This window comes from Megalobrama amblycephala, linkage group LG21 (assembly GCF_018812025.1).
Source record: "Megalobrama amblycephala isolate DHTTF-2021 linkage group LG21, ASM1881202v1, whole genome shotgun sequence".
NCBI classification, from domain to species: Eukaryota; Metazoa; Chordata; class Actinopteri; order Cypriniformes; family Xenocyprididae; genus Megalobrama; species Megalobrama amblycephala.
In genome coordinates this window covers 5,073,322-5,134,269 of record NC_063064.1, presented here as the reverse complement: position 1 = coordinate 5,134,269, position 60,948 = coordinate 5,073,322, and the positions used below count along the sequence as shown (strand labels likewise).

Genomic DNA, 60,948 nt, shown 5'->3' with positions numbered 1-60,948 from the left:
CTCGGTAGTACCGACATAATTCGGACGGTGCCCTTAAAAGTACAGAGTTCAGTACCCAACCCTAGTTGTAGATGCATTGAAGCGCTTCCATGTTGTACGTCAGAATGCCCGCTCATTATTGGCCGACACTGTTCACATGAGCACCTCAACGCATGCATGTGATGCTGGCGCAGGAGCCGGCCAATAATGAATCGGCATTCTGACGTAGAACCTGGAAGCGCTGCACTGCGTCTACAACGTAAACAGCGTAGGGAATACTTTTTCTAGTTTAGATTTGATTTTTTTCTTTTAGGAGACATTAACTTTATTTGTCATGTACACTTTGATATTTGAAACTTTGCAGAACTTTTACATTGCTGTATTACATACTGCATAAAAGGTAATATTCAAAAAAGCATAATAGGGGCACTTTAATGTACAGTAAATTTCACACGTGTTTACATTTCAATCTTTTATTTTCTAATTTACACATATTTCAGTGTTGTCATGATACTGGAATTTCTAACTTCGATACAATACAAATCAACACAAAATATTGGAAATAATGCCAAAGTGAAAATAGAAAAGTGAAATATCCCAAACTCTTGTTAAACTCACAGCACATGCAGAGATGGATTTTGCTACAAAAAAATCGGCAAACTTGTCCTTTAAAATACACACACTGCAGTGTGTATCAACTTGCTGTCTGAGAGAAGAAAGAGTGAGAAAGCTCACCTGGCAGTATTAGTGTATCAAAAATGAGTATTTCAAATATTTCGTTACAGATATATATTGAAAAATCAATATTTTGAAACACAAGTTTCAAGTACAAATTATCTGTTAACGTTACATTTAAAGGCTGATGGCCTGATAATTTTGATGATGACATTTTTGAGCTCTTAAATCATCTGTTTGGTAACGGTTGTTAATCATCGTTTTGTCTGGTTTGGAGGCTCATTGTTAGATTGTCTTGAAGAGGCCAGAGACGATATAGTCTGAGTGAACTCCATCAAGCAGTCCGGTGCCGTTACTGTGAATGAACCAACAGGGCACTTGTTCTCCGTTCTTTACATCTTGTCTGAAATCTCTCTGCCAACCCCTGTTGACACAGAATAATGCAGTGTAATAACATCGACCCTTCCATGTTCAATGCATGTGGAAACTGTACAGTGTCTTAAATTCACCTGGTAACTACAAGCTCTCGTCCCTTCACAAACATGATGGCATCTGATTTGTTTGGATCCTTTCCTGGAAACGGTTCACTCACTTCAAACTCCAATCCATGGTAGAACTGACCTAAAGAGTCGTGAACACAGATCAGAGTGCAGCTGTCACAGACTGTGTTGCTTGATAATGCACTATAGAAAGGTATGTTTCGGACTTAGTAGAAGATAAGCTAAGTTGACAGCATTTGTGGAATAATGTTGGTTACCAATGCGAGTGTCGTATTCAATGCGAATGCCGTATGCTCTATGACCAGTCATTTATACCGTCATTACCGGGTGTTGATAGCGCACAAGCGCAGGTGAGACCTGAACAGCACACGTTGCTATCTGCGTTTAAACTAAACTCATTAAGCCTTGCCAATTTAAACATCGAGTGCAAGGCACGAGAGAGAACTTGCGCAAGTAGATTTGAGCTCTCATCCAAAGTACGTGGAAGCATGTGTACAGCGCGCAAATATTGAGGTCTCTTTCAAGTCTTGTTCTTGAATGGACAAATTCACACAAAATTATGTCTACATGCCATTCTTGGCGAGTATCCCAGCAAGTATAGTCAGTTATGTCTTATGTGAACTTAAACGCTCGAGAAAGAACACATGTGTTCAGTATCAGTGTACTGTATCCATGCATTATATCTTAAAGTGACAGAAACCTAATATTCCTGCTGTCTGAATGTGTTTTTTAATGTTAATCAAACAACAAAAGACAAGGAAATCACTCATTGCTCATGACTGAATAGTAACTTAATAATTAATAATGATTGATCTTTATTTGATTTATACAGTGAAGATTACATGCAATGTTGTTTTACATTTGATTAGCTACTTTATTCAATTTCTATACCTGAAAACTGGATACATGAAAACCTGAAAAGCTTTACTTATTTGTATCTTTGCTTTACTGTATTTATTTGTGCCGTTTGATTGTTCTTATTTTCTTTATTTTTATTTGACAGTAGTAATTTTTTACTTGAACATAGCACATACCGAACCGTACCGAAACCGTGAGCCTAAAACCGTGATACAAACTGAACCGTGAGTAATCTGAACCATTGCACCCCTAATATGTTTTGAGTGGTGTATAAAGACCTTACATAACGTACCATTATGTATTTATTACCTTAGAATAAGGTATACACCATACACCACGGGTCCCCTCCATGTCAAGTTGTCATTTTGTGCTGGCATGTTTCTACAGTAACCCTAAACGAACAAACTGCTCTACAGAGCGCGTTTCGTCACTATGTTCATTCCATTTTTGTATTGCGATATATTGTGACACAATATATTTAAATCTTCCAAAATCTTCCACTTCCATTGTTAGTGCCTTATCTTTTATTTCTTTCTTTCTTTCTTTCTATATTAGTAAGTATATAGTAAGTTCTTTAGATGTTTTACCAAGCAGGCCGTGGACATTGCTTGAAAAGAGGTGACTGTCCAAGGTGTAGAACCCGAGGTAGTCTTGATGATACGGGTGCTTCTGCCAGACTTTGTGCAGAATAATAAGAAACTTGACTGAGTTCCTCAAAGTCACTGTTAAACTGCGATCTTTGATCACCTGCAGATCCATGCTGGAGAAAGAAAGACAAAGTTGTGTCAGGAGGATTAGTCTTTCTCCAACTCCTTTTGAAGAGTAGACATTTTAGTTAGCTCACAATGACTTGACATGAATGAAGTGAAAAGATGATGTGTGCTTCTCAAACGGAAGGATGTATCCTAGTGAGGCTGTGTCCTTCCTAGTCCAGTCCTTTGGAGACTTGTAGACTAGAATCCTCCTCCGCATTAAACACTAGAATGAGATGGTCAAGTAAGTCCGCATGGCTACACCACACATGTTCCTGCCCCCCACAGGCATGGCACGAAAATACTATTAAAATATGTGTGCAAAGGATTGTGCGTGATTTAAGTATGTGAATGATACATTTGATGCATCCTTCAAAAATGAGCTGAATGAAGGATGCAAAACTAAGGCTGCCTTCTAAGGGTCCTTCACATTCTTTGACTGAGCTTGATGACAGCCGAGATACGCAGCCTTACTAGGATGCAGCCTTTCGATTGAGAAGCATTGAAGATCCTGCATCTTACTTGGGCCCTTTAACCGTGGCAGTATCAGTCCAGAAGAATTTTGCTTGTCTTCCCTCATCAGATACTGAGATCTCTTTTGTGCTCACCATCAATCTGATACCAAACTTCTTGTGAACGATTCCAAAGCGCCCAAAATAGGTGTTTACTTTTTCCCCAGGGATGACCTTCTTATCGCCAATGGTTTGGCCATTGACCACAATACCTGTAGAGCACCAAGGAACCAAATAAAAAACACTAAAATGTTCAACTTCAAAATAGCTCAGAAGATAACAACAGACGTATTGTCTTCTTGTAAACTATCATTGGTGAGTAGCTACTTTGGGGAGCTCAAGCCTCTGATTTATTGTCCAAAAGCCTGTAAACTTTTTGAAATTTCATATAACGTCAAAAAATAAAGATTTTAATACAAATTTGTGTGCTTTGTTTGCCCTAGCCTAATGTTGATGGAAGTGCAGTAAGTGCTCATCTGCCACCATCTACTGGCTATAATGGTAATTTCATTATTTATTTATTTTTTAAATAAAAGTGTTTGCCATCAAGTGTTTGCCACCAAATTTTAGTTTTACAAAAGAAGACAATCTTTGAATGATGAACAAATAATGTTTTTGATAATTACATTAAAAATAACATTTAAATTGGACAATATGTAGAGCTTTGAAGTGCTAGAAAAAGAGTGAAGCGTGTGCAAATCCTTGAAAAGTGCTTGAAATTCATTCTCTGACATCTGTGGTTTATAACAGAGTATTCATTACCAAATTTGAACGCTTCTCACTAGATTTCGCGGCAAAGTTGTGAGTTTAACAAGTAAAAGCTTTTAAAAAGTCACAGGGGGTATTACTGATGAAGAGGGTATTACTGATGTATTTTGTGTCATAAATTCACATTATTCTATTTCATTCTAATGAAACAGCCGTGAGTGCTGAATTACTTCTCATACAGGTTACTCATACAGTTTATTTGGCAAATTAAAATTGTGGGGTAACACAGTGATGTTAACTGGTCAAAACAATCATGCTAAAAATATTTGAGTGTGTTTCACTCGGTGGCTGGTATGAGACACTTGTTGCACACTGCAATAAGCTAGATTGATTTTAGAATATCATATTAATAAAACCTGGATGACTTGTGTTGCTAAACGGCATGCAAATCTTTTTAAAACATATGGTGGAGAAAATGTTGTATTACTGTTACTATAAATGAAGCTCATTCTGATTATACTGTTAGCCACTTGATGCATGGAACAAACATGTGACTCGCGGTAAATAACGAAAACAAGAAATTCAAACAATAAGACTAACCGTGTTGAACTATATATAACAATGATTAGTTTTCTGCCGATAAAGGTATCCAAACAGTTGCTCACCTTTCTAATAAAACACAATATATTAAAGCGTCTTTGGTTTTTCCATGGTTTCTATGGAAGTAAAACTGGAAATCGAGGGTAACACGGATATGATGTCATTGACAGGCGACGCAATGAGAAGGGATGTTACACTGGTTAAAATAGCTGATTTCTCTGGATATAAACATTGTTGGAAACATCTGGGATAATGTAAGTACACTAGTCAACAAAATATATAACACTCTGCTAGCGGTTTTAAACGGAGTGAGGGCAAGACACACACTCACAAAAAACCTACATGAATCAGTCCCAACATGCTTTGCATGGGTTACTTGATTAGAGTAAAAGGAAAGTCGTGTTAGTGTATAATGTACTGTTATGCTGGATAATTAGAAGAGTTTCTGTTATGTTGGAGTTTTTGTTGTCACCATTTTGCTGAAGAATGGAGCTTGCAAAGCTGACTGCTTGGGAGAGTCACAATTCTAATAAAAATGTTCAATAGTATACACCTGTTAGATTTTATATGAATCGATAATGCCAGGAGGGGGAACGATTTAGAAAACCTGTGTTCTTGTGAACTATGTCTTGTGGAATGTTAATGCACATTTCTGCTAACATAGCAAGTTGTTCTCACCTGTAAGTGGGTCTCTAACCAGGTTGAAAATGGTTCCAGGTTTGTCATCAATGTTGAAGCACAGAGCATCATTCTGGTCTGGCAGCTCAATAATGAAGTGTGGATCTCCATCAACTGTTACATTTGAGAAATTGTAAGAATAACACAGCTAATGTGACTTATGAATCCTTACCTACATTTCACATGGCCAGTGCATGTTTATTACATTTACCATAATATGTAGGTGCATAGCTCTTATGGGAGTAGCTGGCCGGTATTGCTGAGTAACCTGCAAATAAGATAAAATAAATGCATCAAAATAGTTCACTTGGTTTCACATAATGTCAAATATAAAAGAAAGTGCGTTAGCACACTACAGTCTCCATGCTCACAGTGTCTCTGTCAGGTAAATAGGCAAGATTCAGATGCGGGTGCAAACAGAAAGTTTATTGAACAGAAAATAACTGAAGCGTCAGAAAAACAGTTTGTGGGTCAGGAAAAGTCGCGACTGCAGCAATCGGCACAAACGGAAAGGCTGCTCACAAATCCATACAACCGCCGCCGAATGCGAGTGATGATTGAGTCCACAGTGAGCGCAGTAGAATGGCGAGACAACTTGCAGCCATGAGCACTGGTGCCTGAACGAGACAAGAAGAGACAAGGCAAGACAAGCGTACTGATACGGACACAGGCAGTCAGAATAGCGGTAGAAACCATAACAGTCTGACAAAGGACAGAGACACACGAGGGGCTATAAAGGAAATAATAATGAGGAGAACAAGAACCAGGTGAGAGAGATGAGCTAACGAGCAGGAACAGGTAAGGGCAGAGACACAAGCACGTGGCGAACTGTCAAAACAAAGCCACACACCAAAACACAAAACACAAGCCCAAACACAGGTGATCAGACCCGAGACCTGACAGTACCCCCCCTCCCTGGAGAGCCACCAGGCGCCCCCGGAGGAGGTTCACCTCGTCCCCGACGGAAGTCCTCGATCAACGAGCGGTCCAAAATGTCCCGGGATGGCACCCAGCACCTCTCCTCTGGACCATAGCCCTCCCAGTCCACGAGATACTGAAACCCTCTACCGCGGCGCCGCTCATCGAGTATCCTTCTAACCATATAGGTGGGAGAGCCATCCACAAGACGAGGGGGTGGGGGGATTGGACGATCGCCAGCAGGATTGATGGGAGAGGAAAACACAGGTTTAACCCTGGAAACATGAAACACAGGGTGAACCCGACCAAGAGCAGGGGGAAGCTTGAGCCTGACCGCCACTGGATTAACCACCTTGGTGACACGGTATGGACCAATGAATCTGGGTGCCAGCTTACGAGAGGGCGCCCGGAGAGCCATACCCTTGGTAGAGAGCCATACCCTTTGACCACACACATAGGTAGGAGGAGAGGACCGGCGGCGATCGACTGCTGCTTTGGTTCGTCTAGAGGTCTGGGCCAAAACCCCCCTGACCTTTCTCCAGGTGCGACAGCAACACTGGACGAAAGCCAGGGCAGATGGGACCGCAGCATCGGGTTCCTGTGATGGAAACAGAGGAGGCTTATAACCCACAGAACACTCAAAGGGGGACATACCTGAAGCCGCCATCGGAAGGAAGTTACGGGCGTACTCAATCCAAGAGAGCTGTTGGCACCAGGAACTTGGGTTATTGGATGTCAGACAGCGGAGCATTCTTTCCAGATCCTGGTTGGCCCGCTCACATTGCCCATTGGTCTGAGGGTGAAAACCAGAAGACAAGACTCGCAGAGGCCCCGATCTGTCTACAAAATTCCTTCCAAAACCGGGAGGCGAACTGAGGACCCCTATCAGAAACCACATAAACCGGCAAACCATGGAGACAGAAGACGTGATCCACCATCAGCTGAGCGGTCTCCCGGGCGGAGGGCAATTTAGGGAGGGGAATGAAATGGGCCGCTTTGGAGAAACGATCCACCACCGTGAGAATGACCGTGTTCCCCTTCGAGGGAAGAAGCCCAGAAACAAAGTCAAGGGCGATGTGCGATTGAGACACCCCTCAACACGGAGCACGAGATTAATTATGTCATCCAATCCCCGAGGCAGATCCAAAGCAGCCAGTTCGTCGGCAATGGCATGATCCAGTCCATCAAGAAAACGAGCACGCAACGCGCCCTCATTCCAAGCACAAGCAGCCGCCAAAGCTTGGAACTGTATCGCATAATCAGTCACTGAACTCCTCTTCTGAGTCAGACCAGACAACTGAGCCGCCGCCTCATCTCCCTGTGCTGAATGGTCGAATAACTTCGTCATCTCTTGACGAAAATCCTCAAAAGAAGCACAGCAGAGAGCACGAGAATTCCAAACGGCCACTCCCCATTCGCGGGCGCGACTGGAGAGAAGAGTGATGACATACGCCACTTTTGCCTCTTCTGTGGCGTATAGCGTCGAGGTTGTAAAGCGAACACCAGAGCGCACTGAGAGAGGAATGCTTGACAGGACTTCGGATCGCCGTCATAGATTGGTGGATTATTGGCGTGTGGTTCGGGTTCAGGAGGAATAACTGCGCGAGGAGCGGGCGCCTGGTTAGCCGCCTCTTGCTGAAGCTCATCTACCCGTGAAAGGAGCTCCGTGACTCGGGCATTCAGCGCGTCCACTTCCTGAGCAGTAGTGTTGATCTGGCTGGAGTGCTGGCCCAGCAAAACCCCTTGCTGAACGAGAGCAGAACGGAGCGTGTCGGATCCCGCTGAATCCATCGTTGGTCAGACTGTTCTGTCAGGTAAATAGGCAGGATTCAGATGCGGGTGCAAACAGAAAGTTTATTGAACAGAAAATAACTGAAGCGTCAGAAAAACAGTTTGTGGGTCAGGAAAAGCCGCGGCAATCGGCACAAACGGGAAGGCTGCTCACAAATCCAGACAACCGCCGCCGAATGCAAGTGATGATTGAGTCCACAGTGAGCGCAGTAGAATGGCGAGACAACTTGCAGCCACGAGCACTGGAGACTGAACGAGACAAGAAGAGACAAGACAAGACAAGCGTACTGATACGGACACAGGCAGTCAGAATAGCGGTAGAAACCATAACAGTCTGACAAAGGACAGAGACACACGAGGGGCTATAAAGGGAATAATAATGAGAACAAGAACCAGGTGAGAGAGATGAGCTAACGAGCAGGAACAGGTAAGGGCAGAGACACAAGCACGTGGCGAGCTGTCAAAACAAAGCCACGCACCAAAACACAAAACACGAGCCCAAAGACAGGTGATCAGACCCGAGACCTGACAGTCCCAGGCACCAATATTTTAATTATTCATTAAAAATTAATCACTGGATCATTAATAATAGATTTCGCTATGGAGATAGGATCATGATTTTTCGGTTGTACAGCTGCACTGTAATTGTGGTTAGGTATCGAAAGGAGCGGAAACTGTGATAGTGATGTCAGTCTTAACCAGATTTAATAAGTTCTTGTGTAATGGCTTACCATATCTTGCAGCTTTTCCTCGTTCCTCTGTGAATCAGTGTTGAGAAAAAAGTGTCATATTAACAAAATCATCGAGAACACTGGAACAAGTTTGTATTTAAATGTATGGCCTTCTCCTCTGAGATTTATGTACCATTTCCATGACTTTTTGCAAACTTCTGTTTGCTATTTGACAGTTTAGTAATACCTTCAGTCAGCTTGTCTACAATGAACGTGTCGTTTTTGGCCTCATCTTCAGGTTTAGTGACAACCATGGAGGTAAGCGGTGTAACAAAGTTGTACTTTAATGAAAGGCTCAAAGCATCAGCAGTGGCATTTCCTTTCTCCTCTGGTGTACCTTTGTCTCTGTTAGAAAATATTTTTGTATTATTGGATTTGATTCAAATCTTTTCGTTAAAAGATTAATGAATGAAGTAAGACCCAATTAAAATCAGTGAAAATAATTCTGTCAAATTACATTTATACTAGTCATTTTAGGTCACATTGGGTTAGCTATGTAAGAGGACTTGTTTTCTCAAACTGACTTCTTATCCAGAAGCTCCTGGATGGTCAGATATGCCCAGAGACGCTCAGTGAAGTCCCCAAAGATATACTCTTCATCAGGAAATATGGTATCCCACTTCTGAGCATTCGCCTGACCTTTCAACTCAAAATTATTTTCAAACTGTTGCAAAACATACAAAGCAGGATTAGTCCTCCAAACTAGCTCAACCACTGAAAATGATGTATGTTCACTAAGATAATAGATATTAATGTGGCTACAATCTTTGGATTCATTGGTAATGTGTGCAATTTTTTTTCAGTTGTTAAAAATACTTTCTCCTATCCAGCTTAATATGCAGCAGCAACTTTAAGTAAGCCTGACATAGCAACAATGGCTCAACCAGTGATGTGAGTTTGGAGCGGAGCTATCTGTTTGTCCAACCAATGGCTGACAGGGGTAGTGTTCTCAAAACCCATTTGAGATGGTTTTGCTAGAGGCACAGAAATTACACACTCCCCCTTAATTATCTGCATCAGAAAGGCATTTTTTCCACACTTGCAAGGAGATATTATGCTTTTAAGCTCATATACATTCAACAACCAATGTCCACATTTATAACAGATTTATACAGTTTTTAGAAAGTACTGAAGCTATGGACTATGTATATGTGTGATTGGAACTATAGATTATTTACTCACCCCTTGTGCGGACACTTCAATTGCAAAGTCGTTAATGTCATTTAAGTCATTAAGTCGGCCAGCGACCATGATCTCTGAGCCGTTGAATAGCTGTTTAAAATGGCTTCTTGTCAATGAGTTGACAGTGTTGTCCGGATAGTGAAAATTCACCTCTGAAAGTAGAGGACTTGACACTTCTTCATAAAATCCCTGGGTAGCAAATCATTAGCAAACCATTAGTAGTATTTTCTCGAAAGTCAGCATTACTAGTAATCAACATTTAAAGTATAATTACAATTACAATATATTGTTACTAGGGTTGGGTATTGATGCACATTTCATACTAAGGTTTTGATTAGATTTCAGTTAATAGGTATATTTTAGTTATAATGTTCATTTTACTTTTTAAAATCATCTGCTATTCTGTTAATTATTCAAGAAACCTTTAAGTTGGTATATTACAAAAATAATTACAAATTAATTAAAATACAATAATTAGTTAAACAAATAATTAGATGTCAAAATAACGACATGGTCCAAAATATGCAGTTCAAATACTATTTATTTAGCAGATATAATAATAATCAACATAAAAGTTAAATTTCTTGTGCAAAACTGATGTAAATTTTTTATTAACATATTTATTATTATTATTACTACTACTACTACTACTACTACTACTACTACTACTAATAATAATAATAATAATAATAATAATGGTAATATATTAAAATATTCCATAACTGAAAGTATTGCTAATGTGTGAAAGACGTTATTTACGTTTTTAGGACTCTATCATTCTTAAAGCGATTTATGAGATTGTTTGAATGAAGATAGCTATTAAATGAAAAAAAAAATACTTTAATCATTTAAAAAGAATCAATATTTTGCAAAGACCTCAGTTTTGATACCTTTAGCTGAAGCGGAGCATCTGAGTCCTCATAAATCCTGCGAACTATGCCGTTGTTCTGCTTGCTCAAAGTATCCAAAAATCCATAGTCTGCATCGTTACCGAAGGCCAAACTGAACAGGGTGATAGTCCCATTAATTGCATTACGAATGCTCTCTTGGATCTCAGGAAGACCTCTTGGCCCTAAAAAATGAGTATAATTTATGAATAAAATTTACCATCACAAGTGACAAAAATGACAGCAACTACAAATAACTGATTGGTTAATCTATTCTGCTCTTGAGCCGTGCTTTTTTGAGTTGTTCTCAGAATAGATAATAGAAATGACACTAGGGCTGTTTACTGTATGTTTCTTAAGGGGTACTCTTAGTCAGTGTTGTTCCTCAAGGAAAATCATGGAAATAGTGAATGGTTGATGGCATTTGCATACATACACTGGTTTGGTGCCCCATCAGTCAGCAAAATTATCATCAGTACCATATTCTTTGGGGCTGTCCCATTACGCTGTTCTTCATACAGCATCTCCACACCATGAATGACAGCATTATGCAATTCTGTACCTGAGACAAAAACAAAAGGTACTAATCTCACACATCTTTTTAGTGATGTGGAAAGGGTGCAAACTATATTCTGTTTTTAAAATATTAAGTGTATTTTTATTTTATGTCATAACTTTAAATCTGGAACTAACGTTTTTATCTTTTTTACACTGAGACCTAGATTTTCAGTGTGGATGTTTGCGTTTGCAGGTCTAAAAAATGACTAGCACTTTTTAGCTGCAGATTTTCAACCCGCTTAGCATTGTTACAGTGTCAGTATGTAAATGAACAATGTTTACTCGTTCTCCGCATTATCTGGACCGAGAAATTCATTTTTATTTGTCAGTAAAAGTCCGCTGGATGACACAAAACGCATCATCTGGCGGATTTTTGGCTTCTGTGAAAACTACAGATTATACTTCCACATTTTTGTATCCCTGCCCATGGACAGTCGGATCAACAGAGGGTTATTAACAGAACATTGTAAGGGTAGGTTTATCATTGAAAATTGTATCATGTTTTGCTTTGTCTACTCTTTAAACAGCATTATGATAAAAATGGAACACTATGGCAGCAGCGACTGTTTTGCTTTGAGGGGTTTCGCAGAACTGATTAAAAGTTAGTTACTTTTTAGTTTTAGTTTTTCCGGTTGGAGGGGAAAACACTGTGTTTGTTGTTATCCAGTTTGAAATGTTGACTATAAACAGGTTTTTCAGATTGTTCATTGCGGAGTTCTCTCCGTATTTACGATACTTTGCAGGCTTTAGCCACTACCTACAACTCACTGGATCCTTCACTGGAAAGTGGAAACTGAAAGTAACTCACTCCTGCTAAATGTTTACTCTTTAAATTCTTGCACTTGGAAACAATGCAAGTCAACACCATTATGACTAAAAGTTTGCTAAGAAGTATTTCCTACTAAAGCAAGGCGGTATTTGACTCTGGTCAAGCTTATCTATAGCAGACTGGTGGGAGTGGCCTTGGATGGCAACATGCCCAGTGCAATATGGGTGTTGAAGTTTTTCTACCTATTTGGCAAAAAGTGAAGACAACACCCTTTTTTCTTTTTCTCTAGTCAGGTAGCACAAATTTAATTTTTTTTCTACTGCATAGGCAGCCAAGTTTTATTGAAAGCCCATTTTGCCAACAGTGAAATATCCTTTAATGTAAGGTAAACTTCATTGAGTGAGTTTTGCTGTTCTCAGTGCATTGACAACTTTAGGAATTCTTTCACCAATTTAAATAAATATTATGAAATTCTGTATCATCACATCATATATATCGACATTCCCACAAGTTAATATGACATGGAAGAGCAAAATTAAAGCAATAATCCAGGTTCAATATGAGTAAAGCTCTGTATATTATTGAGAATGTACATGAATTACATAATACATAAACCACATTGGTGACAAATTATTAAAGTAATCTGCCTAAAACAGTAGTTCCACCCCTTTACAATTCATTTAGCATATTTATAAAGGAAGAATTAATGTGCTTTAACAAATAAAAGCTTAAATTTCTGCTTTTAAACCTCAAAGGGCTCCTTCCTAGTCATTGTCCATTGTACTGTTGTGCTTTATTTAATGTTTTGGTTTGCACCCAGTTAATCATGTTTATAATTTGTTCAGTGATTATTTTAATTTCATGTATAGTTCATATTACTTACTACCAATAACTTCAATTGTTTTGACGTATTCCTGGGCTGCATTCACATTTTCCTTTGTTGCTTTACTTAAATGTGGCCGCCATACAACGAAAGTGGATGAAAAGACGATGATCGCAAAGTAGTCGTCCTCTGGGAGTTCACCCAGAATGGTCACTAGGGCCTCTTTGGTCTTGTTCCGGCAACAAACACAGACAAATTAACTGTCCCAAGTACTGACAATCTATTGAAAACAGCTTTTTCTCATTTACCTGACATCAGCTCACCTGACTCATTTTATTTCCCACCATAGAGTAGCTGTTGTCTATCACAAAAACAACCATCTTTGGTACTCTTGGAAGACTGGCTGGTGCAAAAAAATGCACAAAGTATCCATTCACAATCTGTAGATGATACATTTATTATATATATGGCCAATTTTATTTATAAGAAAAGTACAACGAGTAAAGGAAATGGAAGGGAGAATGGACTAATGACATGATCAGGATTCAAACTTTAAAGGTGCAGTAAGCAATTTCTGAGAAATGCTCTTGAAAGTCAATCGGACCGAGTGCCACAACACACTTGTAGCCAAGCAGCAGTAGGGGGTGTAAGCACTCATAATTTGGGTAGAGAGAGAGAGCAAGAGGTCAGAGGAATATCACTTGATAAAGAAGGGTTATGATCAGGTAAGAGCTTTAGGACACGTGTTAATGTTAGAAAAGCTTTCCAGACGCTGAGGTTGCATTGTTTCTGTTCCGTTTGTGAGTAACAATGGTTTTGCTGTGTTTCACAGAACCAAGATGCTGTTGTTAGCTGTAGTAACAGGACAGTTTTAAGTGTCATTTTTTGTGTCATCTCTAGCTTGTATATACTAGTGTAGGCTACTGTATGTTCATTTTTTGTTCTTCCTTGTTGTTCATTCGTCATCTTCACTTTATTTTTTGTGAAGCATTGTTTTGCTTCGCTTCAGCTAAAGAAACATCAACTCTTGCATTGCGTGTTTGTGCACTTTGGGGGAGGAATGAAGGGAGGGGTGTGTTTGGGTTGATTTCAAATATCAACAGTGTTTCTCAAGGCTTAAAATTTTATCTGTGCAACTTCAAAATATATTTGGAAGCAAATGATTGTTGTGGTGCAACTTGTTTTCATTTCTCTACAAAACGTTCATACAGTGACCGATCCACCGTTCTATCCAATGTTACATAACCAATTAAACTTCATCTTTACATTCTTAACTTTAATTCAGATTTTCGATTGGTTAATATTAGCTGTCAATCATTGCTTTCACTGCGCTCTGTTGTCACATGACGGGGAGAGAACTACTGCACAAAATGTAAGGAGCTGAAGAGAGAAGATGAAAAGAACACTGAGAGATTTCTTTTGTAGCAGTGTAAAGTTACAGATGATACTTCTGGAGTTGGTGATGGCGATCATGTGGTGAATGTGGATCTACCAGCGGAAAATTATAGTTTTACTTATAGTTTTTAGAGAGTGTGGCTGAAAGTCTTCGAGTGGCTCCGCTATGAAAATGGCTGAATGTAATACCTATTAGGGCTGGGTATTGACACAATTTTCACGATTTGATTCGATTTCTATTCACATGCTTGCGATTCGATTCGATTCCGATTTCGGTTCAATTCAATATCGATTATTTTGGATGTATATCAGATACAGTACATGACAAATTTTTGTTGGCAAAGTTGGTACTACATTAGGCTACTATAATATTGAAGGTTAAAATTTTAGTATAAACACTTAAATTACACTAAATTATGTTTTATTTATAATAAATAAAGTTTAGAATTACATAATCATATTTCAACTCCAATTCGTTTTTTTTTTAAATATAAACATTTAAATAGTGGCTAAAGTGGCTTTAAATAGAACATTTAAAATTATAATGAATATGTAACGGTGCATATATTTATCAGAATGCTTCTCTCTGAATGGTCACTGAATATATTTGTTCTGAGGTAAATGTGACGTTACGTGACATTTCACCTGACATGTTTACAAGCTGTTTTATTGACGTCTTTCCACGATTGAAACACTGATTGAGCTATTACACGAGACATGATATGGATTTCGGTAAGTTGTACTGTATCTTTCAACATACCTTCAGATGTTTATTCATGTTTATTTCACGCTGTAACTGGTATTAAAGTGGAGGAGAGGATGTTCACATGCGCTTGTGCTGCCGCTTCTCTTTAACTGAGGCACTACAGCGATCTGTCACGCCACATTTAACAGTGCCAAAACGGTATTTATTTTTTTGAATTTCATAATAAGATGGACGTGATTTGAAATCTGAGACTTTGCTTCATATAAAAGCAAGCATAAAGATTATTGTGATTTATTGGATGGGAGGTGCGCTACATGTTCTGTTCATTCATCAACTGAAAACAGACTAGACTAATGATTCTTGGGATTGAAGAATCGATATTGCCTCGTAAAAATAAGAATCGATTAAAATCGAGAAATCGATATTTTTACAAAGCCCTAATGCCTACATACAGTATAATTCACTGTAAAGCCTGTGGGACAGAGTTTGCAGGTAACACTGCGTTCGCCACTGAATCTACACATTTTAAGGTATGAGAGCTTGAATAAATATGGGGAGAGTGCTAAGCACAAGAAATGACAGGACTGGCAAAGCTGAATTTGAAATTTTCTGTTAATTTATTTAATATATAAACCGTTGTTGTTGTGCTCCTTAATTTTTGGTGAGTGCTCCTACATTTTTGCTGGTGCTCCTAACGTTTTGAAGTTGGGAGCACCAGTGCTACCAAGTAGAAAAGTTAATTTTTGAGCCCTGTTTCTCAGAAATCGCTTACTACACCTTAACTGTATGAGAGCATGCGTGTTAACTGTTTGATGTTATTGTCATTTGTCATTTTGACTTTTTTTCATGCATGTCTTGAAAAAAGATATCTGACCTGAATGTCACCAATGTCATGAGGACGGTTGACATCATACTTAATGAAGAAATCTCCATCAATGAGTGTGCCGTCGCACTCGGAGCATTTCCTCTGTTGATCCAGTGTTGGAGAGAAAGACACATGGGCCTGAACAAAGATTAAAATTGATATCATTATTATTATTACTACCATTATTATTGTCTAATAGAGATTCTTTTAGTATTATTTTATTAGTGTGGCATCCATCCATTGAAAATCTTTGAATAGTCACCTTCTTATCAGTTACAGTTTTCTCCACTAGAGGGAGCAGCTCGTTGGTCATGAATGTACCATAGGCGTCCACAAATGCAATTCCCTGAGGCTCATAGATATCTGCCACAATCTGTGAATGAGAGACAGGACTGATTACTCATTTATTTTTGCATTTAATTAATTACATACTGAATACAGTCAAATGCAAGGTGTTCATATTAAGAGAGGAAATATTACTACTAAAATTGTGGTAACATTTTACAGTAAAGTTTCATTTGTAACTCTAGTTAACTACATTTGTTAACATGAACTAACAACGGACAATCATTTATTAATCTTAATGTAAATCTCAGCATTTACTAATACATTTTTAAAATCAAAAGTTGTATTTGTTAACATTAGTTAACTGTGAACTAACATGATCATTTTTATTACCTAACATTAACAAAAGCTAATAAATGCTGTAAAATTGTTCATTATAAGATGTTTTTGATTGTTAGATTGGAAGACAATACCATGCATAATAGATCTACGTAATCATATTTGTAGGCAGGTAAATGCCAAGTAACATGGCAATGGACATTCAACATTTTTCAAAGTTTTTCAACATCAAGATTTTAAGTTTACATTTTTACTTTTAAAATACCACCAGTTCACTTACTGACTAAGTAATTTTTTAAAAGTATACTATATGGCTGTTTTAAAATCTGCTGCAGTTAGTTAATAATGAACCTCAAAGTGCTGGACCAGCTGTTTGGGTTTGACTCTGATCATGAGCTCATATTTGCCAAACTTTCGCTGAAGAAGTTCCTCATGGGTGAGAATAAATATGACACTGCTGTCTGCTGCGACGTTCACCGAAACAGAAAACTTCTCCATTTTTCTACCCGAAGCCCTGCAATACCAGAACACCAGTTAGTTAGAATTATGTGAGCAACAAGCAAGTTCAGATTGACTTTCTGTTTTCGTCTTCTCACTTGACTAAACCAGCAGTCTGACCAGATGACACAGCCTTCTCATACTGCTGCTTGGCCTTCTCTTTTTCCTTCACCACACCTGTATATGTCTTGCCATCAATCTCCCTGAAAATCCCAAAATTATAGCAATAATGTAGCAATAATTTTTCAAAATGCAAACATATATAAAACCGAAATGTATTAGATCTTTTGGCTCATTCTGAGTTGCTCGGATTTTTAACTAAATAAAATGGGAAAAGACTGACATGCTGAAGTTGGTGATGAAGGAGGTCTTTGGTAACTCCACCTCAAAAGACACTTCCTTTGAGATGTTGGCCTTATTGAGAGCTTTCGTGGTCATGACAGTGTGGGCGAAACGTGATGTCACCTTACAGTCCACCTTCACGCTCTGTATCTCTATCTGAAAAGAATATAAATACGAAGAATAAAAACGCATTAAAAGAAAGAGTGATATACTTTGTCATTTCAACACTGTCACTTATCTTTCCTGTACATTGCTTGGCAACTGATATTTAAACTTCTTTTTGCAACAAAAGTATTTTATTTCTGAAAAGTTTAAGGAGTCCCTTTTTAAAAAACCTTTCCAAAATTTAGCTGAACTCCACAAATCACAGAACTGCAAACACATGTTGCAACCGCGATTATGTCTATTTATTTAGACTGTGGTCATTTCAGGACAAAGGTTGAGCTTGTTGATGTCAGTGTCAGCTACACTACAAAATATGACAAATAAAGTCAAATATTATGAATAACCACAGTAAAATGGCATGCAGAAACATGGACACAGTGATATTAAAGGGTTAGCTCACCCAAAAAAGAAAATGCTATCATCATTTACTCACTCTCATGTCGTTCCATAGCCATAAGACTTTTATTCATCTTTGTAACACAAATGAAAACATTTTTAATAAAACTGAGAGATTTCTGTCCCCTTCTTTGACAGTCCACACAACTACCACTTTGACGCTTCAGAAAGTCAATAAAAATATTGTCAATTATGAATTGAGTGTTTTAGTCCAGATTTTCTGAGGAGACACGATCGCTTTATAAGCTGAACAGATTTAATTTAGGCTTTTATTCACATATAAACATTCATCAGCTCACACATCAGTTATGGTAAACAGAAGCTCAAGAATGCGTCAAAGTGGTAGTTGCGTAGACTGTCAATGGAGGGACAGAAATCTCTCAGATTTCATTTAAATATCTTTATTTGTGTTCCAAAGATGAACAAAAGTCTGTTTGGAATGACATGAGGGTGAGCAATTTTTTCATTTTTGGGTGAACTAACCCTTTAATGACTGAAATATATTTAAATGTTTAAATAATAAATTAATTAAATACCATGTTATAAAATGTAATTCTTTAAATGTATATAAATTAACTGTATTATTAGCCAACAAAAGTATTTTTTTAAGAGTCAGATCAGGTAATGATAACTCATTAACTTCTCACATTCATTTCAAAATCTTGACAAACTTTTGTGAGATATAATGAAAAGTTCCCACCTCAGCACTGCTCACACTTCGTTTCTGTTAGGAGGCAATTGGAAAATTTATTTTGTATGGCAACAATATACAGTGTCTAGTTGTAAAAGATTTATATAGTCAAGCTAAACACAAAAAACAGCCTACATCATGCATTGTGAATTATTTGGCTCCTTCCTAATTCTTGAAATATACTGTAACATCAATACTGCACATCAATGGTTCTCAAACTTTTTTACTCAAAGGCTTTTCATTATTGGCTTGGATATTTCATCTGGTATTTCTGCTGTAATTATCTCAGTGCTGCTTGTTTTTGAACAGAAACTGACATTGACATTGTTGATATTTTACATTAATTAAACATTTTGTGATTTCTATAAGATTCTAACTTGGTGTGTGTGTGTGATTTTTTTAAATGAAAAATAGTGTAAAATATTATTTCAATTTACATCTTGATTCATTTTTGGAGTTTTTAGCTTTTCAGTAAAATTTTAATTATTTTTTATATCTAGTCATGAAACTCTAGAGGGCGCAGGCTGATAGGTCTTTTACATGCAATCTGCAATCTGCTAGCAGTCACATCATTTACTACATAGAACCAGTTAATTAGCGTCTGCTGATCCTGCAGCCATTGCTTGCTCAACATTTTGGTTTAGTGTTGCTGTAAGCTGGCCAAAGAGTTTCTCTGAAAACCTTGACCTGCCCCAGCTCCATCCAAATCTGCTATAGGATTTATGTATGCCTATTCATGCAGCAGCAGCATATCTTACATGTTCAAAGCAGCGTGTCTGTGTGTCTATTGGCAATAGCAAGTCTGTATTTGCTCTGTAGCAGCAGCGGCAGCAATGTATGTAGCAGACCAAATATCCATATCCATTAACATACTAAAACAATTCTGATACTTGTCATGATTGAATATATATTTGAAATGAAATGAAATGAATTGAAATGAAGATTGCTGAGGCCTTCCAGTTGGCCCCAGCCTCCTGGATGAGAACCACTGTTGTATGTAATGTATTGGCATAGTAGACTTGTCTTGTAGCAACATCGTTGCAATACCTTTAAGAGCCTGGTCATGCTGGTTTCGCTGTCCTAGAGGGGAATAAGTGGATGCATTACTGTACAGATAAACTATGATGGCTGAACTGTTTTCCCATATTTGATACTGTATTGATTTTGAAGACATACTGTAGAATGTTTTTGATCATCGCTAACGTGTTAATGATTATAAGGCACTTCATTAGTGCAACAAAACATACATTAGGTTAACAAAAGCAGACCTACCCATTGCTCAGTGCCCTTTGTGATGACCAGCGTCTCAAAAGACCCTGAAGTAAAACATACGCACACAAACACACAAAATATCCACCCTGCATACATGGTGCACCGTCTGCTCAATCGCATTCAGGACTTTAAACACTCTGAACCCTTGTGTATGCTTTGTACCAGAGCAAATAGCTGAGTGGGAGTGGGGAATTTGTGATCTTTGTTCCTAAATTCTTGAATTGAGTGCAGTATTGATCATTTGGTATTTTTGTATTACAGCCCGAATTCGGGAAAAGTTGGGACATTTTTTAAATTTGAACAAAATGAAAACTAAAAGACTTTCAAATTACATGAGCCAATATTTTATTCTTAATAGAACATAGATAACATAACAAATGTTTAAACTGAGAAATTTTACAATTTTATGCACAAAATGAGCTTGTTTCAAATTTGATGCCTGTTACAGGTCTGGTCCCATTCTTGCCTGATATAGGTTTCCAGCTGCTGAAGAGTTTGTGGTCGTCTTTGATGTATTTTTCATTTAATGATGCTCTAAAACCTTTATATATCTTTCAGCATTCATAGTGCCTTCCAAAACATGCAAGCTGCCCATACCATATGCACTTATGCATCCCAGAGGACACTGCATGCCTGATTTCCAACAAGAATGTCAAATTTGGACTCGTCTGACCATAGAACACTTTTCCACTTTGAAACAGTCCATTTTAAATGAGACTTTGCCCACAGGACACGACGGCGCTTCTGGACCATATTCACATATGGCTTCCTTTTTGCATGATAGAGCTTTATTTGGCATCTGCAGATGGCACGGCGGATTGTGTTTACCGACAGTGGTTTCTGGAAGTATTCCACAATCACTTTCACAGCTTTGCCCATCTTTATTTCTGAGAGACTCTGCCTATCTAAGACATCCTTTTTATAGCTAATCATGTAATAGACCTGATATCAATTAATTTAATTAGTTGCTAGATGTTCTCCCAGCTAAATCTTTTCAAAATTTCTTGCTTTTTCAGCCATTTGCTGCCTCGTGCCAACTATTTTTAGGCCTGTAGCAGGCATCAAATTTGAAATGAGCTCATTTTGTGCATAAAATTGTAAAATTTCTCATTTTAACATTTGTTATGTTCTATTGTGAATAAAATATTTGCTCATGTGATTTGAAAGGCTTTTAGTTTTCATTCTATTCAAATTTAAAAAAGCATCTCAACTTTTCCAGAATTCGGGTTGTAGACTATTATTCTTGCTCAAGCAATTTTTTCCCCTCAATGAATTATTGAGCGATATCATGTTGGTCTTTGTTCAATACCCAATTTTGAGCCAAAAGATGGAAACACATGGCATGTTTAGAAGGACAGTTTATTTCATAGCCAGTGAATGCCAATATAGTATATATTTAAAAATTACTATCACAAACAGCATTGTAGTACAGCTTTGTCAAATATGGCATCATATCCAAATAAAAACCATCACATTATGTACTTAAGACTACATGAAAGCTAAAATGTACATTGTGTGTAGTGCAAAGGTCGGTTTAGTGACAGATGTTGTCTAGATTGTATTGAAGAGACCAGAGACAATGTAATCCGTGTGAACTCCATCAAGGAGTCCGGTGCCATTATTGTGAATGAACCAGCAGGGCACGTTGTCTCCGTTCTTCACATCCTTTCTGAAATCTCTCTGCCAGCCCCTGGAGTCATGTGAGATTCTGCATGAAATTTCTGTGTCTTCAGGTGTGAATTCAACAATTCAATTTTTACGTTCATTTTCACTCACCTGGTAACCGTGAGCTTGTTTCCTTTCACAAACATGATGGCATCTTGTTTATCAGGGTCTTTTCCTGGAAACAAGTCACTAACCTCAAAGTTAACGCCCTGGTAGAACTGACCTGCAGTAAAAAAAAAAAAAGAGAAAAAACCTTTTGTTAACATCAGGATAAGAATAGATAAGCTGGGTGGAGTGGAAGTGTAGTGACATTGGAAGAAGTAGCAGTATTTTAGAAACTGTGTTCTTAAACACTGATTTTGTCTTTGTCCATCATGAGCATTTCCCCTATTTTACATTTAGATTATCTTTGATGTCATCTAGAGCTACACGATTCTGGATAAAATGAGAATCACGATTTTTGGTTTCAAATACAGATCACGGTTCTTCGACGATTTTGAATATAATCTACAACCAAACAAATTAACATGTAATTTACTAGAGGTTCTGACAAAATATTAATTGCTGGAATTTTTTTTTTGATTTGAATTAATCATTTAAAAAAAAATGGTTTTGAATGAAATCAGTGACTCGTTAATAAATACTTGTTTCATTACTGGATGAATCAGTGTTTTTTTTTTTTAAACAAACCTTTTGAATGAATGATTCAATGACAAATACATTTTTTTAACAGTCACTTTTCGCCACCTAGTGGCATAAAATGTAATTGAAACAACCGTTATTTGAAACCACAAATTAGTTTCAAAAGGTGGTTTGCTCTATTTTGATCGCTATCGTAGACACCAGTGTTTATATCCTAATTTAAACTTTTATCGGTACTTCTGTGATAATTTGAATATTTGTAATACAGAAATAACTACTGTGTGGTTCAAAACTGCTCTCTCTGGCTCAGCGCAGCAGCACAAACACAGATTTGAATGATCCAGTATGATTTTGTCAAAGGTTTAATAGACACGAGCGAATCGTTGTTATTAATACAGTAAGATCGTGTCGGTGTTTGAATCGAGATCGTGATCTTTTTGTGGTTAATCGTGCAGCTCTAATGTCATCTAATGCTCAATGTCCATATTTAAAAATTTTGATAATTTAATAAGTGTTCAATATAAACTGTAGCAAATCTCAACATGTATATCCATTTTTACAGTTCAACAGTTGCAGCATTCAATTTATGGCAGAAGGGGAGGGGCATGCTGGATGACAAAATAACCTGACAAATTTCATACACTAAACGATAGTGTAGTGCTTCATGTAAGTGCATAGTGTATAGTACTATGTTATTTGGAACACAACTTAATGAATGTATGAACTTATGAATTGAACTTTGTAAATTTATTTGGACAGACAGCAATGAAAAATTCAAATTGTTTACTAGTAAAACTAATGAAGAACAAACTTGAATGTGCTCGGGATGACCAAAGATTCATAGTGTAATTTTAAAAGTCATCAAAGTTTCATCACTAAACAATTTGCCTATATTAGCAAAGAACCATGTATGTTCTCTTATGTGAAAGTAAGCTATACGTTTTTCTGCTGATATTTAGGAGCATCTTATTTTACCAAGCAGGCCGTGGACATTGTGTGAAAGATGGTGACTGTCCAAGGTGTAGAACCCGAAGGTAGTCTTGATGATACGGGTGCTTCTGCCATATTTTGTGCAGGATAATAAGAAACTTGACTGAGTTCCTCAAAGTCACTGTTAAACTGCAATCTTTGATCACCTGCAGATCCACGCTGGAGAAAGCAAAAGATAGAGGATTGAACTCAAAAATCTCATAGAAGAATAGCTTGTGCACAAATGATTAGTTCCAAAACAATATGTTGTTATTTTTTTATTCTTTTAATTTTAGTTTTAATTTGTTTGGGGAACTATAATGCTACAGCACAGATTAATGTAAATTAATTGTCACTTACTTCAGTCCATTTATAGTCCTGTTGTTAGTCCAGGACAATTTTGCCTGTTTTCCCTCTTCAGTCAGTGAGATCTCCTTTGTGCTCACCATCAATCTGATGCCAAACCTCTCATGAACAATTCCAAAGTGCCCAAAATAAGTGTGCAACTTGCTCCCAGGGATGACCTTCTTATCTCCAATGATCTGGCCATTCACTACAATGCCTGAATAATTTTTTTTTTTTTTAAAAATTTTTTTTTTTTACACAGATATGAGTAGAAAGAGAAAACAGGAGAATAAATCTAGTTACAATTACCCACATCAAAACAGATGTTTCTGTTTTTTGACAGAATTAATCACCTGTAAGTGGGTCGCTAACCAAGTTGAAGATGGTTCCAGGTTTGTCATCAATGTTGAAGCACAGAGCATCATTCTGATCAGGCAGCTCAATGATGAAGTGTGGATCTCCATCAACTGCCAAACCCAAAGAACAAGAGACAAACATAAGCAACAGGTAAGAATGATATTTTTCTTTATTAAAATGTATTCAAATTCACACCACAAAAATGATATCACTTCTCACCTAAATATGAAGCTTTTAAACCTTGACCTTTGCTTTTAGCTTCAAGGGTATAGTTGTGTGATGGAGATGAAGACAGAGAGAGAGAGAGAGAGAGAGAGAGCGTTCATTCAATAGTTTTTGCAGAATCCATTGTATAGTAAGACAAGATAAGACACCTATTAATGTTCAGAATGGCTCATAATGAGTTCTCTAGGCTTGAATGTTAGTATTATGAGTTAATTATTGGTATTACAGCACTTAGTGTTATAACACTGATGACCATGTATACTGGGCCATCAGTGTTGTAATAACACTGTATGAAACACTGTATTAGTGTTGTACAACACTGTATTGCTTCTTCCTTTGAATTGTAAAACCACTGGACAATTTCCAGGAGTTGGAGGTATACAGGAAGAAAGGTAGGTTTACCGCTGGTACAACGAATGGTTCATTGGAAGAACTAGTTTTTGTATTTGTTCAAGTTAGTGAGGTTTGTGGAGGTTTCATTTGGATGTAAAGAAATGATTATGGCATCAATTTTAAATGTACCTACCTGTAAACTATACTACTGGTCAAAAGTTTAGAACACCTAAACCACATCTGGCTTTGTGAGACAATCTCATTTGGCTAATATTTTTACGTGGAAAAGGAAATGATATTAAAGGGTTAGTTCACCCAAAAATGAAATTTCTGTCATTAAAGGCAGGGTAGGTAAGAAATTTTGTTCCAAATTTGTTTAAACTTTCTATATATATACATGCATAATTAAAATGTAAGAACTCTGGTAAAAAGAGTATAAAAATCGAGTGACTCTAGACCGTTTAATCTGTATTAAACACAGCTCATTATTTCCATCCGGGACGAAACATAGGATTGGCTTAGGCGGCTGTCACTCTCTCGCAACCATGGCAACCACCCTTTTGCCACACATGACCTGCCCACTTGCGCGCGCACGTTTGATTTGGGGAATCCAAGAGGCACGGATCCTAGGAATACCAAAACAATGGCAGAGAAACAGCAAGCTAAATTCACAGTATCGGCCTATGCAGTTAGTGAAGGCAAACCAGGCAAAAAAAGGAAGACAGTAACAGTACAAGAAAAGGCAATGAACAAAAAGTCTTTGGATAAACAAAGAAATAAAACGCGAGTTAATATCGGCGTGGCTTTCCAGCGATGGCGAGAACTGAGGGAACTCAAGGGGCTGAAAAGTGACTCCTTGATGGCTTTATTTCTGCTGGACAGGTAAATCTTTCTTTTTGTATTTTGATCATACATATTTTTTTGTTTATTTTTTCATGAAGCATGTGTCATTAGCACACGTAGCTGCGTAATATAGCTAACATAACATTACTTAGCGAGCCGTAGTAGAGACGATAAATAATGATAGCTATAGTGTTGAATTGTGCATAATTTTACCCTCTGTCTAAGTCTTTTACCATGTTCACCTGCAAGTTTACCTGCACGTTTTTTTCGCCTTTGTTTTGTTTTTATATTCTCTACCTATGTTTACTGATGTCTTTATCTTGTATCTGTGTGTGTCGTACACACTTTGTTGTATGTGTGTGTTATTATTTTGTGTCTGCAATGCAGTTGTGAGTTGATATTTAAGTGTATGTTACTCTGTTGATCTGTAGAACAACGTATATGTTATGAATCTTACACGAAATTCATCTTCATCACAGTGTAAATGATGGTAATGGAAAAACGTGTATCATGCAACCTGTTTTTAGCTTTGCCTTATAGATAACTAGCTCGTTAGCGAATCAAAAAATATATATTTTAAACTTTACCAATATCAATATGCTAGCTTGATAGTGAGTACTAAAATACATCTTGTTTGTTTATCTTCATAATTTTAAAGTTATTTTTATTACATGTGATTCTGACATGATGTCACTACATGCACTGTGCTCCTTCCTCTCCGCTCGTCTCAGGTAAATAATGCGTCTTCCAGCTCAGTGGTCGGAGTCACACGTTCATGCGTTTTGGGGGCGTGGCTTTGGAAGGAGCCCAGAAGGGAGGGGGTGGAGTGAATGGAAATAATGAGCTGTCTTTAAAACAGTCGTGAGAGGTCTACAGACACTCGATTTTTATACTTTCTTTTTCAGAGTACTTACATTTTAATTATGTATTGATATATAAATAAAGTTTAAACAAATTTTGAAAAAAAGTTTTTTATACATTTTTTTGCCTACCCTGCCTTTAAGTACTCACCTTCAAACATGTAAGATACTGAGCAAGCAACAGATAAGAAAGATATATTTTTTTATTAAAATTGTTTAAAATATATTCAAATTCACACCACAAAAATCATATCAATTCTCACCTAAATATGAAGGTTTTAAAAGCTTTGAACTTTGAGAGTAAGAAGCACCCACAGCTTCAAGGATATAGTTGTGCGATGGAGATGGAGACAGACAGAGAGAGAGAGAGAGAGAGAGTGAGAGAGAGAGAGTGTTCATTCAATAGTTTTTGCAGAATCCATTGTATAGTAAGACAAGATAAGACACCATTAATGTTCAGAATGGCGGGTAAAATAAACCATCATGTACCAGTCAAATTTCTCTTACCAGGTTCTGTTGTGTCATCTCGCTGCTCTGTGAATCAAAAGAATACAGTGTTAATGTGTAACATAAGCACTTCTGCAGAAAATTGTTGCTTCAAATGGTCACACATTTTTGGCCAATGTTGTACTAATATTATTACTGTTGTAATATTAATACTAATAATAATAATATTATTAATTAATACCTTTACATGGAAAAGGAAACAATATTAAAGGGTTAGTTCACCCAAAAATTACATTTCTGTCATTAAAGGGCACCTATTATGCAAAATTCACTTTTACATAGTGTTTGACCATAAATGTGTGTTGGCAGTGTGTGAGCAAAACCACCCTAGAATGAGAAAAATCCACCCAGTGGTTTTTTTACAATCTCAATAATTCATAAGCACTGTCTCAGAACGCCCTGTTCTAAGATTGCTCTCACTGTGACGTAGAATTGCGCTAAGCCCCACCCACGTGGTTTGATTGACAATCTGGTTTTGGCATAGACCCCGACCTCGGTGATCTGTCAACCATCCTCCATTGTTTCAACGACAGCCGGTAATGTCTCCTAAGAAACATAAGTGTTCTGTTGTGGGATGTAATAATGAACATAGTAGTTTTCACTTACTTTCGACATCAGAGCCACTGAAAACGCAGTGGATGGATTTTATTTACGAAGGAAAGGCGCCACTCAAAATTCCAAAATATGTTTATGTTTGCGCGAATCATTTTTTGACTGACTGTTTTGAGAACGAGGGTCAATTCAAAGCAGGTCTTGCTTCAAAGTTAATCCTCAAGTGTGGATCGTTGCCTACTGTTCGCGATCCAACGTCACCTCCAGAAGAAGTAAGTGTATTTAATGATTTTTGAGCAAATAGTCATTTCAGTCGATGTCAGCCAATTCAATAACAAATGCGTCTAAAGTTGTTGTCGTCGTCGTAGAATGTCTGTGTATATAATTTAAACCTTGTTTGTATAGTGTGTATCCACACGTATATATATATTTTTTAAAGATATTGTATTAAAAACTGTGTATGTTTACTTAGCAAACGTTATTACAGTATTTGTGTTTGTAGTTTCAAAAAATTGCGCGAACGTTATCACAGTGTGTGTGTGTGTGTGTGTGTGTGTGTGTTGCACATCCATAATTGCAAAGGGGACGCGATTAAAACTCTTATAAGTACATAAATGTATCAAATAACCATTCAGAGACGTCCTGCTCCATTCTCAATTGTGCTTCTTCTGCCGGAGTCTCTTCATCATCTGGGTCTGATTCCGGTTGAAACATGTACGGCTGAATGCCATACAAAACAGCGGGTCTCTCACTCTCAGCCATTCTGCTTCTACCGACTGTTTATTGCCATAGGTATGCATGTTACGCCCTCATCCAAAGGCAGGGCGGGGATATGCAGCTCATTTATATTTAAGGTGGTACACACCAAAACAGCTCTTTTTAAAACAGGCCCCAAAAATGACATTTTCAAATGGTTATAATAAATTAACTGTGGGTATTTTGTGCTGAAACTACACAAATACATTCTGGGGACACCCAAGACCAATATTACATCTTGTAAAAAGGGGCATAATAGGTGCCCTTTAAAACACAGAAGCCTGCAATGAGTTCACTACGTCAACTGAGTATGACAACAGTTCAAATTGTTGAATAAAGTCATTATTTTTCCTTTGTTTTTGCACACAAGAAGTATTCTTGTTGCTTCATAACATTAAGGTTGAGTCACTGTAGTCACGTTGACTATTTTAACGATGACTTTACTTTCTGGACCTCAAAAGGTGCAATGGCGTTACTGCCTATGTGTGCTTCATAAACCCTCGGATTTCATCAAAAATACCTTAATTTGTGTTCTGAAGATGAACGAAGGTCTTACGGGTGTGGAACGACATGAGGGTGAGTAATTAATGAAATTTCATTTTTGGGTGAACTAACCCTTTAAGTCATACAGGTTTAGAACGTCATGAGCATAAGTAAGTGATGACTGAATTAGGGCTGCACAATTAATCGAATTTCTAATCGCGATTACGAATGCCGCGATTTCAGAATCGTTCAAAGGCGTGATTACATCAAAAAATATCCACTTACATTATTCTGCATGCTTAAGAGGTGTGTTTAGAGCATTTTCATGTTGGTGAATCACAACTACTACACATGTGTAAAAGGTCTAACCCAGCACAAAAGGAACTACCAGTGATGTAAGTGTACATCGATTGGTCGATTGGATGCGAAACACCCACCATTTTTAAAAAGCTGTGTACCAAGTCTATATATTTACTCCGCAAACGAACTATACAAACATTGAAAACGGTGAAAGATAGACCTCTCAACCTTACACTAAGGAGAAAATCCAGCACGACTTTAAGTGGACCAGGCGAAACATGGTTATGTATTTCTGCTCAGCTTGAGCCATTGAGCATCAACCACACAGCAAAAGCTAATACTTTTCATATACTGTCTACTTTCTTTGTAGTTCTATCTAATAATGTATTAGACAGGACTGTTAAACGGATCATAATGAAGAAACTAATGAAGACGGAGAATGCGAGCACTGTGAGCTCAGGCTCTGTCTGAGCTGTTCTCAGTGCTGTCAAAATAAAAGTCACAACATCAAGCGCAGTTTAGGGTAAACGTACCTATTAAGCTCACCAAAATCTACATTGAGATATTTTTAGTGCACAGGATAGTGGTTTCAGTACAACATTTTAAGTTATGTTACAATAATATATTAATCTCTCACACAATATTACGTTACATAACAGTCTGTGTTATGTTGAGATTCGCCTGTTTTTCGGAGGTCTTTTAAAACAAATGAGATTTACATAAGAAGGAGGAAACAATGGAGTTTGAGACTCACTGTATGTCATTTCCATGTACTGAACTCTTGTTATTCAACTATGCCAAGGTAAAATCAATTTTTGATTCTAGGGAACCTTTAAAGGTGTTTTTACTGAGTATATGGCTTGCTGGCTGGTTGGGTCAGGATGTCCACTAGCTGACGTCACGTGTTGTTGAAGTTGAAGGCCCCGCTGGGCCTCCTTTCACATTACATGTTGGCACAGTTCTGTGTGGTTACCGTACACTGCCATTGCTACACTCATCTCTTAATTAAGAGTAGACTCTAGGTCAGGCCTCTCGTAGAGTATGATGGCGGAGTATGCACTCCTCTTGCTTTAAGAGTAAAAGCTGTTTTTTACTGTGCATGGCCTGCTGGCTGGTGTGGTTATGATTGCCACTGGCCAATGCCATATGTTTGCAAGTTGTAGGCCTTCTGGGCCTCCTGTGTAGCATGTTGGAGTTCGGTTGTGTACGCTCTCACTTTGAGTTATAACCACTAGCTGGTGCCATGTGTGATTGAAGTTGTAGGCCCTATTTTAGGCCCCTATTAATCTCTTAATTTTGCAGTAAATAGTTATAACTACCTTGTCTGGCTATCACCAGACCAAGCTCAATTTAAAATTGAACATTGGTCTGGGGAGTTTGCTATGTATTTTCTACTGCACAAAAGGCGTGATCAACAAGCATTATTCACGCAACTGGATAGTCCTTCAACCAATCGGATCAATGATCCAGGTGACGTACTTTTCAGAGCGACGCAAAAACTCCAGACAGGTTTAGTTTGTATTGGTTTGTAGCATTGATCAGCGGTTTGCAGAAGCAGAAATGGCATCAAACGATTTTTGCAGGTTGTGCAAAAAAAAACATGAAAGTGAGAGGTATTTACACCCACTCGAGCGATTTGTTTTCTAAACAAAAGTCGTCATTCAGCATCGTCGAGAGGTTAAAAGGAATTGGATTGACGGTCGTGCTTGCCGTCGCTTCTCTATCGTCATCGTGTTATACCCGCCAATAGCGAGCAAGGTGAATAAGCCAGTCTGTGATTGGTTCCCGCAAAAGTGTAACAGAAGCAGTAGAAATGAATGTACGGGTTTCCAGACTGAGTTGCTGGGCGAAATCAAATCGCCGGCAGATCAGGATGGGTTTACCCAGTCTAATAACTACCCCCAGAAAAGGCTTAACCACCTTAAAAATGCACATTTAGAAGGGTCCTCTTTTGGTGAAAGTTTTCAGACAGCTTTCAAAATGGCCACCAGACAGTGTGAACACATAGATACCCATATCTCAGTGTGCAATGGTCTGATTTTCTTGAAATTATAGGAGGTATGATGTAACAATCACATCAATTGGTTAAGACATCAAGTAGGATAACACATTATTTTTTCTTTTTATAATCTGAGCTCAAAGTAGTGTGCTAATGGGTACTATGTCACTTCAGAGTTCCTACTGGGGGTGAGAATGCAACCAGGAAAATGGCCCTATGAGAACATTCATTCTCGGGGAACCACACTGGTGGCTAGTTATAACAAAGTTCCTAGAATAACATGGTGCGAAAGCCCCTATTATTATTACATGCATATGTTTACTTTTTTATTTAAAGAAGAAACCAAACCTATGTGTAGTTGACATTTGAGGCTTAATGCTATAGAAAAGCGATAAAAAATTTCAGGAAGACTCTTTTCAGCTTGTTTTTTATTTTTACAAAACATATGGCATGCAGTTTCTTCAAACAGTGGTATAAAGGTGTCCAAAACATTACTCAATGTAATTGTGATAATCTTAATTAATAATCGCAATTACAATTTAAGGGAATAAACGACAATCATGATTTTTGTCATAATCGTTCCGCCCTAGACTCAATATTGATTTTTGGGTGGACTATGGCTTCAAAGTAAAAAAAAAAAAAAATACAAATACCTTCAGTCAGCTTGTCAGCTACAAGCATTTCTTCATCTTCGGTCTGTGGTTTGGTGACCACCATGGATGTAAGTGGTGTGACAAAGTTGTACCTTAGAGAAAGGTCTAGAGCTTCAGCTGTGGCATTCTCTTTGTCCTCTGGTGAGCATGTCTCTCTGTCAACAAATTTTATTGGACATTGTATTATTTTTGTCATTCTCAGGTAATAGTTGAATTATTTGAGGGCAAATGTCTCACGCTGACATTTTATCCAAGAGCTGCTGGATGGTCAGATATGCCCACAGTCGCTCTGTGAAATCGCCAAAGATGTACTCCTGCTCAGGGAACACACTGTCCCACTCTTCAGTGATTGCTAGACTCTTGACCACAAACTGGTCTTCCAACTGAAATTGGATACATGGCACTTATGGAACAGTACAATCAAACAGATTTTTATTCAATAACTAATAGTGCCTCCCTTACCCCATGTGCAGATACTTCAGTCTGAAAGGTGTCAGTCTCAAGTTCTTGTAGGCGTCCGGCTACCACTATCTCAGAGCCCTTGAAGAATTGCCTAAAGTGACTTTGTGTCAAGTCAGTTACAGCGTTGCCAGGATAATTGAGATTCACCTCAAAGAGAAGTGGGCTAGCCACCTCTTCATAAAAACCCTATAGAGAAGGCAATCATTCAGGACCTGGCTATTACCTGGATCAGGTTACATATTAAATATAAGGTTGGTTGACAGTATACGGTTGTCAGTTCTACCTGTAGTTGAAGGTCAGCATCCGAGTCCTCATAGACCCTTCGAGCGAGTCCATCATTCTGCTTGGCCAACTTATCAAGGAGACTGTAGTCCACATCATAGCCAAAGCCCAAACAAAAGAGACTTAGGCTTCCATTAATAGCTTTACGGACATTTTCTTGGATTATGGATGGATCTTGCTGCCCTTAAACACACATGATTCAGTCCAGATTGTTGAATCGATATAATTGAAGGTTTGAGTTTTGAAAGCAGGGGTTTTCAAACTTTTTGTTGCCATGGACCTACAATGTAATAATCTACTTGACAGCCTTCCTAAAATATAAAGGCAACTGTGTATTTTCATAAAACCTTTTTATACTGCTGGAGAGAAAACTAACGTGATATTGTATTGTTTCCTAAATTAAATAAGTGGCCTTTTTATTAGGGCTGGGAATTGCCGTTGACCTCCCGATTTAATATTACAAAAATATTTAGCTGTCCATGCTGTATGTATCAGCATGTTTGTTTTTATCATTATTATTTATGCATTTAGCATTTTATGCATTTTGGCCCTCAGTGTACAACTACTTCATTTAAAATTATTTTTTTAAATAATTAAAAAAAATAATAATAATACATTTAAAACAATAGTGTGTAGTCAAGTATTTTTCAACAAACTAAATGACTTAAATAGCTAAATACAAATAACAAAAAAATACAAGCAATAAAACAAACAGTGTTTTCAATATGTAACTGTGGAAGACTTAAGCTGCCAAAGTTTTCCGTAAAAGAGGAGTGGACAGTGTTTTTCTTTTTCTCAACATTACTAATAATCAAATAATAAGCATAATTGACATCATACACAGCGGCAGCTCTCTTTATGCAACATTTATGCTGTAAGGCTAGAAGTTTTTAGAAAGGGGTTTTGTTTTTTTGATCACAATCCTTTAATTAATTTGCATCCCATCACACAAGCATCATACAAGTTTATTTTGCAGAGGCGAATACCTGCTTGTGTTTTGACAAATGCTTTTGAAAGTTGAACTTCTTTTAACACAGAATATTAAAAATATGCGCTCAAAGGATTATTTATTTATTGAACCCTTTTTTTCTATAAATCCCTAGCACTCCTCGGTACCCAGTTTGAAAACCTGTGTTATAAAACATATGGAATGCCCAATAAAACAAGCATTTAAAACAGTCTTGTATTCTCAATGGAAAACCAATACACACCAGAACTGGGTTGGCCATCAGTCAGTAGGATGATCATAGACATGTCTGGGAAGTAGTCACTTTTTTCTGAGGTAAGCATGTCCACGGCATACAAAATGCCCTTGTTTATATCAGTCACTAATGGAAAAATGTGAGAGAATGTTTTAAAACAGCAGCAGTAATGTTGGCATTTAATGTGTGGTATTCTATGCAGTGAATATTTTACCAGTACTGACTAGATAAAAACAGTAATTTACAGTAAAATAGAGGCATCTTGTGCTGCATTACACGAGAACCATGGCTCTAGGGCAGCGTTTACACTGGCACCAAAAAAAAAAAAAAAAGATTTTTTTTTTTACTCACATCTGACACAGATCGGAGTTTGTTGCACACATGTAAATACAAAAATCCACACAAGATCCAATTTTTTTTTGCATCTGTTCTGAGCCACTTCCAAATAAAATTTGAAATCAGATACATATCCAAAATCTGGACATCTGGGGCTGTATTCACAAAACATTTTATCTTACCATTAAGAGTTCTCCTAAATAGCAGTAAAAGTTCTTAGCTAAGAGTTTTCTCTTTAAACCTATTCACAAAGCTGCTGAGACAAACTTTTACTAAGGAATAGACTGAAGTCTTAAGCTAAGAGTAAGGGCGGGGTTGACCTCGTTGCTATGGAGTAAACACACAGTGATTGGCTAATGGGGGAGGAGTCAGCGATTTATTCATAGAAATATTGTAGAATGAGGTGTCATGTTTCCAAATTAAAATAAAGGTTTTAAAATACAAATGTTGCATTATTCAAATAAATGAATAAAAATGTTGCCATAGTCAAAATAAAATGTTGCCATATTGTTGCCATAAATGTTTTAAAATGTAGGCTAAGTGTCACTAATTAAACTAGTATATACAGTTAATTGTCCACCTCTTGGATGTTTTTATCTCAAGGGAATGCAGAATTCAAGCGACAAATTATGTTTTATAAACAAAGTTTGGGAGAAACACATTCAAACAGTCTTTCTAATCAGCTCGAGAGGAGGAATATATACACAGACAAGAGCCGACTCGCCTATAGTTACTTCGACAGTTTTCTGCATCCCTCCGCCAACCTGCTCCTCATTCTCGGCTGGGGATATGTGGAGAACTCTGGGTTTTGGCTAAATTCCTTGGACAGCACACCAAATACGCTTATTATATATATATTTTTTTTACTCTATTCAATCATTTGTAAGTGTGAACTCATGAAAACCATTGCCACAGGTAATCAGACGATATTTATTTATTTATATTAATTTATTATTTTTTTTTTTTGGCGTCTCATCGTAGATTCAAATCTATAAATCAAAATGTATTGCATTTATGAAGAAAAGGTTCAGCACCCAAGGCTCTATCGCTATTGCCTCAATGGTGTACAGTGTTTTTGAGTGGATTAGGACTGTTGTGATTTGGTCTTAATGACTTAGGAGTGCTCTTGACTACTCCTAGCGTTTCGCAGATTTAGGAGCTAGTTTTAGCGCTAAAATGCTTTGTGAAATACTCTTAAAGCAAAAATGTAGGACTCCTAAAATTAGGACTGAATTATTTATTTGAATTATTCCATTATTTTTAAGAGTTTCTCCTAAATCGGCAAGTTAGGAGCTACTTTTAGCCTTAAGATGTTTTGTGAATACGGCCCCTGACCTGCGTGTAAACAAATATACAATTCCCATTGGAATGCCAAGCCACAAGGCGACAGTCACAATTGCCCACAAAGATAGCATTTTAATGTCTTATTATGAAAGCAGATGTGTGCACTTGCAGAAAAACTCGCAGCTTTTTCCGGAGCTGGAAGCTTTAGTTAAGAATTTGCCCACAAACAGAAATATTCAGAAGCATATAAACTGGTTTTCAAACTCTGCCTTATGATTTTTTTTTGCTATTGCAGTTCGCTAACACTTACATACAGATGTTTACAGGCAATTCACACTCACAATCTCTCTCGTTAATTCCTTCGAATTCATTCAAATAAAGAAATCTCATTGCATTGCTAAAATAACAGATGAAAATTATCATTATTTTCCGGGAGAGTTCTAATGGCTAGGCCATAATTTCAACTAGCAGTGTTTACAGTATGAAGTTTCATTTCATACTTACTGTGTCTTGCTTTAATAGTCTGAACAAAATCTTTTGCTGCCGTCACATTCTCTGGTGTAGCTTTGCTAAGCGATGGTCTCCAAGACTCTATAACATCATCAAATGTGACCAGCCCAAAGTAATCCTCTTCATGCAGTTCACTTAATATGGTCATCAGAGCTTCTCGAGTCTACCAACAGATAATCAGCAATGACTTAAATGTGTGAACAAGGAAAGTGGATGAAAAGTATGAAAAGTATTTGTTGGACCTGCCTGTTTCATCTTCTCTCCCTCCATGGAGCCACTTCGGTCTATCACAAACACCACATTCTTAGGCATTTGTGGCAAATTATCTGGAGCAAAAAAGTGTACAAAGTAGCCGTTTACTATCTGAAACAGAGAAACACAAGAACACCACCACCTGAATAATGCATGATTAGAACAATATTCATTATAAAAAATGGTTTTGCTGATATTGTACCTGAATTTCACCTATATCCTGTGGGTGTATCACATCATACTTGATGAATAAATCTCCATCAATCAATGTCCCTTCACAGTCTGAGCATTTTTTCTGCTGATCCAATGTAGGAGAGAAGTACACATGTGCCTGAGGAGGATCATAGATTAACAGTGTTATGAGCATGGTTAGGACCTATTCTCCAGGGGTTGTTTGCTCCATCTGAACGTTAAAAACTTGGGTGTGATCTCTAGGCTGGACTTAGCTACATCCAGCCTTCTGATAAATATTTACACCTGTTGTACCAAAAAAAACAAACAAACAAAAAAAAAAACAACCAGGCTCAACTCTGCCCATCGTAGATGATGCATGTCCACCCTGACACATTCTACTGCAGTTACACTATAGTGCCAAAAGTTTTGGGACGCCTGCCTTTATGTGCACATGAACTTTAATGACATCCCATTCTTAATCCATAGGGTTTAATATGGAGTTGGCCCACCCTTTGATGCTATAACAGCTTCAACTCTTCTGGGAAGGCTTTCCACAAGGTTTAGGATTGTGTTCATGGGAATTTTTGACCATTCTTCTAGAAGCGCATTTGTGAGGTCAGATGTTGGATGAGAAGGTCTGGCTCGCAGTCTCCTCTGTAATTCATCCCAAAGGTGTTCTGTCGGGTTGAGGTCAGGACTGTAGGCCAGTCAAGTTCCTCCACACCAAACTCGCTCATCCATGTCTTTATGGATCTTGCTTTGTGCACTGGTGCGCAGTCATGTTGGAACAGGAAGGGGCCATCCCCAAACTGTTCCCACAAAGTTGGGAGCATGAAATTGTCCAAAATGTCTTGGTATGCTGAAGCATTAAGTGTTCCTTTCACTGGAACTAAGGGGTCAAGCCCAACCCCTGAAAAACAACCCCACACCATAATCCCCCCTCCACCAAACTTTACTCTTGGCACAATGTAGTCAGGCAAGTACCATTCTCCTGGCAACTGCCAAACCCAGACTTGTCCATCGGATTGCCAGACAGAGAAGCGTGATTCGTCACTCCAGAGAATAAGTGTCCTCTGCTCTAGAGTCTAGTGGCGGTGTGCTTTACACCACTGCATCCAACGCTTTGCATTGCACTTGGTGATGTAATGCTTGGATGCAGCTGCTCGGCCATGGAAACCCATTCCATGAAGCTCTCTACACACTGTTCTTGAGCTAATCTGAAGGCCACAGGAAGCTTGGAGGTCTGTAGCTATTGACTCTGAAGAAAGTTGGCGACTTCTGCACACTGTGACCCCGCTCTGTGATTTTACGTTGCCTACCACTTCATGGCTGAGCTGCTGTTGTTCCCAATTGCTTCCACTTTGTTATGATACCACTAACAGTTGACCGTGGAATATTTAGTAGTGAGGAAATTTCACAAATGGACTTATTGCACAGGTGGCAACCTATCACGGTACCACGCTTGACTTTACTGAGCTCCTGAGAGCGACCCATTCTTTCACAAATGTTTGTAGAAGCAGTCTGCATGCCTAGGTGCTTGATTTTATACACCTGTGGCCATGGAAGTGATTGGAACACCTGAATTCAATGATTTGGAGGGGGTGTCCCAATACTTTTGGCAATATAGTATATATTTAAGACTCCATTCACAATAGTTCCAAACTTTGCTAATAATAAAGAACTGAATTGCTCATGAAATCATAACATGAAGCTACCACTCCAAAATATCGCTGGCTGAACTTAAAGATGGGAAATATTATTTCCAAGCATATGCCTACTGTTCTGATGTAAAAAAAAAAAATATGCTAATAAATATCCCAGATATATGTTCATATTTAATATTTCCTACATAATTATATACAGAAATTTTGTGTTAGGTCAATTAGCTACCTGTGATGTTATTGACTGTATGTTTTTGCACACAAAAAGTATTCTCGTCGCTTCATAAAATTATGATTGAACCACTGTAGTCACTGTGGACTATTTTAATTATGTCTTTTCTACCTTTCTGGGCCTTGAAAGTGGTAATAAATTCCTGTCTATGGAGAAGTCAGAGAGCTCTCAGATTTCATAAAAAATATCTTCGTGTTCCGAAGATGAACAAAGGTTTTATGGGTTTGGAACAAAATGAGGTGAATTAATGACTGAATGTTCATTTTTGTGTGAACTAACCCTTTAAGGGTTGCTATATATTCGTTTATACTGTAGTTACATCTGAAGTAACAAATAATTCATAGGCATGAAACTAATATTGTCCAAACAAGTCATGACTTTTCACTTTACACCTATCTTTGACTAGGTACATGTATGCCTAAATAGTGTAACAGGATTTCATTCTACATAGGACTTAAAATGCATTTTATGTCCAGCCTTGGTTTACAACAGGGTGAACGTCTAGCTGGTGCAACCGGCCAAGTTTAAAATAAACTATCCTTTTTTTTTTTGAGACATCGTTTCAATTTCGAGATAAAGTTCAAATTACAAGAAATTAAGATGTGTGTAAGGTATACTCACAATTGTGACATATAAAGGAACAACTAAAAACCCAATTGTTTGAGAAATAATCATTGCTTATCTAAGAGATATAGTCACAATTGTTGCAATTATAAGAAATAGTTACAATTAAGTTACAAAAAGTTGCCACAGCCTTTTTAATTTTTTGTTCTGTTTTGTGTTTTTTTTTGTTTTGTTTTTCTTTGACTAAGATATAAACAGGCTTCCATATCAATCTACCAGTGTTGGGGGATTGTTGCAAAGTTTTGTTCTAACCTTTTTATCAGCAACAGTTTTCTTCACTAGAGGAAGCAACTCATTGGTGATGAATGTACCACTTGACGTCCACAAATGCAATTCCATTAGGTTCATAGATATCTACCACAATCTGTGGATGAGAGACAGGGGTGATATAACATAGTTTACAATATTTAAATATTTCCACTAAATATGTGTAAGAAAAAGAGTTTGAGAGAGAAACAAATGATAAACCTCAAAATTCTGAACCAGTTGTTTAGGTCGGACACCTATCATGATCTCGTAACTGCCAAGATGACGCTGTAGCAGCTCTTCGTAAGTAAGAGTGAACGTGACTTGGCTTTGGGGTATGATATTCACGGACACTGAGAACTTTTCCATGTGCCTCCCTGAAGCCCTGAAAAGCAAAAGCAACTCTATATCTGGTAATTGAGATTAGCAAATACTGAAAAGCAAATATGTGTATTCTGTCTAGCATTCCAGAGCTTTGACGTTGACCTGTACTCACTTAACCAGACCAGCAGTCTGGCCGGATGACACAGCGCTCTCATACTGCTGCCTGGCCCGCTCCTTTTCCTTCACTTCGCTCACATATATCCTGCCCTCAATCTCTCTGAAAAACAAACACAAAGTATTTCATGAGGCAATAGTGGGTTTTGGGCATTCTAAAAATGTTGCAAGTATAACATATTTATAGCTTGTGTAAACAAAAGAGGACTAACATGCTAAAGTTGGTGATGAAGGCTGTTTTGGGTAAGTCCACCTCAAAGAACACTTCCTGTGATGCGTTAGCTGTGTTCAGGGCTTTGGTGGTCATTACTGTGTGAGCAAAACGAGAGGCGACCTTGCAGTCCACTCGCATACTTTGCACTTCTATCTGAGAGAGAGACTGAAAGATAGTAAGAGAAAGTTAGAGAATCTACTATGGAAGAGGATTAGGGCCAAGCAATAATAAAAAAATAAAACCATCTCGAGATTAAAGTTGTTAAATTTCGAGAAAAAAGTCGTTAAATTTCGGGAAAAAAGTCAAAATAAAATGTTGAGAATAAACTCATTAAATAACGAGAAAAACTCGTTAAATTTCAAGAAAAAAAGTAGAGATAAAATGTTGAGAATAAACTTGTTAAATTATGAGAAAAAACTCTTTAAATTTTGAGAAAAAAGTCTAGATAAAATGTTGAGAATAAAGTCATTAATTACGAGAAAAAAGTAATTAAATTACGAGAACAAATTCGTTAAATTATGAGAAAAATTTTGTTAAATTTCGAGAAAAAAGTCGAGATAAAATGTTGAGAATAAACTCATTAAATTATGAGAATAAAGTCATTAAATTACGAGAAAAAAATCGTTAAATAACGAGAACAAATTCGTAATTTAACGAATTTGTTCTCGAAATTTAACACGTTTTTTTTCCGTAATTTAACGAGTTTATTCTCAACATTTTATCTCGACTTTTTTCTCGAAATTTAACAACTTTAATCTCGAGATGGTTTTATTTTTTTATTATTACTTGGCCCTAATCCTCTTCCGTAATCTACTGTACAGTTGTAACTTACATTTAAAATATGACACACACATTGTATAAACACACTATATTCAAAATTAGGGTTGTCACACTCAAAGTACCAAAATTTCAGTGGACGGCAATACTAGTAAAATTTCATGGTTTTCTCTGTACCAATTTTGATAACAGAGCAAAAACGGTAGTACATTAAAAAAAAAAAATTCCCCATTTTGTCTTGTCTGTTGGTTAATCACTCAGCATCGCAGTTTCTGATTCAATTGCGCATTTAAATATGGTTTTCAATCCAGAAACTTTGCAGTGTACTTAACATGAATAACTAAACTTGTATTTAGATTGTGAATGGGTAATAAACAGAAAGCAAGATAAGAGCCCTCCCTTTATAATTACTAAGATCGTGTGTCCAAAGCATTTGTTTTCCTAAGGCAAGTATATTTGTAACGTGACTCCTCCGAGACTCGAAGGCTGAAGATCCAAATGCAGTTTATTGAGGGAAAATCCACAAACAAGGTAAAAAAAACCAAAAAAAAAAACAGGTGAAGTGTCAAAATACACAAGAAGGCAGTCCAAACAAACTCCACAAACAGGCAAAGATAAAAACCAAAGACAAGGGAACAAATGATAGAACACTCAGAATTGCAGTACTTACACTAGACAATACTTTGCAGAAAGTGAGTGAGACACAGGCCCCGTTTACACGTACATGGTTATTTTGAAAAACGGAGACATTTCCCTTCGTTTGCGCCTTTTGTTTACACGCAAACGGAGAATTCGCCTCTGAAAACGAGTCTTTCTAAAAACTCCGGCCAGAGTGGAGATTTTGAAAATCTCTGTTTGCACGTTTGCATGTAAACTGAGACAAACGGGTGTTTAGGCAGCCAACGTCACAGTATGCGCCAGAGTTCGCACCTATGTCAAAAGTGCGACCTATGTTTACATGCTATTACATGACATGATCATGGAGCGTTTAGAGTAGCAGTCGCATTTATGTTGGTGCAAACTCTTCTTGTGTGTTTGCATTTGCAAATACAGCTGCTCCATTATGTCGAGGAGCAGAGACGAATGAGTGCTCGGAGATCAGCAATTTTGCAACAACTTCGAATCACTTCAAGAGGAATTCGTGATTCTTTTTCGGGATTCTGATTGGCTTACTTGGGCTTGAGCTGCTCGTTACACTCTTGACGTCATATATACACGGGTACGTGTAAATGAACACTTTTCTGAAAACTGACATGTGTGCACGATATTATTTTTGAAACCGGAGAGGTTGAAATGTCCGTTTATGAAAATAGCCGCCCACGTGTAAACGTAGCCACAGGCATTACTTATACACAGGAACAAACAAGCTTAACAAGATAACGAGTTAACAAGCTAACAGGGGGCGTGGCCCAATAAGTGTCCATGGCAACTAACAAGTGAGCAGAGTGGCAGGGAATCATGGTAAACAAACAACAAAGACAACACAGGGAACACAGACAGGGATCATGACAGGGAGTGCCATGTATTTAAAAACGGCAGCAGCATGACAATGCGCTAAGCGTCTTTTTCATGCTGAGAGCTTGGTGTCTTTTTCCAGATGCCGACAGTTGAAAAATGTTCAACTTTGTGTAAAACGCATGCAACGCTCATCACTGTCACTATTTACCCAGCCGTCCAATCACAGTGGAGGAGGGGCTAGACAAATACCACACCGACCAGCCGCGACATCCTGCTTGTACAACGGCAAGAGACAACAACAAGCAGCATAATAACGAAACAAAATCATTTAAAACAAGAGCCAGAGAAAATACGTTACATTGTATTGGCATTTTTATATTCAGAAACAAACTATCTCGTAAAAACTAAACTAGCAATCAGATACTAGTAAGACTTTCATGGATATTCCATATCATAGCAACCAAAGCATCTCAACTGAAAAAATAAAATAAAATGCTGTGCTCTCAAGTGTCCGCAGCAAGGCATTTTTTAGAAGAGACCCTGGCATTTCCCGCTGGCTAAAATACTTTGGTACCAACAAAACGTTTTTTATAGCGGACAAATACAACATCAGCCAACTGTCACAACATTCTTCCTGTACAACGACATCAACAAGCAGAGAATGGAACAAAATGGATGAGAAATTAATATTGCTGGTCTCCGAACATACATAGCAAGTACTCTACATTGTGTCAATATTTTTAGTCTGAAACAAATTATCTGCAAAATCAGTTACAAATAACAGTGCCGTGGATATTCTGTATCATAGCAACAAAGAGTCTCAACTGAAAAAAACAACAAAAACGCTGCACTGCCGAAGCACTCTCAAGCACTCACAGCTAGGCGTTTTCAGCTGGCTAAAAACGCTTTGGTGGACACATGGCCTAAGGCTTATCAATCTCCAAAGGGCAGGCTTAAAACTCCCATTATAACAACAACAACAACAACAAAAAGCTGTGTTAATTGTACAATGAATCTCTTATTTACAAATAGAGTGTTTACAACGTGTTTAAAACCTTGTGGACTAGCACCCCGATTGTTTGTAGCGTTCACGCACAGAACAGAAATTATTATGATTGGCTACAGTGCTCAAAGCTTGTAAAAACACACTGTAAATAGAAACCTTTGATGCTCAGAGAACACTCAAGCCATTTGGTAACTCCTGCATGTGGAAACCAAACAAAAGTTAGTGTTATTCACTGACAATCTTGCTTGACAGCTGTGGTCACCATTCCCACCATTTATTGTTTGGAAAAGAGCAGCTTGGAAACAAACAATGCTTTATGCTCTTTATGTAGATTTGAGTAAAGCACATAATGTAAAATCTTACCGGTTTTGCTGAATTATTGTTTTGATCTCTGATATTCATAGTGCCTTGAGCTTTAGCAGTATGGATCACACAAATACACAAACACATCCACAGCGTGACTTTCACGGCAGACATGGTGAAGCCTGGTCCGAACTGACTTCAACTCTGCCTGTTAATGTTCTTAAATGAGAGTGAAAGAGAGAGAGAGAGAGAGACAGATGAATGAGTGCCTGTGTGTGTTGTAGAGGTGCTGTAAGAGTTGCCAAAGGGGTGTGTGAATATGCCCAATAATCTAGTACATTCTCCACTGCCTACCCACTACCTCCACCCAAAACAGCAGAATTCACTAATGACCAATGATAGCCAACTAAATTATTTTCTAGATCACCATTCATTCACTATTAAATAATGTTCATAAACTTTTTGCTTTCTGTCTGCATCCTATCTTTGTCTATATATGTCTGTAATATTATCTAAAGGCCTTAATAATAATAAAAAAGATATGACATCCAAAGTATGTAAGATAGTAAAACTAAATCTCTTTAACGAATCCAAAAGGTTTTAATTATATATTTTGCTACAAATAAAGGTACTTTAGAGATTTTGAAGTGTCAAATAGTTATTCAGTTTAACCGTCCAAAGGCCAATACAGCCATTTCATTTGTGATTAAAATATCTTAAAATGAAATAAATGTATATATTTTTTATTCTGCCATGCTTTTATAACATCAAATGTCAACATAGTGCAAAATGGTATTAAAATTATGTGTAGAAGTCGTTGCTTTGATATGAGAAAGAATGTCCGGAAAAATGAATTTAATTGATTTTATTCGGAGTAACCGGAGTTCGGAGTTTCTCTTGACAAAAATCTTGCTTACCTTATAAGTGGATTTTAGAGAACAATATAAAATAAAAAAATGTTTAAAATGTTTATGACCCCTTTAAAACCCTGCCTAATATTACAAACCCGATTCCAAAAAAGGGACACTGTACAAATTGTGAATAAAAAAGGAATGCAATAATTTACAAATCTCATAAACTTATATTTTATTCACAATAGAATATATATTAACATATCAAATGTTGAAAGTGAGACATTTTGAAATGTCATGCCAAATATTGGCTCATTTTGGATTTCATGAGAGCTACACATTCCAAAAAAGTTGGGACAGGTAGCAATAAGAGGCCGGAAAAGTTAAATGTACATATAAGGAACAGCTGGAGGACCAATTTGCAACTTATTAGGTCAATTGGTAACATGATTGGGTATAAAAAGTGCCTCTCAGAGTGGCAGTGTCTCTCAGAAGTCAAGATGGGCAGAGGATCACCAATTCCCCCAATGCTGCTGCGAAAAATAGTGGAGCAATATCAGAAAGGAGTTTCTCAGAGAAACAGTGCATAATATCATCCAAAGATTCAGATAATCTGGAACAATCTCTGTGCGTAAGGGTCAAGGCCGGAAAACCATACTGGATGCCCGTGATCTTCGGGCCCTTAGATGGCACTGCATCACATACAGGAACGCTACTGTAATGGAAATCACAACATGGGCTCAGGAATACTTCCAGAAAACATTGTCGGTGAACAAAATCCACCGTGCCATTCGCCGTTGCCGGCTAAAACTCTATAGGTCAAAAAAGAAGCCATATCTAAACATGATCCAGAAGCGCAGGCGTTTTCTCTGGGCCAAGGCTCATTTAAAATGGACTGTGGCAAAGTGGAAAACTGTTCTGTGGTCAGACGAATCAAAATTTGAAGTTCTTTTTGGAAAACTGGGACGCCACGTCATCCGGACTAAAGAGGACAAGGACAACCCAAGTTGTTATCAGCGCTCAGTTCAGAAGCCTGCATCTCTGATGGTATGGGGTTGCATGAGTGCGTGTGGCATGGGCAGCTTACACATCTGGAAAGGCACCATCAATGCTGAAAGGTATATCCAAGTTCTAGAACAACATATGCTCCCATCCAGACGTCGTCTCTTTCAGGGAAGACCTTGCATTTTCCAACATGACAATGCCAGACCACATACTGCATCAAGAATGCACAAGAATGGGACAACATTTCTATTCCTAAACTTGAGCAACTTGTCTCTTCACTCCCCAGACTTTTGCAGACTGTTATAAAAAGAAGAGGGGATGCCACACAGTGGTAAACATGGCTTTGTCCCAACTTTTTTGAGATGTGTTGATGCCATGAAATTTAAAATCAACTTATTTTCCCCTAAAATGCATAAATTTTCTCAGTTTAAACATTTGATATGTCATCTATGTTGTATTCTGGATAAATTATTGAAATTTGAAACTTCCACATCATTGCATTCTGTTTTTATTCACAATTTGTACAGTGTCCCAACTTTTTTTGAATCCGGTTTGTAGATTGGCCCCCTCGTGCTGCCAAAACAGATTGCCAAGAGCATAACATTGCCTCCATAGGCCTGCCTGCTTCCCATAGTGAATCCTGCTGCCATCTCTTCCCAAGGTAAACAACACACATGCGCTGGACATCAACCAAAAGCTCCCTGGTCCAGTTCTGATGTTCATGTGCCCATTGTAGGTGCTTTCTGCAGTGGACAGGGGTCATCATAGGCACTCTTACTTTTCTGCAATGCACTGTGTGTTCTGACACCTTTCTAATATGGGAAACATTAAAGGTGGACTCAACAGGGAAATTTCAAATCCACTGTTTGGAAGTTAGTCGGGCCGATACCATCAACAAAAATCTAACCAATCAGCATTAGGGGGCGTATGACGGTCAAGGAGAGAGAATGAGCAAGAGGGAAATTTGAAAATAAGAAAAAACAGACAAACTGCAAAACGAGAAATGGGACACAATACAAAAGCTCAAAAGAATATCACTGGAATGAAGGTTTATGCCTGGGCAAGTGCTTTAGGACCCGCGTTTATATTAGAAAAGCTTTCCAGCGCTGGAGAGAGCTAAGCGGGAAGGCCTGAAAACTGCTTTGATCCCGCTTCACATGTGAGTAACACTGGGTTTTGATTGTCTGGAGCTGCTGTGCTGTTTGTGACTAACAACGAACACTTTGTATTTAGTCTTGTGTACTGTACGTTCATTTTTGTGCTTCCTTGTTGTTTGTTCATCAACTGTGCTTTATTTTTCGTGAAGCATTTTGTTGCGCGTCAGCATTGCGTGTGTAACAGTGGCCAGATAGTGAGAGTTGTGCACACTGACGCCCTCAGGTTTAGCGTCATTGATAGTGCATTCGCCTCACATGCCAGCAGCAGATGGGCCGGGGTTCGAGACTGACTCAGAGCAGGGTGGTTAAAATTGGAATGTGAGTTTTGGAGGCAGAGCAAAGAAGAGAGGTTTGTTTGGGTTGATTTCAGATATCAACAATATCCAACAGCGAAGTTCAAATTCTACCCTACTGCACCTTTAAGTTTTCCAGCAATTTGAGCTACAGTAGCTCTTCTTTGTGATGGAAACAGATGGGCTAGCCTTCACTCCCCACATGCATCAGTGAGCCTTGGGCACCCTTGACCCTGACCCTGGTTCACTAGTTGTCCTTCCTTGCACAACTTTTGGTACTAACCACTGCATCCTGGGAGCTCCCCACAAGACTTTGTTTTTGGAGATGCTCTGACCCGGTCATCGAGCCGTCATTATTCGGCCCTTGTCAAAGTCACTCAGATCTTCTCACTTGCCAGTTTGTCCTGTTTCCAACACATGAAATTCAAGAACTGACTGTTCACTTGCTGTCTAATATAACCCACCCCTTGACAGGTGCCATTGTAACAATAAATGACCCGTGCTGGCAAAATGAGTTGGAATGCACATGGGCTAATTACAAGCAACAGGCAAAACAAGTTCGAATTTGAGGTTTTCACAAAAATGAGCTCATTAAGCCCTCATCTAGCGATCCCAATGCTCCAAATAGTGATTAAACATCTAACAGTATCTTTATTTGTACGTTTTCTGTACCTTTCCATTGTCCATGAGAAGTGCTTAATGTCTGACACTTTCTCTCAGCTCAAGTTTGGTATCGTTGTAAAGCGTAGCATTCTAACTTTGTGAATATGCATAGTGAATTCTTGATGACATGAATATGAACCAATGAAATGTGATTTTCAAACTCAATTGTTACTCATGCTGACTGACACAAAGACGCCCTGGACAGCACACAATCCCATACACATTTACATTATTCCATATTTCAAAATATTTGTCTTGCCGAGTATTCATGCAAACATTATCTGTTATGTCTTAAGTGAACATTTGGTTAACTGTTGGGGAAAAACATCTGATGTGTAACATTATATTAGATCTGTGTGGTACAGTAGGTCTTAATAAATAGGCTGTCTGTTTCATTAATGTTAATCAAACAATTGTGGTATCGTGGAAAAAAAAAAATATTCCTACAGATATTTGGTTTTTGACTTGGTTTGTGCCCAATTTTGTAGTATTACCAGGGATTTTAAGGTATGATTGCTAGGTGATTTTGTTTTGGAACCTTCAGAAAACTTTAACTCGATTTTTCTCAAAATTAACTTTGCTCATCCATCCATCCGTCCGTCCGTCCGTCCGTCCGTCCGTCTGATATATCCTAACTTTGGCGGTTTTAGTTTTCCAAGCATTTGGATGTAAAGTGAAAATGTAAAATAAAATGCTGTTAAGGTATTAAAATATATATATATATATATATATATATATATATATATATATATATATATATATATATATATATATATTTAAAAATGAATGACCTTTGAAACACAGAAGCTTTTGAGCACATGCAGTACAGATGCTTTTTGTGGTGTGATGAGAAACTCTTCAGACCCTCAGTTTGCTTGAATAACTCACACAGAACCTCTCATTTATCAGAAGTGCCTCTTACAAACTGCCTCTATACAGTATGTTCTCAGAAAGAGAGTTAATGTGCCGTAAGTTGTGTTGAACAGCAGCCAAATGACAAGTAATCAAACTACTGAAGAAAAAAATAGAGAGATTGATAAAATGTGTCAATGAGTCTGTTCATGGTTTTCGGGATTTGGTGCGTCATGTCTGGTCAGCATTGCTAGGGTGAGAGTGTTTGTGTGTGTTTTGCTTTTCTCACCACTCCCTTTTTAACAAGACTGAAGTCAGATATGATGTCATTCTTCAAAAGTTAAACATTCAGTCAGACCTTAAGCAACACAACTTCAAGGGTGGCTGCAAATGTGCCCTTCACTGTGCATCAAAAATATTTGCATAGGATCCACCTCTAGTGCTCTTTCTTTTTCTTCCCCAATTTACACCATTATTTTTATTTTTGGGTTAGGCTTGTCTTTTTGCATCAAAAAATTGAAAACTCTTCTTTTGTAACTCAAGACATACAGTGGGTGTGAAAGTCAAAACTACAAAAATAAAAAAAAAAATATAAAAAAAATGGAAATTTAAAATATGGGATTTAAAAACATGCTGGATAATCATCGGTATTTGGATAAGATCTAAGACCTTTTGAATTCATGTAAAAAAAATTCAATTCAACTTCACAATCAAATTGTTAAGCTGATAATATAATGAAACAATCTGTATTAAATCAGAAAATGGTGGGCTGGTGACCATTTGGATCCCCCTGTTTTTTTTTGTTTTTTTTTAAGGTATATGCTCTAAATCTCCTTATTTTAACTTTGTTTTGGAGTTCTATTTGTTCTATTAGTTCTATTTGTCTTCATGAATGTTGACATTTTTAACCCCAATAAGAGCATTTTGATACAGTGTTTAATCAGTAATGCATGTTAAGTCTATATATGGGCTGTAATGAAGATTTTAGTTCTGTCCTGTCCTCTGGTTCCTGTAGTCTCATGCTGACACATACTGGGGAGGGGCGAGGGTGTGCTGGCAGAATCTCCATTTAGGAGGTGACATCATCACAGTAACATCATTGCCATAGAAACAATGTAGGCAAGGAGGAGTTTGATACTAATGATCGTAGGATTTAAACATGTTAGGTCTGTAACTACTCATAATGTAATAACTGCATATAAGGCAAAAAGTATTACATTATAATTGTAATAAAATGTTCATAGTGTAATATTTTTTTTCAAAATGTAATAAAATCTTGTGCTCATAATGTAATAATTTTTATATTATGAGAAATGTTATTACATTGTAGACTTACCAAAAACATGTCATATTTTCATAATTGTAATAGCTTTTAAAACATAAAAAACGAGTATTCCCTTGCAGTACATTTTTAAAAATCTAAATCTCGTCTTAAACTACCTGCAAAATGCAACACTCACATACAAATTTTAACAATTTATTTAAGTCCATTTAAAAGAAATGATTTACAGGAACATAAATATTATAGATGCAGTCAAATACATGTACAAAATCATGGACCAGTGGCATAAAGAAGATCTTCACAATATTAAGCATATCTCTTGTTATGGGTATAAGTAACTTCACAACTTCACTCTCTCTCTCTCTCTCTCTCTCTCTCTCACACACACACACACACACACACACACACACACACACACACACACACACACACACACACACACACACACATTGGTATATTGATACTTTGTTTTTGTTTTTTGTTTTTTTACAACATTTTTACAGTGTTGGTATTTAACCTTGTCATTAACAGTATGTATACTGTATGTATACAAGAAGTAGAAGTAAAAGTAGAAGTATAAGTGCTAGTAGTGGTAGTAGTAGTAGTTATAACAATTTTAATATTAATAATAATAATAGTAGTAGTATCAGTAATCTGGTGGATTTTGTATGCAGGTTAAGACTGGATTTAGATTTTAAAAATTTACTGTAAAGGAATACCAATGCTTTAAGTTTAATAAAAATATGATAATAATAATAATAATTGCAGGAATATTTAAATGTTGAGTTTCACATGTAGTTTAAGACTGGATTTAGACTTTTAAAAATGTACTGTAAGAGAATACTATTTTTTATGTTTTAAAAGCTATTACAATTATGAAAATATGACATGTTTTTGGTGAGTTCAGAATGTAATAAATTTCTCATAATTTTAAAAATTGTTATTACATTATGAGTTCAAGATTTTATTATGTTTTGAGAAAAATGTTTAAAAAAAAAGATAAGATAAGATAAGATAAAAAAAAAAAAAAAGTTTTTCAAAAATGTGGCACTCATGGCGCAAGATGCTCAAAAAACAGTGACTGCTGTGCTGCCCCCAGTAGTCAACTAGACGTTAGTCGACTAGAAGAGGCTTAGTGGACCAACATTTTATTAGTCGGTTAGTCGCAGAAAAAAAACTCCACAGAAGTGGCGAAGTGGTAAAGTCACGCAGTCCGTGAGGGACAGATCGTTAATGGTGGGTCCTTGTGGTAATTACAGAATGTCGGGTAGGAAATCCAAACTTTCGCCTATCATCCATCAACATCAAATATGGCCTATTATTTGAAACATGTAAGTAGCTTTACATGGCTGCTCGCTCTAACATTAACCTATATAAATGTGCACTATTATTAGGCTCATATCCAAATGTTTGTGTGGAGTGTAGAAGCAAAATAACTACTGTATGACATGACATAGAAGTGCCGGCGCGATCACTTGCATTTTTTCCAGCGGAAACAACTTTAAAATACTCTGTCATTTTTAGTCATAACGATAATACATCATTTGAAACTGTTTCTTTTTTTATTTGTGTACACTCACAATAACACTTTTGTAAAATAAAGAAAACAAACATGCACTTTCTGCTGTCTCGGTCTCTGTGAACTGGAGCATGTCACAAAAAGGAAACTCTGCATATAGGCTACTTGCCTCACAGACATGAAAAATATATCTATAGAAAGCCTGAAATGTCTACTTTTAAATGAACCAAATCAAATAAAAAACAAATACTCTCTGATTATGTAATCTGTATGAAAGTTGCATTTCTCTCTAAAGGCTCGCCTATACAGCAGAGATGGCGAGTCAACATCGTCAACTTCATCATTGCAGCTGACACTGACTCAGAAAACTTTCTTTATTAATAAATAATTAAAATATCTCTCTATCTATTTTTTTAGGTTATATATTCCACCCCCCACCACCAGTATATATTTAAGCAATTAAATTAATATAAACTTGCGATTAGTTGACTAATGGCTTAAATGAACGACTACTAGTTGACTAGAAAAATCTTTAGTCGGGGGCAGCCCTAGACTGCTGAATATTTCTGCAAACAAACAGAATGTGTCCTGTGTGAAGGGCCCGCTTGTCTTTACTCTTCCCTGAGCATGAATATTAATGAGTCATTTCAGTTTGATTGTCAGTGCTCTCCATTGGATATTAGTTTGTGTGCTGAACTCTCTAAATTGTGTTTTGCCGCTTTAACCTTGATTAGATGGCTGAAGTATATTTCCTTGAGGGCGAGGGCAGAAGAATTGACCCAGATCATGTCGGAAGTTCAGGAGTTGAGCTGTATTTGAAGGAGTCTGAGAGGCCAGAGGGAGATTGGGGCGGCTGAGGCCTGTTAACTCAGAACAGATGTGCTTTTCAAAGTAGTGAAGGAGAGGGACAGATATAGATGGCGTCAATAGAGGTATACTCAATGTAGTCAATTTTACCTGTTTTGCAGAGCTGCTTTACATTGTGTGAAGTGATATGAAACCAGTATCAAGTGTCATTTAGATAAACTCCACAGTAAAGACTTCCTTCATGTCATGAGCACATCATGACTGTCTAGTGAAGGTTCCGGCATTAAACACAGGATGGCAGTAGAGCCACAATATTGATCTAGATGTGTTATCCACTAGATGGCAGCACAAGCTGATAGTTAGGTTGTTGACATTTGTAAAGATTTAACTTGGTTTTATTTAATTCTGTGACATTTCATATTGTTTTGATGGATTTACTTCTGATATGACAATTATTTATTTATTTATTTTATTTCTTAATCTGTCTTCCTTATATCATTAATTGCAATTATATAATTAACAAAATGTAATCAATAAATATAATTATATAAAGTGTAAATAAATATATCTTCATTTTAACCAATATTTAATCATAATTATAACCAATATGTATGGAACATCTGTTTCAGGAAATAAAACCATTGTACAGACAATATTAAGTATTAGTAAAATTATGCTTTTTAGTATAATATTTCATTGGACATTGGCAGGACATTTATATTCTTTGTTTGATTTATATTTATATTCATTGGCAGGACATTTATATTCTTTATATATATATATATATATATATATATATATATATATATAATCTTGTTAGACCTTCTTCACAGTGTTTTATATTGTTTGACAGGCAATACTTTATAATTGTATTGGCTTGAAAATACGACATGTCCAGCTCAGATGAATATGTGGGCTGTGTAATTATGTAGATTAGTCTTGTTCACAAAAACATAAATCAGGGTCATTAACCACAAGTTGCAGCAGATATTGCCTATCTCTGTTATCACATTTTATATTCTAATTGTAATGTAAAATAATAAAAACAATCTCTAAATTATGTCAGTTATAATCATTTTTATTAGTAAAAACCCTTTAGTGTTCAGATTATTTTCTCTAAACCTCGACCTTAAGTGACTTTCATTTTTATCCCATAGTATTTAATTGTGTGGTTTGAAGTAATATGTACACTAATAAAAAAACTTTATTACATGTCTGAATGTTAAAGTTGAACCTTTTGAATTACCATTACCATGTGTACATCAGAATATAAGCACAATCTACGATGTTTTTCTGTTTTGCAAAGGAGGTCTCATATAGGCTCTATGGCAGATTTGTCTTATAATTTCTTATAATCCCATTTTGCAATATATAATCTTAAATATTGTCCTAATGTCAAACTATTTAACAATTATATATAATCATCAGGATATACTAACAGTGATTGATCTTTTTCCTTACACACCTAAAGTCATAGTGTAGCAGCACTTATAAACTAGGTGTCAAAAAACATTTCATGTTAATTATGGGAGAAATGGGCTAGTTATCAGATGTTTTATTCTACTGAATATTTCTCAGCATTTCCATTGTTCTGTACAGTTTATGTTGGCTTTATACCACACTATATTGGGTAAGTTGTCACAGTGGGTCTGCCATCAAATGACCTTTGACATGCTTTTCAGCATCTTCTAAGCTGTAAAATAAAAGTGAAAAAAAAAAAAAAAAAAATTTACTTAACAGAAAAAATGGTCAAAAATATCAAACCATTGTTCTAGCCAAGAAAAACTGTAAATCAGTAAATTCTAAAAAATTTCAACACAAAACAATTTTATGAAAAAACCTTGGGAATGAGTCTTTATTATATAGCTGACCATTTTCTGAATGCATATTATTGTGTTCACATGTTTATCCAAAAGCTATTACAACAATATGATATTATAATTTTAATTTGAAGAACAGAATGAGCAAAAATGCTCAAATGCTCAAATGTCCAAATAATGAAACCAACACAAAACACAACTAGAGAGAACAAGCATTTGTGTATCCAAGCAAAGTTTTGGTGCAAAACTTTACTTGGATATAGCCCATGTAACAACTTTGTGTGACAACTAGTTAAAATGTTTTTCTAGTCTGTCAGTACTGTAATGATGCTCTTGATCTTGACCTTCAGTATTTAATATTGCTATAGTCTTAGTATTTAGATGTTGCGCTTGTCTTACAGTATCTTATAGATTGTTCACTTCAGAATTCAAATTTCCTGATAATTTACTCACCCCCACGTCACATGTTCATGTCTTTCTTTCTTCAGTTGAAAAGAAATAAAGGTTTTTGAAGAAAACATTCCAGGATTTTTCTCCATATAGTGGACTTCAATAGTTACCAATGGGTTGAAAGTTCAAACTGCAGTTTCAGTGCAGCTTCAAAGGGCTCTACACGATCCCAGATGAGGAATAAGGGTACTGGTCATTTTCTAAAAGATTTAAAAATTATATACTTTTTTAACCACAAATGCTCATCTTGGACTGCTATGCGATACGCCACACATTACGCAATCATGTTGGAAATGTTTCTCCTCCAACTTCAAAATCGTCCGATATCATTGTTTTATGTTTTCTTGTAAAACCTTTCCAACGTGATTACGTAATGCGTGGCACATCACAAAGCTAGTGCTAGATGAGCATTTGTGGTTAAAAAATATATCATTTTAATTTTTTTTTTAGAAAATGACTGATTGTTTTGCTTGATAAGACCCTTTTTCCTCGTCTGGGATTGTGTAGAGTTCTTTGAAGCTGCACTGAAACTGCATTTTGGACCTTCAACCCGTTGAACCCCATTGAAGTCCACTATATGGAGAAAAATCCATCAAAATCCATAATTTCTTTTCGACTGAAGAAAGAAAGACATAAACATCTTGGATGACATGGGGGTGAGTAAAATATCAGGAAATTTGAATTCTGAAGTGAACTAATCCTTTAATGTCAGTCTAGTCTGTCAGTATTTCAGTGTCGCTCTCGTCTTTTAAAGCAATAAGCCCCAAGAAGCCGTGGTTTACAGTGAATTTATAACAGCTAAGAGGTGTTGTTACGCACGACGTGGAGTGTCATTATAAATTCACTGTAAACCATGGCTTCTTGGGGCTTATTGCTTTTATAAAACAGTTACCACACAATACAAATATTAAAGCAAAAAAATATGTATCAATGCAACTTTCATGAAGTAAAATCACTAAAAGCCTTCCTTCCACTGGAAAAAATAGTCCCTGACTGTGAACAGCAACAGAAGCTACATTATTACGCCTCTAGATGGCGGCAAAGATTCTCTTTATGAACGAGCCACTCAGTCGCAAAGACTTTTATATTGATACTTGTGAACAAGACAAGACACAAATGACAAATGCTTTGAATAGCGCTGTCAGTGTCAGCAGGGCACAGGAAAACCCATTAACTGTTAAAAGGACAAGATCGCAGCATAAATTCAAACAGATTTTGAACATAGGACTGACCTGAAGGAAAATGCTAAATCTGAATGCAGGTAATACACTCAGTTACTCGATATCTCTCTCGCAATACTCTTCTACATAATACAGTAAGCTTCAATGAACAATATCAAATGAGAACAAACATATGTTTACGTTGCTGAGAGTGGTTGCTAAGCATGTTGTACAGTGATACACAGTATAAATAATAAACAACAGTTATTTTTGTGAAATACACATGGAACCGCAGCACCACAAAGACACAGTGGCGCAGTAATACTGATGTAATGAGGTCTCAGGTGTATGTTTGTAAAATAATTTACAATGGCTTCGAAAGCGGCTGAATTTTTTTGCTTATGCAGTAAAGTAACATGATCATCAAACATTAAACAGCATATAAATCAAAACTGCCTAATGTTACTTAAAGGGTTAGTTGACCCAAAAATGAAAATAATGTAATTTATTACTCACCCTCATGTCGTTCCACACCTGTAAGACCTTCGTTAATCTTCAGAACACAAATTAAGATATTTTTGATGAAATCCGATGGCTCAGTGAGGCCTGCATTCACAGCGATAGTACTTCCTCTCTCAAGATCCATAAAGGTACTAAAATCACATTTAAAACAGTTCATGTGAGTTCAGTAGTTCTACCTTAATATTATAAAGCAACAAGAATATTTTTGTGTGCCAAAAAAACAAAATAACGACTTTTCAACAATATATGGGCCGATTTCAAAACACTGCTTGGGAGCTTTACGAATCGAATCACTCAGAGCGCCAAAGTCACGTGATTTCATCAGTTTAGCCGTTTGATAGGAGATCCGAATCACTGATTCGATTCGTAAAGCTCCGAAGCAGTGTTTTGAAATCGGCCCATCACTATATTGTTGAAAAGTCGTTATTTCGTTTTTTTGGCACACAAAAAGTATTCTCGTCACTTTATAATAATAACGTAGAACTACTGAACTCACATGAACTGATTTAAATATGTTTTTAGTACCTTTATGGATCTTGAGAGAGGAAGTACCATTGCTGTGAATGCACTCACTGAGCCATCGGATTTAATTAGAAATATCTTAATTTGAGTTCTGAAGATGAATGAAGGTCTTACGGGTGTAGAACGACATGAGGGTGAGTAATTAATGACAGAATTTTCATTTTTGGGTGAACTAACCCTTTAATGAAATGTGGACCCAGGAAGAGGTTTATGACTGTGAAGCTTTGGGGCTCTTGATGGGTTTGATCTACTCCATCTGTGTTTTGATCATTGTTCTGAATCTGATCTGGACGTAGTGTTTGATTAAAAATGTGATTATCCTCAGCTCTTTGTTCAAAATTCAGCTTTTTATTATGAAACGTACCCAAATTCAAGTGTTTATTAAAAAAAGTTTTTTTTTTGTTGTTGTTGTTGTACTTTCTTTTGATATATTGCATGTTCAGATATTCAAACAACAAAATATTCTGGGGACCATGAAAGTGTTCTGAAAATGATCAAAAACTTTTCTTAAAAACGCTGACGGGGAAAGAGTTAATATTGCTCTTGTAGCATTTTGTCCTAGTTAGTAACTTGATGTCGGTCTAGTCTGTCAACATCTCAATGTTGCTCTAGTCTGTTAATATCTTAATATCACTTTAGTCTGACAGTATATTCATACCGCACTACAGAATTTTGCTCTTGTTAACATTTTAATGTTGGTGCTTTGTCTCAATGTAGTCTTAGTATATTAATGTTGCTCTACCCAAACGTTGCTCTAGTCTGTCAGTACTTTGTGTCATGCTTGTCTGCACACGTCATATGTAACAGGATCTGTTTCATTATCATTCACCCGGCTGAAGTACTGAATGTAATGAAAAATCTAAACATGGCGTGTCACTGAACATGACCTCTGACCTAATTTCTCTTGAACTGTATCTAATGTTCTTGACCCTAACCCTTAACAGTCCCAACTCCATCAAAGTTCTGTAAAGTTGCTCCACTCTGATCTCCGTGTCCAGGTCTCGTTCTCCAACCGTCACCCCTTCCTCACCCCTCGGCGGGCCGCCACGATCCCCTCACACCCCTCCTGTGCTGTACCTTTGTCCCTGTTTGAATATTTCACATTGCTGTTGCCGCTGGTGCGTGATGCAGGACTGAGCTCTCATTGTGTACATGCGTGTGGGAGCGCCGGTATGCGGGCCCTTGGCGTGTGGTGCGACAGGGCATGCGTGTGGCCGCTGACGCCAGTCTGCCCGCCTGTGCCCGCCTGTCTGTCTCAGCACGCCGCTGTTTGGACACACCTGACCGAGGCTGGAATCACCCACATGGCCGCTCGGGTTTTATCTCTTCCTCGTCTCCTTCGTTCTCCGCTCGTACATTGACTCTTTCGATCTCTGTCCTTGTTTCTCCCCTTGCTCCTTAGTGTGCTCTTTGTATTTTACTGTCTCCCTCTTTCACTCATTTTTTCTTTCATGTCTGGAGTGGTAAAGAAAGAGTTCATTTATTTCTCGCGTCTCTTTCTGAGCCTTGTGAATCGTATCATGTGATTTTGGGCTTCATTCAATCAGATTTGCTTGAATTGCTTATGCTAGTACCTTACTTCAAGTTTATTTTCAAACATGCCCATGGAAAATCTTAAAACTTGAGCATTTTAGAGCTTTAGGTTCAGATTTGTCCAAGTTTTTTTTTTTATCTTGATTTACATTTGTCACCCTAGAGGAGTATTTAAATATGAATTCTCTTACCCAATATGGAAATTAGTGTTTCATCTATGATTGGGGGTTATGGGGGTTTCAAACTTCCATATACTGATATAGTTCAGTTTTGAAGAACTAAAGTTTAGTTATGTGGTCTGAAAAACAAGACACATTCGGATTTTGTATGCGTGATTGAATCTCAAACTACTCGAATATGTCTTAGAAGGTATTTACATAGTCTAAAAGTCCGATCAGTAAAAATGCATGATGTGACCAAGTGTACTTTGCATACCCCCTGTGAGGATTTCTTTTTTTTTTTTTTTTTTTTCATTTTTGGAGCTTGACAGCCTCAGGTCTCCATTACTTGAATTGCATTTAGTCTGAAAGTCGTACAGTCAGAGTAAATGTTGTTTTGGTGATCTCATGCCATTTTCTTCTTTCTTCATAATAAAACATAAATAAGAGCAATACTTGACATCCATGATGTTGAATGACATGTTGTACCTCTCAGATGACCCTGGCGAGAGAGGTTAGTGTGTAAAGTCACAATCTGTTCATTGTTCCTTGATATATCTCTCTTCGCTCACACCTCACTACACCAGGGCAGCTCTGCCAGTTTTGCACATTTTTTAGTTTCCTATGATGATAAGATTCTGTACATATTTCAGACTTATCTTATTGATTTGTTTGTTTGTTTTCACATGCTGGGAGTCTTCGTCCTCGTACTGTCATGCTTGTCAAATCACAATTCCATCTGAGAAAGTGAGAGAGAAGGAAAGAGAGAAAGGGAGACAAAGTGGTGCCCCATGTTTATCAGAACCATGGAGTTGAATTCCAGATGGCATGATAAGGAGAGAAACAAGCAAACAAAAACTCAAAAATAGAAAGTATGAAAGTAAAAGAGAGGGCAGACAGGCTGACGACGGGAGCCCCGGTGCACTCTGGGAAAATTGTTCGGGAGTGTTCTGGTTGCCGCTCCTTTGATTTGCTCAGACGGAGCGGATTAAAGTTTGTCATTTCAAATTCATCCAGAGACACAAACTGAATCAACAAGATGATTTTAACAATTTATGGCAATTAAGTCAGGAGGCATGTGTGCCTTCTTTCATGTAGTCTTCTGCTTTCATTCTCTGGGACTGTGTACATGTGAGAGTCAATGACATGTCACATTTTATTTGTCCATTCCAGACCTATTAAGTTATTGGGGGAAAAAAAATAAATGTGTTTGAAACACACACTTCTTCTGTAATAGATCTACACACACACACACACACACACACACACACACACACACACACACACACAAGGATGCATTAAATTGATCAAAAGTGACCGTAAAGGCTTTTACAAAAAAATATTTTTGAAATAAAATCTGTTTTTTAAACTTTTTGTTCATCAAAGAATACTGAAAAATGTATCACAGTTTCCACAAAAATATGTTTTCAAAATTGATGATAAATTGGAAATATTTCTTGAGCAGCAAATCAGCATATTAGAATGATTTCTGAAGGATCATGTGACACTGTAGACAAGTAATTTAGCTTTGCCATTCCAGGAATAAATGACATTTTAAAATATTTTAATGTTTCTTTGAAATGCAGCCTTTGTGAGAATAACAGACTTCTTTCAATTAATTCTAAATTCAATAAAAAATTAATTGAGAGTCTGAAATTCACAAAAAACACAGACTGCTTGATTTTATTGTAAGTAGTGGAGTAGTTTTATTTTTTAAAATATTCATATATGAGAAATGTTTTCCTGCCAAATCCAAGTCAGTGTGGTGTAACCAATATACAGGAAATGACACAAAACAAGAAATTATATCACATACAGTATATCAACATTAGTTAGTTCAGTTTGTCAAGTGTCAATTATCATTACTCAAAGAAAAATGCATGAAATTCATTATTTAAAAGTGCATGTATTCGTAAATAAAATAACATAAGATAGAAAACTTAAATAATAAATTAAAATGTTTACATTTGCATATATTAAGGGTTTTATGGAAAATTATATTTTATAGTACAAAATATATAAAGTTATTTCAAAAATATATGAAACCAACATCAATTCAAAGAGTACATTTCTGGCACATGCATTCTTCACTAGATTTTTTTTTTTTCCATAAATTCTTATACATTGTCATTGACCCATAAGCTATCGATTTTGCAGAGGTCTAAAGTGGGATTTGCCTCAGTATTTAAAGGTTAGGCTGTTTCCACAGGGGTGGCGTCCACTAAATAGCCCCGTCTCATGCTGTGGTAGTACGATGAGCTCGCTTCCACAAAGAAAACAGGACATACACTTGAGCTAAAACCAGCATAATCCCGACTCTGAAGGAGAGAAAATAAGGTAAAGATTTTGAACGACGCACTACTCTCCCATCTGTTTCGCTTTTTGATGGGTTATGATGACCTGGCCATGACCTTTCTGTTCACCCTCCGTGTCCCTCCCTCTCGCCGTGGGGTGATTGCATGAAACAAAATGAATACAAGAACTAATCATTTGTGCTTGATGAATTTGCCGGGCCTTTGGCAAATTTAGATTATGGAAGACGTTTATGGTGGGGGCAAATCCTTGAGGATCCAAAATCAACACTGACCCAATACCCCGGTGTTCCCTGAACTTGTTAGAAATGCCCCCCAACCTTTTCCTGTCAGAGATTAGCTGAATGTGTGGAAGCAAGCAATGCTAAAAAGTTAGTGTAATTGTTATGTGTAATTGTAATGGCCTTGAGAGCCATTTTTCACTGACCTGTATGTTCCCGGGTCATATCAATCCTGGTCCAATAGTACTGTTTTAAGTGTCACTTCCTGTTTTAGGTGGCATGTAGGAAGAGAGGCTGGTCAGATTTGAAAATGCATGTCTGGCCAACAGGATCAGAGAATGTTTGTTTGCTTTCACTTGTTAAGAAAGGGTAGGGGAGCACGGCCCTCACTGTTTTAGAAATGCTTCCCCCTGCCGCACACACACACACACACACACACACACACACACACACACACACACACACACACACGTCCCCAAAGCATCTCAAGTCAAAAAATGACAATAAAAACTTTTACAAAAAAATTATTTTAAAAAAATTCTGTTCTTTTGAACTCTCTATTCATCAATAAATCCTGTAAAAAGTATTGCCATAGATGCTATTTACACTAAGTGAAAATAGCAATATATTGTACTTACACTAAGTGACAATAGCAGCATTTTCTTAGCGATATGCTATTTACACTAGGTGAAAATAGCGATAGATTCTGTTTACACCATGTAAATGTATCAGTTCTTTGCAATGAGAGTATATAGTAATCAGATGCTATCTATACTTTATATTGGCAGATACTATTTGCACCTTGGTATTTTTGTACATTAACAGGATGCAATTAGCCTGGGTGCCAGCCCGAACCCCGCCCACAACATTTTTTGGACGGGAAGTTCGGTCTGGACTCGATCCATTGTGGAGTAATTATGCTCGGCTCCCAGAAGG

General features: G+C 37.2%; 2 protein-coding genes across 2 annotated transcripts; both read right to left on the bottom strand.

Moving 5' to 3' along the window:
- Nucleotides 1-436: 436 nt before the first annotated feature.
- Nucleotides 437-20,034, bottom strand: LOC125256986 (inter-alpha-trypsin inhibitor heavy chain H3-like). The gene is made up of 22 exons (XM_048173368.1): nucleotides 19,876-20,034; nucleotides 19,651-19,683; nucleotides 18,613-18,636; nucleotides 17,353-17,507; nucleotides 17,108-17,212; nucleotides 16,863-17,025; nucleotides 16,150-16,260; nucleotides 15,897-16,025; nucleotides 13,245-13,361; nucleotides 12,982-13,150; nucleotides 11,208-11,333; nucleotides 10,775-10,956; nucleotides 9,885-10,073; nucleotides 9,227-9,366; nucleotides 8,890-9,047; nucleotides 8,703-8,729; nucleotides 5,474-5,530; nucleotides 5,263-5,376; nucleotides 3,287-3,488; nucleotides 2,600-2,772; nucleotides 1,164-1,275; nucleotides 437-1,078 (listed from the first exon to the last, which is right to left on the bottom strand). Exons 1-22 carry the CDS (start codon nucleotides 19,993-19,995, stop codon nucleotides 940-942), a joined length of 2,745 nt encoding a protein of 914 aa, XP_048029325.1. The 5' UTR covers nucleotides 19,996-20,034; the 3' UTR covers nucleotides 437-939.
- A 1,160-nt stretch (nucleotides 20,035-21,194) lies between these two features.
- Nucleotides 21,195-43,090, bottom strand: itih3a.2 (inter-alpha-trypsin inhibitor heavy chain 3a, tandem duplicate 2). Its single transcript, XM_048173369.1, is given in 24 exon segments — nucleotides 21,195-21,565; nucleotides 21,652-21,763; nucleotides 23,158-23,212; nucleotides 23,214-23,331; nucleotides 23,512-23,713; nucleotides 23,850-23,963; nucleotides 24,073-24,111; nucleotides 26,266-26,283; nucleotides 26,378-26,431; nucleotides 26,622-26,648; nucleotides 31,365-31,519; nucleotides 31,608-31,747; nucleotides 31,827-32,012; nucleotides 32,110-32,291; nucleotides 33,320-33,436; nucleotides 35,435-35,603; nucleotides 35,687-35,803; nucleotides 35,895-36,023; nucleotides 38,636-38,698; nucleotides 38,700-38,747; nucleotides 38,852-39,014; nucleotides 39,126-39,230; nucleotides 39,340-39,506; nucleotides 42,946-43,090. Coding segments are annotated over 24 exon segments (2,733 nt in total). The 5' UTR covers nucleotides 43,060-43,090; the 3' UTR covers nucleotides 21,195-21,426.
- Between the last annotated feature and the right edge of the window lie 17,858 nt (nucleotides 43,091-60,948).

Excerpts from the sequence above, each read along its gene's own strand:
- LOC125256986 (XM_048173368.1), bottom strand. The coding sequence starts at position 19,995 with ATGCGATTGAGCAGACGGTGCACCATGTATGCAGGGTGGATATTTTGT. Across the intron at positions 9,048-9,226 it reads CAGGAGCTTCTGGATAAGAA|AGACAAAGGTACACCAGAGG; the intron begins GTCAGTTTGAGA and ends ATTTTCTAACAG. Across the intron at positions 1,079-1,163 it reads CGAGAGCTTGTAGTTACCAG|GGGTTGGCAGAGAGATTTCA; the intron begins GTGAATTTAAGA and ends CTGTGTCAACAG.